We start from the raw sequence: 70,806 nt of genomic DNA on the forward strand, positions 1-70,806 counted from the left end.
TTTGTATAAAATATTTGTTTTTGTGTTATTACGCCGCGAGCTAACAAATGTCTTGGGAACTTCCACATAGCCCATTTTGGTTTGCTGGGTAGCCTACACCCTCAGCAGAAGAATACACAGGGCTGAGAGTTCCATAGAGAGAGACCGAGAGAGCGGGAGAGTGGAGACTGGCACTGACACAGTCACAAGCACGTAAACGCGCGCACACACAGTACACACACACACAAATCCTGATGTAGTGAAATCCGGTTATTCCTCATAGCAGCCAGTCTCTGCATTGCTGACATACTTAGTGTGGCATGGAGGGGGCCGTACTCTCAGTGTAGAGAGACTTGTTGTTTTCCACACAAAGGCTGTATGCCTCCCAAATGGCATGCTATTCCCTATATAGTGCACTACTTTTGACCAAAGCCCTATGGCCCCTAAACTACATAGGGAATTTGGAACACAAAGTACAGTAAGGAATGAAGGATTAACCCTTTCCTGCCCTGCCACCGGACAGGGCTACCCCAGAAGAGCAGGTCAGAGACAAACAAAAAAGAGGGTAGAGACAGAGAGAGAAAAGGAGCGAGAGTGAGAGAAGAAGAGTGGTGTTGTGATTGATTCAGATGGATTGCTTCCTCTGCTCTCCCACTGTGCCTTTCTCTTTCCTCAAAACAACCCACTGTTAAGATGTGGTTGTAGGCCTGCTTCGTTTGCAGTATACAGTGACTTCAGAAACTGTTCACACCCCTTGACTTTTTCAACATTCTTTTGCCTTAACAGTGTGAATTTAAAATGGATTCAATTGAAATGTGTCACTGGCCGACACACAATACCACAATGTCAAGGTGTAATTATTATTATTATTATTTTTTTTTTTACAAATTAATTTAAGAATGAAAAGCTGAAATGACTTGGGTCAATAAGAATTCAACCCCTTTGTTATGGCAAGCCTAAATAAGTTCAGGAGTAAAAATTTGCTTAACAAGTCACATAATAACAGACTCTGTGTGCAATAATAGTGTTTACGTGATTTTGTTTTTACGACTACCCCATCTCCTATTATATGTAAGGTCGAGCAGTGAATTTCAAACACAGATTCAACCACTAAAACCCGGGAGGGTTTCCAATGAATCGCAAAGAAGGGCACCTATTTATTGGTAGATGGGTATAAAAAAGCAAACATTGAATATCCATTTGAGCCTGGTGAAGTTATTCATTACACTTTGGATGGTGAATCAATGCACCCAGTCACTACAAAGATTCAGGCGTCCTTCCTAACTCAGTTGCTGGAGAGGAAGGAAACCGCTCAGGGATGAGGCCAATAATGACTTTAAAACAGTTAGAGTTTAATGGCTGTGATAGGAGAACTCTGAGGATGGACCAACAACATTGTAGTTACTCCACAATACTAACCTAAATGAGAAAAAATATTCCAAAACATGAATCCTATTCGCAACAAAGCACTAAAGTAAAATGGCAACAAAAAAAATGTGCCAAAGAAATTAACCTTGTTTCCTGAATACAGTGTTTGTTGTGTTTCAGACAACTCCAACACATCACTGAGTACCACTACATCATTTCAAGCATGGTGGTGGCTGCATCATGTTATGGGTATGCTTGCCGTCGGAAAGGATTAGGGAGTTTTTTAGGATAAAAATAAATGGAATCGAGCTAAGCACAGGCAAAATCTTAGAGACACAAAAGGAGGCTACAAATAAAGTATTGTCGCCATCATCATCGTTTTGTTTATGGGAGTAGATCTCATTGATGACATTCTCCCCTCTCTAGAGAGTACCCAGCTAGAGGACCCCCGGGCGGAGTGGAGGAAGGAGCAGGAAAGGATGTTGAAGGAGTACCTGACAGTAGCCCAGGATGCCCTGGTCACCCAGAAAGAGCTGTACCAGGTGAAATGGATGGATGAGTGAATGCATGGAAGGATATATGGATGGATTGATGGGTAAATAAAATGACAATGGATGGATGGGTGGGTGAAAGGATGGATGAATGAATTAACAAATAGAATGAGGGAATGGATGAACAAAGGACCGTATGAATGAACAAGACTTATTTCCGTTGTGATCTTCGATACCAGGTCAAAGAGCAGCGGCTGGCCTTGGCCCTGGATCAGTACACACGCCTCAACGACGCATACAAGGACAAGTCCAGCTCACGCACCAGCCGTGAGTAGTGAACCTGAACCTAGTTCTAAACCTATTGTCACACACAAGTGTGTTCTGTCCTTCACACACTAACGGTCCAGGCGGCTCTCTCTCCTCCAGTGTTCTCGGGGTCTTCGTCCAGCACTAAGTATGACCCTGACATCCTCAAGGCTGAGATCTCCACCACCAAAGTCAGGGTAAGGTGCATCTCTTTCACTCACTCACTCACTCACTCACTCACTCACTCACTCACTCACTCACTCACTCACTGACTGACCTCTTCTCAACTTATTTTGTTGTATTTTATCCACTTTTTCTCCACAATTTTGATCTGGTCTCATCGCTGCAACTCCCCAACGGGCTCAGGAGGCCGAGGTCGAGTCATGCGTCCTCTGAAACGTGACCCGCCAAACCGTGCTACTTAACACCCGCCCGCTTAACCCGGAAGCCAGCAGCACCAATGTGTCGGAGGAAACCTGCAAGCCTGCAGGCTCCCGGCCCGCCACAAGGAGTCACTAGAGTACAATGAGCCAAGTAAAGCCCCCCCCGGCCAAACCCTCACCTGGCCAAACCCTCTCCTAACCCAGACGACACTGGAACAATTGTGCGCCACACTATGGGACTCCCGAACACGGCCGGTTGTGACACAGACTGGGATCGAATCTGGGTCTGTAGTGATGCCTCAAGCACTGCGATGCAGCGCCTTAGACCGCTGCGCCACTTGGGAGGGCAACTAGTGTCTTCTTGACCGTCTCTCGTTCTCACTTTTCTTTTTCTCGTTCTCTCTCTCGCTCTCTTTCTCTCAAAGGGGCTTTATTGGCATGGGAAACGTATGTTTACATTGCCAAAGCAAGTGAAAAAAACAAGAAACAAAACACCTCTCTTCTCAATGAAAGTGCATTCCTCTGTCTCTGTTAATGCCTCTCTCTGTCCGCTACTGTAGGTGAATAAGCTGAAGAGAGAGCTCTCCCAGATGAAACAGGAGCTCATCTACAAAGAACAAGGCTTTGAAACCTTGCAGCAGTAAGTCCCCTTTTCATATTGATCACACACCTGTCTGTATTAAATACACACACACACACACACACACACACACACACACACACACACACACACACACACACACACACACACACACACACACACACACACACACACACACACACACACACACACACACACACACACACACACACCTGTGTATTGTATGCTGCTCTGTGACTGTTGTGATTTTACAGCTTTAGTGTTACGTGTCTATTGGACTTGATAGTGCCTGAGGGCGGTCATAAAACAGTGTGATTACAGATGTAGGAGCTTCATTTCATCACTTTGGTGCAGGGCATTTAAAACTGCAAAAATTGCCATTAATTATATTCCACATAATAATTCACTATTCCGTTACTGCAGGATTGTTTTCCTGCTGTAGCAAACTGGCTCAAAATAAGATCCGACATGTGTAGGAACCAATGTATAGGATTATTTGAGAGAGCCGCTACAATCTACTAATAGGAATTCACATTCATAGAGAGAGAGAATGAGATTGGGGGAGAGAATGGCCATGAGATTGGGGGAGAGAATGGCCATGAGATTGGGGGAGAGAATGGCCATGAGATTGGGGGAGAGAATGGCCATGAGATTGGGGGAGAGAATGGCCATGAGATTGGGGGAGAGAATGGCCATGAGATTGGGGGAGAGAATGGCCATGAGATTGGGGGAGAGAATGGCCATGAGATTGGGGGAGAGAATGGCCATGAGATTGGGGGAGAGAATGGCCATGAGATTGGGGGAGAGAATGGCCATGAGATTGGGGGAGAGAATGGCCATGAGATTGGGAGGAAAAGAGAATGGCCATGAGATTGGGAGGAAAAGAGAATGGCCATGAGATTGGGAGAGAATGGCCATGAGATTGGGGGAGGGATGGCCATGAGATTGGGAGGAATGGCCATGAGATTGGGATGGCCATGAGATTGGGAGGAAAAGAGAATGGCCATGAGATTGGGAGGAATGGCCATGAGATTGGGGGAGAGAATGGCCATGAGATTGGGGGAGAGAATGGCCATGAGATTGGGGGAGAGAATGGCCATGAGATGGGAGGAAAAGAGAGGGATGGCCATGAGATGGGAGGAAAAGAGAGGGATGGCCATGAGATGGGAGGAAAAGAGAGGGATGGCCATGAGATGGGAGGAAAAGAGAGGGATGGCCATGAGATGGGAGGAAAAGAGAGGGATGGCCATGAGATGGGAGGAAAAGAGAGGGATGGCCATGAGATGGGAGGAAAAGAGAGGGATGGCCATGAGATGGGAGGAAAAGAGAGGGATGGCCATGAGATGGGAGGAAAAGAGAGGGAGAATGAAGAGGGAAGAGGGGAGGATAGGAGAGACAGAAAGTAAGAGGTGAGAGAGAGAGGGGGGGTTTTGTTGCTCACATGGCAGGCTCTGGCTTAAGCCCTGTCCAAAGCAGCCACTTTTTATTACAATAATTGAAACAATGAAGCATTGTCGTTCACCCTCCACACACACTCCATCCGCTCGGGGCACACACAATAAAGGAAAAGAGTGAAAAGGTGGCAGGAACACACACACACACAAACTGCACATTAGGAAGGTCAGAAATCATGCATGGCAGCTTAACAAAGGTTGCTTGTTATGTAATTTTGTCGTACTATGCTGTTAGACAAACACTCAACAGAGCTAGCACTACCGTTCAAAAGTTTGGGGTCACTTAAAAATGTCCTTCTTTTTGAAAGAAAAGCACATTGTTTTGTCCATTTTAAAAGAACATCAAATTGATCAGAAATACTACAGTGTAGACATTGTTAATATTGTAAATGACTATTGCAGCTGGAAACGGCTGATTTAAATAAAAAAAAAGGAATATCTGCATAGTCGTACAGAGGCCCATTATCAGCAACTATCACTCCTGTGTTCCAAAGGCATGTTGTGTTAGCTAATTCAAGTTTATTTTAAAAGGCTAATTGATCATTAGAAAACCCTTTAGCATGTTAGCACAGCTGAAAACTGTTTACCTGATTTTAAAGAAGCAATAAAACTGGCCTTCTTTAGACTAGTTGAGTATCTGGAGCATCAGCATTTATGGGTTCGATTACAGGCTCAAAATGTCCAGAAACAAAGTACTTTCTTCTGAAACTCGTCAGTCTACTCTTGTTCTGAGACATGAAGGCTATTCCATGCGATGAATTGCCAAGAAACTGAAGATCTCATACAGCGCTGTGTATTACTCCCTTCACAGAAAAGCGCAAACTGGCTCTAGCCAGACTAGAAAGAGGAGTGGGAGGGCCCGGTGCACAACTGAGCAAAAGGACAGAGTGTCTAGTTTGAGAAACAGACACCTCATAAGTCCTCAACTGGCAGCTTCATTAAATAGTACCCGCAAAACACTAGTCTTTATGTCAACAGTGAAGAGGTGACTCCGGGATGCTGGCCTTCTAGGCAGAAAAAGCCATATCTCAGACTGGCCAATAAAAAGAAAAGATTAAGATGGGCAAAAGAACAGTCACTGTACAGAGGAACTCTGCCAAGATGGCCAGCAACATTAACAATGTCTACACTGTATTTCTGATCAATTTTATGTTCTTTTAAATGGACAAGAAAATGTGCTTTTCTTTCGAAAACAATCAAGTGACCCCAAACTTTTGAACGGTAGAGTATATCTGACCGGTAGAGTATATCTGACCGGTAGAGTATATCTGACCGGTAGAGCATATCTGACCGGTAGAGCATATCTGACCGGTAGAGCATATCTGACCGGTAGAGCATATCTGACCGGTAGAGCATATCTGACCGGTAGAGCATATCTGGACTTTTAACACCCATATAGACATTGATGTGTTCACATTCAAATTGATCTATGCAGAATCCAGATCATTGGAGATTCTGATATTTGTGAACAAATCTTTTCTCTCTTTGGTGTTTTATTTTTGTATGTGTGTGTGCTCTCCCTTTTTGCAGGATCGACCAAAAACTGTGTGGCGAGCAGAGTGGATACCGTCTGAAGGAGGCCAAGGCCATCGTGACGGAGCTCAAGTCTCTCCGCAGGGCCATCAGCTCTGGAGAGAAGGAGAAACAGGACCTCATGCAGGTACGTGTGTGTGTGTGGGAAATATTTTTGGTCTGTGTGTGGATTCCTATATCTGCTTTTTGAGAGCTCCTGGCAAGGTCATGTTCGTTAGGCACCCAAAAGAAGGAAACCGACTGAAACAAGAAGGGACTGGCTGAACTTATCCGATTTTGAAATGCTAATTTTTCGTTTTCTGTTTTTGGTATGGTGTGCCTTTCAACCCTGAATTTCCCTCTAGAGTCTAGACCCACTCCATGTTCTCCTCTCTCCCATAGTCTCTGGCTAAGCTAAAGGGGAGGTTCCACATGGAACACAACATGGGCCATTCGGAACCAGACCTCCGGAACCCAGTGGGCTCCAGACAGACGCTTGAAGCCGGCTCCCAGACAGACGTCTCTGGAGAGGTGAGCACCACCTCTCATTCGCTCCTCTCTTTCACTCTCTCACTTTCTCTCCCCTTACTCTCTCCAACTCTTATCTTACTCTCACTCAACAATTTTTCACCCCCCCCCCTCTCAATCTTTCTCTCCTCTCCTTTTCTCGCTTTCTCTACTCTCTCTCTCTCTCATGTCCCTCCTTTGTCTTAATAAAATGCCTGTGTGTTGCTGAGAGGAATGTCCCCGCCCCCTGTATGTGGGCTTTCCCTAGTGGGACTGGATTCCTCTACACACACACACACACACACACACACACACACACACACACACACACACACACACACACACACACACACACACACACACACACATTCCTCTGGTTCCTCAGAGCAGATGATAGCTGCCAGGGGCCCAGCCAGGCAGACTGGGCTCAGGGTTAGAGGTAGAGAGGCAAAGCTGCTTACTACACTGGGGATTTTCTCCCTCCCACACACACACACACACACACACACACACACACACACACACACACACACACACACACACACACACACACACACACACACACACACACACACACACACACACACACACACACACACACACAGTGAGACCTTCACCAATGGAATGCTAAATGGAGGGAGGGCAGAACGAGGGATGGAGATGTGGAGGTCTCTCTAATGATATTAAACCCAGTCACTTGAACTTGAAGCAGGTACATGTGATGTTTTTTGTTCTCTCTCTATCTCGCTCGTTCTCCCTCCGTTTCTCAGGCTGGTTTGAGGAGCAGGTCATCCTTGGCTGAGAAGGTTAGACTTAGTCTCCAATATGAAGAGGCCAAAAGAAGGTAATATCTTTTATTTTTATTTTACTGCAGACATTCCTTATGTTAATATGCATATCACCTGACCACAGAACTGCAACAGTAAACTCAACTCAATAGAGATGGATAGAGGGCGTACTAACCAGAAAGCCTGTTTTAGCATGGGCCTTAGGTCACGTTAGCATGGGCCTTAGGTCACGTTAGCAGCATGGGCTTTCAGAGCAATTAAGGGTCCATGTCCAGCCATTAAATGGTTATGCATTATCAGTCACAGGCTGTGACCTGGACGGCTGTCAGTTTCACACATTAGCGATGTGATCTGTGACCACCGTGGGCAGTTTTAGGCTCAGTGAATAAAAGGCAGGTAAACCCCTCCCCTTATGGGCGGTAAATCCCTGACATTTGGGCTTTGAACCATTTTTCTAATCCACCGGTATAGAACAGGTGTTTCTAACAGAGAGCCGGCGGTGGAGTGTGGCAGCGTGACAAATCCCCTGTTACCCCTCCTTTCGTAGATGTGGGCTTGCTGCTGGCTTTAGACCCCTGAGAGTGTGTGCCAGGAGAAAGGAGTTCAAGACAAGCATTTTCACTGCGTTCCCTTATGAGCGCGCGTGTGTTTTTATATAGGGGTTCAAATAGACTACATGGCCAAAAGTATGTGGACACATTCTCAAAAAATCGTGGGCATTACTATGGAGTTGGTCCCCCCTTTGCTGCTATAACAGCCTCCACTCTTCTGGGAAGGCTTTCCACTAGATGTTGGAACATTGCTGCGGGGACTTGCTTACATTCAGCCACAAGAGCATTAGTGAGGTCGGGCACTGATGTTGGGCGATTAGGCCTGGCTCACAGTCGGCGTTCCAATTCATCCCAAAGGTGTTCGATGGGGTTGAGGTCAGGGCTTTGTGCAGGCCACTCAAGTTGTCTATGGAGATTGCATGGCTGTGTACTCGATTTTATACATTTTGGCTGAAATAGACAAATCCACTCATTTGAAGGGGTGTCCACATACTTTTGGTGTATATAGCATCACTACCCTCTGTTGCTGTTTCTCTCCTTCCTCCCACAGTATGGCCAACGTGCAGGTGGAGCTGGCCAAGCTGGAGAGCGAGGCATGGCCGGGGGCGGTGGACGTGGAGCGGGAACGTCTCCTCCTGGTCTCGGAGAAGGAGGAGCTCCTCAAGGAGCTGCAGTTCGTGTCGCCACGGCGACGCACCCCGCAGGACCTCCAACGTCTGGAGGCCCAGAGGCTCCAGCTGGAGCAGGACCTGCAGGCCGTCAGGAACACCCCCAGCCACGGCCTGGCCCAGAGGTGAGACCCACGATCTCCGGCACCTTCCCTTTAAAACCCCGGTAGTTGCCTCGCAGCTAGTCGTAGCCGTGCAGTTCCAGACGTTTAGACAGAGGGAAGTTTAAAAAGTCCCCTGGACGTAGGCGATACGTGAGGTTGTGTGTTATGTCGTGTTTGTCTGAGTTCCTCGTTGACGTCCAACAGATAACTAATTGATTTGCACGCCCACGCGGTTTACGGCCTTCTGTTTACCTAATGAACGACGCCAACGTTCCAAAGGGTAAACACTGCAAGGTGCCTTTAATTACCGTTCATTAGCATACCAATTGTTACTCACCCACACACTGAACACACACACACACACTGTGTGGTAATTGTCTTGTTTTGGAAGCAGAATGTGTCGCTGCAACATCGCGTCACATTAGACGGCAGAGCGACAGCCGTAATTGGAAACATGGCGCTTGTATGGGTTGTAATTGTAATTACATATTGTCACACACACACACACACACACACACACACACACACACACACACACACACACACACACACACACACACACACACACACACACACACACACACACACCCTACATTTTGAAGAAGCCCTATAATTGTGTCTTGAGCTAATTAGGCTCTGTGTAATTGCTCGATCAATGAAGACAGTAATTAAGGTTAGTGTTTTTGAAGCTTAGTTAGCAGAACAGAGGGGATTCCTACCAGAGGGAAGGGGGCATGTTGTCTATTTAGTATTTATTAGACCAAGAAGTCTCATTGAGGTCAGAAGAACACTTTCCCAGACACGGACCCTGTCCCAGACACGGACCCTGTCCCAGACACGGACCCTGTCCCAGACACGGACCCTGTCCCAGACACGGACCCTGTCCCAGACACGGACCCTGTCCCAGACACGGACCCTGTCCCAGACACGGACCCTGTCCCAGACACGGACGTGTGCCCTGTCCCAGACACGGACGTGTGCCCTGTCCCAGACATGTTGTACCAGTAATGATTTGTCTCTCTAGGTTGAAGGTGCAGGAGAGGAGACGAGTCCTGGTGCAGAGACTGGAGGAATCAACCAGACTGACCACACTGCTCCACTCTCAGCTCAAGAGGTTTGTGTGTGTGTGTGTGTGTGTGTGCCTGTGTATCCGTGCACTTCAAGCTTGTATACCTATACACAAACACACTCTTGCGCTAAGGCTGCGGTTACACAGGCAGCCCAATTCTGATATTTTTTCACTAATTGACCTTTTGACCAATCATATCAGCTCTGACAAATATCTGATGTGATTGGTCCAAAGACCATTTAGTGGCAAAAAAAGATCAGAATTGGGCTTCCTGTCTAAACTCAGCCAAAGTGTTCCTCCAATACACATACATACAGCTGCAGTAAGTAAAACGTTGCTGGTTGAGGTGCTTGTTCATGGTGCGTGTTGGCTGTGTGTGTCATGTGTGTTCTCTCCCTTACAGTTTGTCGGCCAGTACCCTGTCCGTCTCATCAGGTAGCAGTCTGGGTTCTCTGGCCTCCAGCCGTGGCTCCCTCAACGCATCCTCCTCCCGCGGCTCCCTCAACTCCCTCTCCTCCGGAGACCTCTACTACACCCCCGCAGAACCCCCCTCTCCCCTGGACCTGGACTACCAGTGTAAACTGGACCTGCTCCTCCAGGAGCCCTTGACCCCCTCTGGGATAACCTACAGGCGGGGAGACCCCCCAGGAATTATCACCACCATCCACGAACACGAGGTGGAGAACCCACACCCACACAACACGTCGCTTCACACACACGCCGTGGGAACCGGTACCACCGACCTGGTCCCATTAGCGCCGCTGGTTGCGGTGTCCTCGAAGCCGGCCGAGCCGTCCAAGTCGGTGACGTCGCTTTCCTCGAGGTCGTCGTTGTCTTCTCTCTCGCCGCCGGGCTCGCCGCTAGTGCTGGAGGGGGTCTGTGCGTTCCCGTCGGCGGGCCCACAGGACTTTGGGGACGGCGACGTCGGTCTGGTGGTGTCGGACTTTGGCGGTCTCAGCCTGGGATTCTACGACGGCCAGGGGATGGGGATGTTTGAGGCGGAGACGGGGGAGAGGGACAGAGGGGAGGGGGGGGGAGGGAAGGGAGAGGGGCACTGGCCACCCTCAGAGAGAGTATCACAGGTGAGACGTTTGCTCTGTTCAAATTCTTCTTTTTTTTGTGAACAATGGTTCATTTATTGGGTCACAAGTGCAATATAATCATATTACACCCATAATATATATTTATTTGAATCAAATTAGAATAAACAACCTGTACTACACTAGAATATTCAGTCATTTGCTGATACAACACACACCTACATCATATCCAACAGTTTAGAGATTTCTGAGGCGGCTACTTTCCGTGTTTCCAGAGAACTAGGACTGGCTTTATTCATACGGGAAATGATTCCTTCCTTCCTTCCTCCCTTCATTGGAATTTACCACTGATTAGAAATGCCTTGTGCTGCATAGCGCAACGCTGCCACCTAGCAGCTCAAAATGGAGCTGCACTGAAACAGTCCTCCACTTCCCCCGAACAGCACACATCTGTGTTGTAGCCCCGAACCAATACTCTGCATTCAACTCAAGGGCTTGATGATTAGTCGACAAGTTGTGTCAGGTGTGCTTGTCCAGAGTTCCAGCTAAAAGGTGTACTGGTGGAGGGACTGGATGTGTCTCGTAGATCTACCAAAACACTTTTCTGGATTAATTAACTTTCCTCGAGTACTTTGCAAGCAGAGCAGCAGCCCCCCCCCGGCATATTAACTGTGGTGTCTTATTTCAGTTGTACTTCATGTCTTGGTCTGTGTTGTTGTCAGACGTGGACCTCCAGAGGCCGGGGGAGGACAGGCCCACCTGTGTGTCAGCAGCCGTGTCAGACGAGTCCGTGGCCGGGGACAGTGGGGTGTACGAGGCCTCTAATGTCAAACGGTGGGTCACACTCACTTCCCGCTCTTTTCATTATTTCGATCGATTGGTCGCACACTCTCTCTCGCACTTCAATACTCTCCATCCCTCCCTTCCCCCGTGCCTTTCATTTTCAACCTCTGCCCCCTTCGTTCTCAACCTCTTCCCCTCTCTCCATCCCTCTCTCATTTATCTTGCGGTACTGCTGTTCCCAATAGTGTTGGTCCACTCAAAGGGTCACAATGGGTCTTTTAACCTCCTCTTCCTCTCCCCTTCTTCCATTTAACCCAACGCCTGCGATGTTTGGCGCAAGCTGTGATGGGAGAACCACAAGACCTCAATTAAAACGGACCACCAAACTGAAGGCTCCTCAACACACACACACACACACACACACACACACACACACACACACACACACACACACACACACACACACACACACACACACACACACACACACACACACACACACACACACACACACAATTAGCTTCGTCTCACGTGTATAACACAGTCGGAGACAGAGCTGCTTCTGCTCTTTAATGACTGAATGGAAGAAGCCCTGTCTGTTTCTCAAATGTGAGAGATGTTTGAGATGCTGACACGCAGAGTTCTGTTGCCCAGTTGTGTCTTCCTAATTAGTGCATGGGCTCAGTTGCCCAGTTTGGCTTTTCGTGATTAGACTGGCATCATTGATGTCTGTTTTTCCCACTAAAACGGCTCCTATGGTTAAACTCTTTCATCATCGCTTGCCCCCTAAAGGAGGGGTTTGATGCTGATCCTTTCAACCAGTGTGGTGTGGACTCTATCTCTCTCAGCTAGCGTTCTCCCTCCTTCTCTCGCTCCCCTTTTCTCTTTCTTTCTTCCTCTGTCACTTGCTTTCTCTCTGCTTGCTCTCTTTTTCTCTTTCTCTCTTTCATACCCTCTTCTCCTCCTGTCCTCCCTTGCTCTCCCCTTGATTTGATTTAAATTAGACGATGAGCCAAGGACACCCTTTCTTGCTCTCACTCTGAATCTGAAATGTCTCTGTCTCTGTCTCTCCTCTGCTCCACCTCTGTTCTATATTCCAGACGTTCTTTTTGATTGGTAATAATAAAAACCTGCTGTGTTAGTAGGTCAATGGAGTCTGATGAACCGGCGGTCTACCTGGAGGATGAGCCTGTCCTTCCTGAGTCTGCCCAGGTCCAGATAGGCCTGAAGTAAGAGTACACACACACACACACACACACACATTAAGCTACGCAATGTCTATTACTCCATCCTGCCCTGTTGTCGGACAACTGAAAGATAGTGTTGTTGTTTACAGATATGATGCTGCCAACTCCAGTTTTGTCATGGTGATCATGCAGCTGCAAAACCCTGCTGCCCTGTCAGTCCCCTCCACTACCAGAGTGTGAGTTTTCACCCACTCACTCACTCACTCATTCATTCATATATCCGTATATGTGAACTAACTAGACTCTGTCAGTGTTGCGTTGACACAGACAGCATCGCAGCGTGTTACAGACCATGTTGACTTTGAGAGTGCCGCTGTGCTCAGCCTGTCAGTGTTGCGTTGACACATCCACACGGACATCCACACAGACATCCGCACACCCACGCATCCGCACACCCACGCATCCGCACACCCACGCATCCGCACACCCACGCATCCGCACACCCACGCATCCGCACACCCACGCATCCGCACACCCACGCATCCGCACACCCACGCATCCGCGCATCCACACCCACGCATCCACGCATCCACACCCACACACGCACGCATCCACACCCACACACGCACGCATCCACACACACACACGCACGCATCCACACACACACACGCACGCATCCACACACACACACACGCACGCATCCACACACACACACGCACGCATCCACACACACACACACGCACGCATCCACACACACACACACACACACACACACACACACACACACACACACACACCACACAAGCGCGCATCCACACAGATATCACACACGCACGCATCCACACACGCACGCATCCACACACACACACACGCACGCATCCACACACACACACACGCACGCATCCACACACACACACGCACGCATCCACACACACACACACACACACACACACACACACACACACACACACACACACACACACACACACACACACACACCACACAAGCGCGCATCCACACAGATATCCATACACACACACACACACAAGCGCGCATCCACACAGATATCCATACACACACACACACACATCCACACACACACACACGCGCATCCACACAGATATCCATACACACATGCGCGCGCATCCACACAGATATCCATACACACACACACACACGCGCGCGCATCCACACAGATATCCATACACACACACACACACACACGCGCGCATCCACACAGATATCCATACACACACACACGCGCGCATCCACACAGATATCCATACACACACACGCGCGCATCCACACAGATATCCATACGCGCATCCACACAGACATCCATACTCGCATCCACACAGACATCCATACGCGCATCCACACAGACATCCATACGCGCATCCACACAGACATCCATACGCGCATCCACACAGACATCCATACGCGCATCCACACAGACATCCATACGCGCATCCACACAGACATCCATACGCGCATCCACACAGACATCCATACGCGCATCCACACAGACATCCATACGCGCATCCACACAGACATCCATACGCGCATCCACACAGACATCCATACGCGCATCCACACAGACACACATCCACACAGACACACATCCATACCCACACATCCACATCCACACCCACGCATCCATACCCACACATCCACACATACATGCACAAATCCACACATCCACACATACATGCACAAATCCAAACATCCACACCCACGCATCCATACACACATCCACACCCACGCATCCATACACACATCCACACCCACGCATCCATACACACATCCACACCCACGCATCCATACACACATCCACACCCACGCATCCATACACACATCCACACCCACGCATCCATACACACATCCACACCCACGCATCCATACACACACATCCACATCCATCCACACACACAAATCCACACAACCATACACACAAATCCACACATCCATACACACAAATCCACACATCCATACACACATCCATACACACATCCACATCCACACCTACACATCCATACCCAAAAAGACATACACACATACAGACATACACACACTTGGCCTTACATCACACAGGTGTGTCTTGTCTACTCTCTGCAGGGGTGGGTGGGCTCTGTCATGTTATTATTTATTGAGACCCCTCGCGGCTTTCTCTCCCACCAGCAGCCCCTTTTCCTGTTTCTTTTATGGCCGACAAAAATTAAAAAGTTAATCCATTCTCTCATGTTCCCAGGCTTGAAAAGACATTTGTGTCCAATCGAACAGCGGGGAAACGCCTTTGAATCCCTCGCTCAATATTCAACTGGAATATCTCCCCCAAAATATGATGCAACTTAGCAGGGGGTAGCTACGCATTTTAAAAAACTGTTTTATTCTTTCTTCAACCAAACTTCCTTCATCTTATTATCATTCAACTCATTTGAGTGAAAATGTGGGCTCCTTTGTAGTTTGTGAAATATGCATATGCAGATGAGTCTGCTGTGTGGGGGTTCGTTTGCGGGTGAGAGGAGAGGAGTCTTGCAGAGGTTTTTTTTTTCCAGGAAGTGTTTGAGTCAATGTTAACTGGAGCAGAGAGAGAAATCCTCAAAGATGCTTGGGGCCTCTGGCCGGAAGCTACAGAACAGCAGGCAGAAAGGGAAGAGCACACATCTCAATAACACAACACACCATAGGTAACCAGCCTTTATCCCAACAGTCCCCAGGCCACGTTCACTCTTCCAACCTACTGCCTCGGTCTCCACATTAACTCTCTAAGTTTAGGAGTATTAGGTTGTTATTGGGTGACATGACCTCAACAACATTGAAATGTCATTGAATATATGTTTTTTGTATAACCCCCCCCCCCCCCAACAGATACATCCGGGTGGCGCTCCTCCCGTCTTCCAGTGACATCAGCAGTCTGTTCAGGACCCGCGTGGTGCCTGTGGCGCTGCCCGACAGCGTGACGTTCAACGAGGTGTTCAGGGCGGCCGCGCCGCACGCCGTCCTCCGGCACAAGACGCTCCGCGTGGACGCCTGCACCGTGGGTCTCGGAGGCACCGAGGACTGCCTGGTACGTACACAAGGCACCGCACAAACACACTTACCAACAGGCTTTGAGCACCTACCAACACTCCGTTAACTAAATACAGAGCTGATACTGGACCTCCACTGTAGATTTACCGCACAATAACATATTGCTTGCTTATAACAGCGTCAACCGTTACGACTGGGACAGGGTATAGAATGTGACCACACACTCTGTCACTTTCTGTCATTATCTTTCTCCTGACTCTCTCTCTCTCGCTAGGCTGGAGCCCATGTGAGTCTGGGAGAGCTTCCAGTGAGTGGGGATATGACCCGTGTGTGGTACAACCTGTTGACCAGTGAGAGGACCAGGGAGATAGAGGCCAGCCAGGAGAGACCCGGCCCTGGGCCAGAGCAGCACCCTGCAGGGCCCGTGGACATGGTGAGTCCTCCTCCACCACTTCAGACCACTTGGCTCTGCCTGCCTCAGTCTACATGTTTCTGCATATGCCCACTTCACTCTGATTGGAGATCAGTTCAAATTTACTGCTTCATACAGGTTATATTATACAGAATATGCATTCTATTCTACTGAGGGGGAAATGACTAGTGGAGACCTCAATCTCTGCAGGCACCTATAGCTATATCGACCTCGGATGGCAGCACACGAAAGTCAAATGGAAAGTTGTTTTTGTCATTTTACCCCCCTTTTCGTGATATCCAATTGGTAGTTACGATCTGGTCTCATCGCTGCAACTCCCCAACGGGCTCGGGGGAGGCGACGGTCGAGCCATGCGTCCCCAGAAACAGGACCCGCCAAACCACGCTGCTTCTCAACACACTGCTCGCTTAACACAGCCGCACCAGTGTGTCGGAGGAAACACCGTTCAACTGACGACCCCCCCGTGGCCAAACCCTGCCCTAACCCACACGACGCTGGGCAAATTGTGCGCCGACCTAATGGGCTCCTGGTCACGGCTGGCTGTGACACAGCATGGGATCAAACCCCAGGCTGTAGTGGTGCCTCGTTCCAATATGGTGTTGTGTGTATGTTGTCAGGATGCGGTGTCGGCCCTGCTGCAGAGGACCTCCAGCGAGTTGGAGGCTGTGGAACAGGAGCTGGCCTTGGAGGAGAAGGAGAGAGCGAGCCAGCTGGACATGGACGGACACCAATGGTACTGACCCACTGTCCCTCACAACCTACTCTTTACTACCATTACAAACACCATTACTTTCAATACACACACACACACACACACACACACACACACACACACACACACACACACACACACACACACACACACACACACACACACACACACACACACACACACACACACACACACACACCACAGGTGGAGCCACCTGGGGATGGACAGAGACCAATGGTACTGACCCGTCCCTCACAGGTGACACTTTATAACCATTGCAAACACCTTTTGACTTGGTGGGAGGTCTGTCGACGTGACCTTGGGCAGGGCGCTTGGCCCTGGTTGATCCTGCGGGTCGCTCTGGATGGGAGACGGTTAGATGACTGAATTGAATGTAAATGTTGAATGGCTTTACTGCAGGTGGTAGATTGTATGTTTTAATATTCAATTAAACATTTTAAATTATTATTTTTTTAACACCTTCGGGGGACATTTTCCTCTCGCAAAACGACATGTCACTCTTGCTTTCAAGATGTACAACATGGCTACATCAACATTTTACTCAAACATAAAAATGTTCTCGCTGTGAGCACACACCGTAACATTATGGCTGACCCTGACCTCTCCTCATGACAGGCTGAGCATGCTGGGAGAGGACAGTGCTCAACTGTTCCTCGGACTGGAAGAGGAAGAAGAGGGGGAGGAGGAGAGGAAGGATTCTGTCATGGCAGAGACTAAGTTTGCTGGCTCTGGGCAGGCGTACAGAGGGGAAGAGCCGGAGGAGGAGTGTCGAGAAGAGCCAACCAGAGAGGAGGAGAGGAGATGTAAAGAGAGAATCCCTCAGGCAAATGAAGGACCAACGCTGGTAAGCTGCGTGAGCTCTGACACAAACACACACACACACACACGGCTGAATGGAGAAATCTGGCCTCGAGAGGTGTGTTTAATGTGGAACCCAGAGCCGTTAGATCTAGACACACACACACACACACACACTTCAAAAAGTCCACTTTTATTTGGTGAGCTGTAATATCCTCTAACCTTCTCCAGGTGGATGCGGAGACGAACACAGAGATGTGTGGTATGGCGGTGAGGCCTAAAGACAGACCCAGCCTGGGACCAGGACCACGCAGCGCTCAGAGAGGCTTCGTACGGAACAGTATGATCATGAGGTCTCAAACCTTCTCCCCTGGGGAGCGCAACCAGTACATCTGCAGGGTGAGTGGGTTGTACACACACACACACACACACACACACACACACACACACACACACACACACACACACACACACACACACACACACACACACACACACACACACACACACACACACACACACACACCAATCCCAGACCAAACTACCACAGAGCTTTCCCAGATTTAACACCAGTGGATGTTCCTATTCTCCATTCTTCCCTCTCTTCCCCCTCTCTTTCTTCTCTCTTCCCCCTCTCTTCCATCTCTTTCTTCTTACAGTTGAACCGGAGCGATAGCGACAGCTCCACATTATCCAAGAAGTGCCCGTTTGTCCGGAACACCTCAGAGAGACGCAGCCTACGGGTTAAGAGGGTGAGTTTAACATGTGTCCTCTCTTTAGCTTGCATTCGCTTTCAGTTAACTTCATGGTGGTGATTTGGCCAATAAAGGGGGACATTTACATCAGGCAAAGGAGCACCAGATCGTTGCAATAAGTAGCATGAAACTCATCATAATCTGAAGAGCAATGTTGAGAACGTTCTTCAACAATGTGCAGTATATTCCAGTCCAATGTCTTACAGAATATGTTAGCCGATACTGGATAAATGGTCTCGTCCCGCTTCATAACTGGGTTGATGGTCTGCTGCTGCTCTGTGTTGTACTCCACTCAATACTTATTTGGGGTTTAACTACACTGCTTGTAATGACTATATACTGTCTTCTTATAATACCACCTAGTAGGATTTTTCATTTTTTTTGTATTTATGAGTTAAGTTTTGTTATGTCCACTAGACATGCCATTCCATTCAACACTACAATGAATGTCAATGTATCTTTGTCTTGTTTATTTTTTGGGGAAAATAATAAAAGTATTATAAAAAATAAACAATGTGCAGTATAAGGAACCAAATATTTCTGCATTGCTCTTTCATTCTCTCTCCCTCCTTCAAGACCCTGTGCCAGCCGGTGGTGGTGCGGAGGCGTGGCGGAGCCGGGGAGACAAACACCCGGACCTCCCTGGACTTGGAGCTGGCCCTCCAGGCTTCGCGAACGCGTCAGAGCCGTCTGAATGACGAGCTCCAGGCCCTGAGGGACCTGAGGGCCCACCTGGAGGCCCTGAAGGCCCGGGGAGAGACTGCGCTGCCTGGGTCCGTTCTGCACGACCACCGGTTTCACAGGCTGCTGGAGCAGGCCGAGAGACAGGCACGTGGCTGGATAGACGTGTGATAGATACAGTATGCACATGCATACACACAGCTCATTTCCAGCTGTGAGATGATTAGGCCACACGACATCACAATGTTTTGCAATGGTCTGAATGGCACTCGGGATCTGATGGCTTGTGTAAGGATACCTTATACCCCCTTATGCCCCTCCAGCCACTCTACCATGATGCCATCAGCCGCTCTCACTAATAGCAGCTAACGGCAGTTAATGCCAGGCCTCTGGCCCCAGGTTCTCTCTCAGGCTTGATTAGGCACTGAAGAGACTTAATGGCTGTATAATCTGGTGCCGTTCGCTTCCACCTGATGTGACCCTTTTAAAAATAAATAAAGCGTTGCCCAGGTCGCAACTTGATGAGTAAGATTTTGCATAAAGAATGAAACCATTCATTTGCAGAGTCCACATCAGTCGGAAGACACAGTATCCTGCATTTCAGAGCAACTGAAGTGAAATACTTTGTTGCGCTCACTTTTATGGAATTGTCTCTCCAGTCTGTCAGTCTCTCTCCTTCAATGAACGCTTTCTCTTGTCTCCCTCCGTCCCAGGCGGAGCAGTCTAAGGAGCAGCAGCGTCAGGAGCAGCGGGCTGAGAAGCTGATGAGGAGGGCCTCCAAAGACGTGTGTCGGCTGAGAGAGCAGAGCCAGAAGGTCCCCCTGCAGGTCCAGTCTTTCAGGTGACACATCCCTCCGTCCAGCCCTTATTCCTTTATGGACAACTATTTGACCATAGGGTTTGAACTGTTTTTTTTGTATCTTGTCTCGCCATCTTGGGTAACTGATCCTACTGGTCATATAAGCCCCATTTATACCTTTCATTGTCCTGTTCTTATCCCGATTGTGACCCGATCTCGTTTACACTTCTAAGATCTGATCCCAGTACGTCTTTTAATCGTCTACACCTGTCAAAAAAAAAAATGTGGGCACAATCAGAATGTGAACAAGATCATGTTAGAACCAGGTATAAACAGGCTATAGTCTCTGAACTTGTTATGCTCCTCCTGATAGGCCTTGATGGTCAGGTTACTGTAAAAGCACTTTGTGAACAACTGCTGGTGTAAAAAAAGGTTTTATAAATACATTCGCTTGATTGATAGCCATTTCTTCTCTTTGCAGGGAGAAGATGGCCTACTTCACACGCGCTAAGATCAATATACCATCCCTACCGGCTGACGATGTATGATTACATTGTAACACAATGAAGTATTTTTCAAACTTTCTATAGCAGAGTATTTTAATAGTGTAGTTACTTTGAATGAAAACAATCAAATAGTTTGTACACTATAGTTTATGCATTTGTATAATAAGTTGTAATTGAATGTCTTGTAAAAAAAAGAAAAAAAGAAACTAAGTAATGGCTTTCTTGTATCAGGAGAAAACCCAAAATAGAGTTGTTTTGGTACTTGTATTCTGCTTGTGATTTTTCTGTACAGTTTTATAAGGTGTGTTGGAGAGGTGTGTGTGTGTGTGGGAGGAGAGAGTTTGTCGCCCTCTGGTGTCCTGTGGTGGAACTGCACCACAGGGCAGGGTGCGGGGTTGATTGAGCGAGTCTCAGTCCCAAATCAACCCCGATCCCCTACACACTTATGGGGAGATCTAACAGGATTGGATAGGTGTAAGTTATATGGTGATAACGACACTGCCTTCTGCTAGTCTAGATGGCATGTTCACTGGATTTCTTCCATGTATCCAATCCTCTCTGATCTCCAGAGGTGGGTAGGGGCTATGGGTTGATTTGTTATTGGGCATCAGTGTTAGCTAAGTGTGCGTATGTGAGAGAGAGAGAGAAGGTGACCTACTACAGTATATCATATATAATGTCTTCTGTCCAAAGCTGGTGCTCTGCTATTTTTTTCTCTCATACCAGAACAAAACAAACATAAACCTTGTGAATGTAATGTAACTGCTTTTCCACTTCTATCTATCTCTGAGATACTGCACTGATAGTGTTCTGTGGCTTCATGCTTTTCCACACCGACCCGCCGCAACGCTAATTATTACTGCGTTCGCTGGGCTCTAGTCTCAATTTTATAGTTCAATGGTTTCAGTTACTAGCCTGGTCCAGGATATGTTTTTGCACAAACTGATCTGGGACCAGGCTATTTTGTAAATCACTCTGCAACTTCATTTGTAAGATTGGTTTTCCTTTCCCACCTGTTTCCCAACGGTTGAAGTATTTATTCAAAGGATGAACATAAAACCTCTGTGTTAATGCCTTTTGTTACAGATTGGTTCTCTGGACTAGAGAAAAGACAATGCAGGAAACATACTGGACCCAAATCATGTAATTTCCAGCCTTCCAGTGTTTAAGGGTTCGAAGTAGCACCCTATTCTCTATGTGGTCCACTACTTTTGGTCAAAAGCACAGAGCCCTGTGGGCCCTGGTCAAAAGCACAGAGCCCTGTGGGCCCTGGTCAAAAGCACAGAGCCCTGTGGGCCCTGGTCAAAAGCACAGAGCCCTGTGGGCCCTGGTCAAAAGCACAGAGCCCTGTGGGCCCTGGTCAAAAGCACAGAGCCCTGTGGGCCCTGGTCAAAAGCACAGAGCCCTGTGGGCCCTGGTCAAAAGCACAGAGCCCTATGGGCCCTGGTCAAAAGCAATGGGCTATATAGAAAACAGGGTGGCATTTCAGACAGTCAAATCAATACTTTTTTTTGTATTTTATCATAGACATGAAAGCTATAATATTCAGTATACATCCGTTTCTTTGTATAATAATGTGTTGTTGTACTCCAGTAATTCATTATATTTATTATTTCCTGCTCTATTTTTCTGAATAATAGGACAACGATTGACCTTTGGTTTCTTTCTCTTTATTTTGTATCTAATGTTTTATTTGTGTGTCTGTAAACCAGAGAACAAACAGTATTGTTTTCACTTTGCCTTTTTAACAGCTACTAGCTAAGGAACAACAAGGCTGGTATTCAAAGCACTTCTCAGAGTAGGAGTGCTGATCTAGGATCAGTTTTGACTTTTAATTCATAATGAATAAGAAGGGGGATCTGATTCTAGGTCAGCACCCTTACTCTGAAACGCTTGAATAGGAGCCAACATCTGATTGAACTGTGAGCATAAACAGTATCTGTGGTATCGTACTTAGTTTGCATAGCTACACCTGGACACGACATGTATATGGCACTTCCAATCAAATGTGTTCACGTCCGTTTAGTTTACCAATACAATGTTGCCTCACAATATCAACCAGGAAGATAAACATGGATTTGTATTGTGGGTAGGTGGAAAAGTTTGGACTTTATTTTTCCTGTGTATTTATTTTTTGTGTTTGTATTATTTATGTTTTGGTTCTGTACAGACATGCCCCCCTCCGAACCTTTTTAATTAGCAGCGTATGGATGGTTCAGATGTTCAGATGTTAACTCACTGTTTCCCCGCTGATGATCAGCTAGTTTAGAGACACACTGATATCAAATATGTTTTATACAACTGACCTACAGTGCCTTCAGAAAGAATTCACACCCCTGGACTTTTTCCACATTTGATTGTGTTACAGCCTGTTTTTAAAATGGATTAAATAGATTGTTTTTCACTGGCCTACACGCAATACCCCATAATGTCAAAGTGGAATAATGTTTTTCGATTTCTTTTTTACAAATTAATTAAAGATGAAAAGCTGATATGTCTTGAGTCAATAAGTATTCAACCCCTTTTTGTTATGGCAAGCCTAAATAAGTTCAGGAAGTATGTGCTTAATAAATCACAAGTTGCATGGACTCTGTTTGCAATAATAGTATTTAACATGATTGTCGAATGACTACCTAATTTCTGTACCCCACACATACAATTATCTGTAAGGTCCCTCAGTCGAGCAGTGATTTTCAAACATCGATTCAACCACAGACACCTGGGAGGTTTTCCCATGCCTCGCAAAGAAGGACACCTATTGGTAGATGGTTACAACAACAAAAAGCAGACATTGAATATCCCCCTGTAGCAAGGTGCAGTTATTAATTACCCTTTGGATGGTGTATCAATACACCCAGTCACTACAAAGATACTGGCGTCTTGCCTAACTTGGTTGCCGGAGAGGAAGGAAACTGCACAAGGATTTCACCATGAGGCCATTGGTGACTTTAAAAAAAAGTTAGAGTTTAATGGATGTGATAGGACAATACTAACCTAATTGACATAATGAAAAGAAGGAAGCCGGGAGGATGGCTTGTGTAAGGATACCTTATACCCCCTTATGCCTTTTTTTATGATGGGTTTTTTAAACTAGGCAAGTCAGTTAAGAACATATTCTTATTTTCAATGACAGCCTAGGAAAAGTGGGTTAAATGCCTTGTTCAGGGGCAGAACAACAGATTTTTACCTTGTCAGCTCGGGGATTCGATCTTGCAACCTTTCGGTCCAACGCTCTAACCACTAGGCTGCCTGCCGCCCCAAATAATAATAATAGCTTGAATGGAGCGGTATCAACCACATGGAAACCAAATATCTGAGGTATTTGATGCCATTCCAGCCAATATTGTGAACCTTCCTCCCTCCCCTCAGCAGCCTCCACTGCTGTACAGAATACAAATATTCCAAAACATGCAGCCTGTTTCTAACAGGGCACTAAAGTATTATCTAAAACACATCTCCCAGTGTCTGGTGGAAAGCAGACAACCAGTTTTTCTTCTATTTTTGCCTGTGCTTAGCTCAATTGGGTTTTGTTTTTTTTACCCTGAAAAACTTACCAGTCCTTAACGATTACAAGCATACCCATAACATGATGCAGCTCGAAAATATGGAGTGTGGTACTCAGTAATGTGTTAATTGGATTTGCCCCAAACGTAACACTTTGACAATGTATTATATTGATAACTGAAACAAACAACCTTGTCAGAGTATTTTTGATTTCACATTTATCAAATACATATTTGGTATTAATTCCAATCATATGAACATTGGGCTTATATCACATCCAATTTTGAAGAACCCATAGAGCAAGCCTATATGGACAAAAAAGGAAAGTAATCTGGATAAAAACCATCTCCATTAGCCTGGCCTAAAAATACATCACATGACTATAATCCTCTCTTCCATCATTAGCCACCTAGATATGTACGCTAGAGGGCGCCACGGAGCGATGAACGTAATAGCCTGTCGTGCTTGTTCGTGATTGGCTCATTCCTGCGCAAAACAGATGACGTTACACCCGGAAGTTGTGGTTTCATCAGTCGAGTACATTTATATATTTTTCCTTCCCAGGATATTGTTCAAATTAGCATTTACAACTGACTACACACCACGACGCCTGAAGGATTTGGTGGAAGAATACCAACGATGAAGGGATTGCTTCAAGTCGTTTTGCTTTTCCTCTCTGTAGCTCACATCAGAAGTTGGAATGAAGGCCAGTGTTTATTTCCGCATAATAGCTATTCACTTTCTAGAATCTTATCTTTCTTGCAAAACGTTTAGGCTACAAAATTATATCTAAAATATCTATGGTTCTTGCTCGTTGTACCAATTTCAGAAATGGGTAGCTAAGCAGGTGGATATTAGTTTTCATGATTAAAAAATAGCTGCGGGTCTTTTGATTTTGTGCCGTAAAGATCAAAGATCCAGAATGCATACAAGGGAGGCTCAGGCAACATTATATTATGCGCATATTCTACCCATAACTAAGTTGTTGAAGGTTGCCAATTTGCCATACGTTGTTCATCAGCCTATTTGCTTAGCCTTATACTGCCTGGAATGGAGAATAATGATTCCTCTCTATACAGCTCCAGGTAGTGTTTTGCTCCGAGACGTGCAGGTACTCACCCTGTACAAGGGCAAGTACACCACTGCCAGACGCAGTAGCGCTGTACCTCAGCTGCAGTGTGTTGGAGGCTCAGCCGGCTGTGGATCCTTCCTTCCTGAAGTGGTTCAATGCAAAAACAAAGGCTGGGACGGAGTCGACGCGCAGGTAAGACTGAACACTTGCAGATAGAGGAAAAGGGTGTAGCACATTAGGCCTGCTCCCAGATCTAGCCCAATTACTGTTGGCAAGATGGCACAGATCCTTGTTTCACTTTCAGTGGGAGTGCAAAACAGACATGGACAACGCCTACAAATTTGGTCGGATAGAGGTCAGCTGTGAGGGATTCAGCCATCCAGATGACGCCTACATACTGAAGGGCTCGTGTGGACTGGAGTACTCACTGGAGCTGACTGAGGAAGGCAAGAGGAGGCACAAGGGGGGCTCACATGGCTCAACAGGTGAGTTGTTAGTACACAGCGTTGTGAAATGTTTCACAACGTTATGGGACGGAAAACAATAACGATTGTCTTATTGGATAAGTTCCCTCCCTGTTTCTGTACGTTTTCTTCTGTTTGATACCATTGAACAAAACCATGATTTCTCAGGTGGCTTCAGTGACTTCGCTTCCAGCTTCTTCAAGGGTTCTTCAGACAACAACAACCAGCATCACCATAGCAACAACAGACAACAGAGTTCAACAGGGGAAGGAAATTCCAGTGGGTTAGTGGTAGTCGCTCTGCTCTTGTTTCTGGCCTATGGTGTGTACAAGCTTTTCTTGAGTGGACCAACGAATCTAGGACAAGACGGGCAGTTCCCTGATAACGGCTCCAATACCCACAATCCCCATGGGCCACCACCACCTGGATTCAAGCCAGACTTCACAGGTAGGCTAAAGTTTATACACCTACGCCGTCTGCTTACACACCCTTGCTTTTATTTATGGTTCAGGTATGTAGCCTGGTCCTAGATCAGTTTGTGCTGTATTGGCATGACCATAGGAGTTGGCAAGATGGCACAAACTGATCTGGGACCAGGCTGTCACTGATCATAAATGGTATCTTTCTCTATCCTAGGTTCCTCTTCAGGTTACCCAGGTGCTTCCGGGTTCCCCGGTGCTTCCGGGTTCCCCGGTTCTGCCGGAGGATATGCTGGTTCTGCTGGCTACGGTGCCAACCCTGGGTACGGGTTCCGCAGTGACTACAGCGGACAGCAGCAGCAGCACTTTGCGGGGGCCCGTGCTGCTAGAGGAACTGGGAATGGATTCTGGACTGGGATGGGGACTGGAGGAGTCCTCGGTTATCTGTTTGGGAGCCAAAGGTCAGTGGTATAATCCAGTATTTCTGAACTCCAGTCCTCCCAACAGCATACATTCATGTTGTAGCCCTGGACAGACGCAACTCATTGAGGGCTTGATGATCAGTTGACAAGTTGAATCAGGTGTGCTTGTCTGGGGCTACAAAGAAATGCGTGCTGTTTGAGGCACTCGACTGGAGTTGGGGAAACACTGGTGTGAGCATATCTTTTGGTTTGGCTTGATACGGTGTCGTTGACCCATCTTGGGGAAGGATTGGTTATACAGGGATGGGCAGGTAGTGTCGGCTTAGAGAAAGGGTAGGACATTTTATTTTTTTATTTAACTAGTTAAGTCAATTAAGATCAAATTCTTATTTACATTGTCGGCCAAACCCGGACGACGCTGGGCCAATTGTGCGCCGCCCTAAGGAACTCCCAATCACAGCCGGATGTGATGCAGCCTGGATTCGAACCAGGGACTGCAGTGACGCCCCTTGCACTGAGATGCAGTGCCTTAGACCGCTGTGCCACTCGGGAGCCCAACATGACAATCACTAGACATAAAAATAATAATAATAATAAAAACAAATACTCAGATTTTCAGCTAAAGTTGTGGTTTTTTTTCATGTCCCTGTTTATTGTAGAAGCCAGACGCCGTACACAAACACCCACTCAAACTACTCTGCACCCAGATCACCACCGACCCCAGCCCCTAGCACCGGAACACGTGCTGCTTCAGGTACTGCTGCCCAACTACTATAACTAATGTAGCCAGAGCATCTATGTACGTACTTACTGATGTGTGGTTTTATAAACTGTCCAATTTAGTCAAATCAGTCAAGTCATCTTGAGAAATTGTGTATATCTGTAAAATCTTAGACATCTAAAATATAAACGTTTGTGTGGATACAGTATAACATATGTTTGTATGACTCCTTCATTAAGTTATTCTCAGTTCCACACAGTTACTCTTCCACACAGTTACTCTTCCACACAGTTACTCTTCCACACAGTTACTCTTCCACACAGTTACTCTTCCACACGGTTACTCTTCCACACGGTTACTCTTCCACACGGTTACTCTTCCACACGGTTACTCTTCCACACGGTTACTCTTCCACACGGTTACTCTTCCACACGGTTACTCTGTCCCATGTCCTGCCTCTACGGGAGTTTTTCTTAGGGTGGCTTTCTGATTCCTTTTTTGTCAGGCTTTGGAGGGACCAAGAGAAGATAGATGTCGAAGATGGGCAGGAGGCCATTGGCAGCTTTCCATGATGCCAGAAGAAAGCCAAGTGATGTCATCAGGGATCTGGGACAAGCATATAGTGGTCTGTACTTAATTTGGTCGGGTTGCTGTGGAATTGTCAATATTACAATGATTGATATTTAAAAGATGAATGACTCAAGAACTCTTAAATGTTCCGTGTCTGTGGGATACGAATGTATAATCCACTAACCGTTGATCCATCTTACCTGTATGGCCACCCGTGTCCTGAAACTGCAAATGTTTCAATGGTTTTAACTTGTTTTGAATTTAACACATATTTCCTTGATGCTTAGTTGATAAAGGTAATTTCTCAAATTCCTTCAGAAGGAATGATGTATAAATGTTTTTCTGGTTTGTGTATCAGACTGCTGTGAATGTGTTCTTCAATGGCAGTGTGATACGAGTACAGTCACGTGTTACTGTTTTAAATTGTAGGACAACCTCTGTGGAATTTCTCAGCTGGTCGTATGTATAAGGCTTTTCTTTCTTGTATTAAAAACAAACAAAACATGTTTACTGTAGAAATTATTTTGATAATGTATTGAGGATTGTGTTTGATCATGTTCTCTTATTCATGACGATTTTAGAAGTTTCGGACATTAATATCCCTCTGCACAATTTGGATGAAAGCTAAATGTGAGTTGTGGTAAAGATCAGAAGTGTGGCCTTTTTGTCTAGTTGACCTGTACAGAGTTTGGCTGTGTTTGCATTCTGATTTGATTCTAACCAGTGTCTGAGGGAGAGCCGTCTGGCCCATACGACTAGGCTAGAAAGGCCATGTATCCAACCTCGAACTGAAGCTGGTTGACAACTATGGGCTCGAGTTAATCAATTCGGGGATAACCTGCGTAGCAGATCGTATTACTTATTTACGCGGTATGTCGGAGGTGTAACTGCGTTGGAGCTGTCAAATGGGTGAGCAGCTGCTCGTGTGGTCATTGTCACGAAGTCACATCCGTCCCACTCGCTTTAAAAGTTCAGAACAAGAAAGAAAGTGTAGACTATAGAAATAATGACGCATAGAACTCTGCATTATTTTGCTCAATTTATCAGCCTGAGATGTAGATGACATCACACATTCGTGTTCACACATGCGCCCCCACATACACACGCACAAGGTGGGAAATGAGCTGTAAAAATAGGAGTCGGGAACCCCGCGAAACTGCCATGCAGCCAGTAGCAATGTGATATGTATAATGCCGCGAGCCGCTTGTGGATTTGACGTCTCACACAGTTCCGACACCTGTAAAACAACCGCTACGCGGGTGTCGGCCAGCGCATCTGGTAGAATCTAGCTCTTGCATAGGCTAGCGACGACTCTCCCCACAGAGCACTCTGTTCTGGGTAGTCTTCTCCAGCTAGTTCCACCCATGTCGGTTGTCTTAGGGCCTGTTGTCTGTTCAAGCTCCCACACCTGGGTTGTGTTCAAGTCTTGAGAAACTGTTTAAGAACCAAATGTAACAACAACGGAAAGGGAACAAACTTAATTTTCTAAACGTTTGAGTAAATGGTTTCTGTTGCAAAAAAAAAAAAAGTTTTGTAATGAATAAACCCCAGGTGTTCTTGGAGCCGTGCATCCTCCGGAACACAACCCAGCCAAGCTGCACCAATGTGTCAGAGGAAACACCGTACACCTGGCGACATGTCAGCGTGCATTGCGGCTGGCCTGCCACAGGAGTCTCTAGTGCACAATGGGACTGGAACATCCCTGCCGGCCAAACACTCCCATAACCCGGATGACGCTGGGCCAGTTGTGCGCCGCCCCATGAGTCTCCCGGTCGCGGTCAGCTGCAACAGAGCCTGGACCCAAACCAGGATCTCCAGTGGCACAGCTAGCACTGCGATGCAGTGCCTTAGACCACTCAGGAGGCTTTCTGAGTATAAGCACAGGGTTGTAGGTTCTATCCCAGGCAGAGCCTGTGAGTGTGGTTGCATTGACGCTCGCTGGTGGATCGTGATCACTAATGGGGGTTAAGTCCTGAGGTTCTCCCCTCCTGTAAAAAGCAGCGTTTTATAGAGGGAAACCTCTCTAAAAAGTATTATTTTAAAGTCTTAGGAACTACTTTTTCCCAAAGGTTTCCCTCCATAACCACTGCTGGTTACTGTTCTGGAACCACGGGGTTTAACATATACGAAATAGATGGACATCACAAATGAATGCATACCATACAACATATGGGAAATGGAGTGTCTCGGGTTTACGTACAGAATAATACGAAATGCTCTGAGACCAGGTTGGTGTATTTGACATAAAGTACAGTCAAAAGCACTAAATGTACATCTATATTAGAACCCACAACCTCAGTGTACTAAGACAGTTAAGCACTGAGCCACCTGCACATTTTCCCAACATCACATTGTTTCTTAATTACTCAGGGAAGGCTAAGCAGTTGAGCTTTGACTCATCTGGGCCCAGTTTTTCAAACATTGTGTGATCGGCTTTCAGCAATCGGGTCATTCTATTTCTATGCATTTAATCCGATCCGATTGCTGAAATCCGATCAGATAACTTTTGAAAAAATGGGCCCAGATTTACAGAACACAGATCTTATCTGACCCTCAAATGTATCTAACATTTAAATGTTCTCTTTAAATATTTAGAATTGTGAAAAATATTAAATGGGGTTTGAACCACCAACCTCAGAATAATGAGGCAAGTTCATTTTTACCGCTACAACGCGGATCTTCTGCGGTCCAGAATGAATCCTGTCTTTATCCATCCACAGTAATCCAACTAAATGTCCAAGTTATTGCAAAAAAGTGATCACATTATGGAAAAATATGCATTTTTCATTACAATTTCAAAAGTAATTTCAGACATGCAAATCTTTGGCATTACATGATTTTACAAATGGTCTATAGAAAAGGGTAGTTAAAATTCTTAACAGTTCATATTTTACAGTATAACAGCAATCACCAGCTTCTGGAGCACAACATATTGTAAGAGAGAATTATTGATGTGTGTCTGCGTTGTGTATGGCATGTGCTGAGACATGATTTCAGGTAGGCCTCCTTGCTTCAAGGCCTGTGTCAAGTACAGTGGTCCACATATAAAAATAACTCCCCTGTGGGCCCCCGGGGATAAGGTTTAAAGGACACACGGCTACATCTTCTCATAGGTCAGTTCGTGTCCACAGGCGTTACAGACCTTCCTGTAGAGATCCTCCTCTTCATCCACTAGTTCCTCAGGGCTGTACTCGTGCTGGTGAGCACTGGTTCCCTTGGTCCACATGCTTCTCCTCACCGCACAACGCAGCTCTGGCCACCATGGCGACAATCGTAATATAATAAATTGTAAATACAGAAATAAGGAAAGCAGTCACACATTTTGAGGTTACTTGTTGCAGGTCTGTGGGAATTATTTGGTTAATTTGTATTTATTTAATGTAATTTGTTTCAGTATTATTGACTTAAAATACATCAACTGAATAATCTCAAGTGATACTGGCAAGCTCAGTGTGCAGGTTTTTCTTTTAAGTCAATAATAAAGAAATAAAACAATCAACATTTCTACCATCTACTAGGGGTGCGTCTTTCTGAGAGTTTTTTTTAAGAGAAAAAGGGGACTTCGTGTCCGAGGGAGGATTCGAACACAGTCGTTCCGTTGTCTGTAAAGCCTATTGTCTGTCTCAATCCCACGATTTAATTCATGTTTAATAAATAAAACAATTACAGTGTTACTGACCTTTGACTCTTTTGTTGAAGCGCTTCTGCTTCTGCACCTCCCTGTTCTCCTCTCTTGCTTCCTTGGCCTCCTCCAGGGCCTCCTCAGAGCCCCACACCTCTAAGGAGCGCTTGTCCACCTGGGAACAGAGCACAGCATCATGTTTACTGATCTAACCTAAATACACCTGGGTCCTGTTCATTGGGGCATGCAACAGAAAAAGTTTAAAAACGATAATAAAAATGTCTTATAGACAAGTTTAGGTATTCCTTCCCTATCTCTGTATGCTTTCTTCTCTTTGTTGCCTAATTACCATGACCCACTAACACATTATGGGGTGGCTGTAAACAATAGTAGGGGAACACTACAGTGGCAAGTGAAGGCAAGGGCTGTGTCTGAAAACATCACTAGCCACCAAAGACTTGCTGCCTCATCTTCCTCTCTAAGCACGTTGGAAGAGGCATCAGACACAGCCAAGAGGAGGAAAAGCAGTGAGTTAAAAGCAGTAATAATGGCTGTGAGCTCATCCTACCTGCAGCCTGAGGTAAAGTTTGATGTCTCCCCAGTGAGGGTTGTGTGGGTTCTTCCTCAGGACAAACCTCAGCACTGGCTCCCTCTGGTCCAGGTCACAGTCCTTCAGTAGGTAGAGCTGCTTAGCCTCCGTACGGGATATCAGCTTGTGTTTAACCTCGTAGTCTCTGGTGGGGAACATTCATAGTGGAAAGAGAATATAGAATACTAGCTCATTTGCAGCCTCTATTCTTATAACCTGGTCCCAGATCAGTTTGTGCTGTCTTGCCAACTCCTATGGTAATAATGGTGTGTGTGACAATGACCAGTTGGCAAGACAGCACAAACAAATCTGGACCAGGCTATTATTCTTATATCCTTCAAGCTTAAATACAAGGCTAATATAAGTAACACAATATCTGTACAGTTGCGTGTTCTGATGTCATTGACACAAGAAGGAAGAGCACTGGTTTTACCTGCAGTTGTCACAGACTGCCAGATCGAAGCCGTTGCTGAGGTAGGAATCCATAAACGACTTGTCACAGTCATCACACACCAGGTAGTCTACCTTTATCACAGGGGCTAGTCAGAGACAGTCAGAGACAGTCAGAGACAGTCAGAGAGAGCAGTAAAAGTTCAACACTGTCTACATCACATACAGCAGACTAGCAGACGCTCTTATATAACTACACTGCTCAAAAAAAGAAAGGGAACACTAAAATAACACATCCTAGATCTGAGTGAGTGAAATATACTTATTAAATACTTTTTTCTTTACATAGTTGAATGTGCTGACAACAAAATCACACCAAAATGATCAATGGAAATCAAATTTATCAACCCATGGAGGTCTGGATTTGGAGTGTGGAAAACCACACTACAGGCTGATCCAACTTTGATGTAATGTCCTTAAAACAAGTCAAAATGAGGCTCAGTAGTGTGTGTGGCCTCCATGTGCCTGTATGACCTCCCTACAACGCCTGGGCATGCTCCTGATGAGGTGGCGGATGGTCTCCTGAGGGATCTCCTCCCAGACCTGGACTAAAGCATCCGCCAACTCCTGGACAGTCTGTGGTGCAATGTGGCGTTGGTGGATGGGGCGAGACATGATGTCCCAGATGTGCTCAATTTGATTCAGGTCTGGGAAACGGGCGGGCCAGTCCATAGCATCAATGCCTTCCTCTTTCAGGAACTGCTGACACACTCCAGCCACATGAGGTCTAGCATTGTCTTGCATTAGGAGGAACCCAGGGCCAACCGCACTAGCATATGGTCTCACAAGGGGTCTGAGGATCTCATCTCGGTACCTAATGGCAGTCAGGCTACCTCTGGCGAGCACATGGAGGGCTGTGCGCCCCCCCAAAGGAATGCCACCCCACACCATGACTGACCCACCGCCAAACCGGTCATGCGGGAGGATGTTGCAGGCAGCAGAACGTTCTCCACGGCGTCTCCAGACTCTGTCACGTCTGTCACATGTGCTCAGTGTGAACCTGCTTTCATCTGTGAAGAGCACAGGGCGCCAGTGGCGAATTTGCCAATCTTGGTGTTCTCTGGCAAATGCCAAATGTCCTGCACGGTGTTGGGCTGTAAGCACAACCCCCACCTGTGGACATAGAGCCCTCATACCACCCTCATGGAGTCTGTTTCTGACCGTTTGAGCAGACACATGCACATTTGTGGCATGCTGGATGTCATTTTGCAGGGCTCTGACAGTGCTCCTCCTTGCACAAAGACTGAGGTAGCGGTCCTGCTGCTGGGTTGTTGCCCTCCTACGGCCTCCTCCACGTCTTCTGATGTACTGGCCTGTCTCCTGGTAGCGCCTCCATGCTCTGGACACTACGTTGACAGACACAGCAAACCTTCTTGCCACAGCTCGCATTGATGTGCCATCCTGGATGAGCTGCACTACCTGAGCCACTTGTGTGGGTTGTAGACTCCGTCTCATGCTACCACTAGAGTGAAAGCACTGCCAGCATTCAAAAGTGACCAAAACATCAGCCAAGAAGCATAGGAACTGAGAAGTGGTCTTTGGTCCCCATCTGCAGAACCACTCCTTTATTGGGGGTGTCTTGCTAATTGCCTATAATTTCCACCTGTTGTCTATTCCATTTGCACAACAGCATGCAACATTTATTGTCAATCAGTGTTGCTTCCTAAGTGGACAGTTTGATTTCACAGTAGTGTGATTGACTTGGAGTTACATTGTGTTGTTTAAGTGTTCCCTTTATTTTTTTGAGCAGTGTATATAAACACAGGTGGAGTCGGAAGTTTACATGCACCTTAGCCAAACTTTAAACTCAGTTTTTCACAATTCCTGACATTTAATCATAGTAAAATGTCCCTGTTTTAGGTCAGTTAGGATCACCACTTTATTTAAAGAATGTGACATACCAAAATAATAGTATAGAGAATGATTTATTTCAGCTTTTATTTCTTTCATCACATTCCCAGTGCGTCAGAAGTTTACATACTCTCAATTAGTATTTGATAACACTGCATTTAAATGGTTTAACTTGGGTCAAAGTTTCGAGTAGCCTTCCACAAGCTTCCCACAATAAGTTGGGTGAATTGTGGCCCATTATTCCTGACAGAGCTGGTGTAACTGAGTCAGGTTGTAGGTCTCCTTGCTCACACATGCTTTTTCAGTTCTGCCCACAAATGTTCTATGGGATTGAGGTCAGGGCTTTGTGATGGCCACTCCAATACCTTTGGAATTTGTTGTCCTTAAGCCATTTTGCCACAACTTTGGATGTATGCTTGGGTTCATTGTCCATTTGGAAGACCCATTTGCAACCAAACTTTAACTTCCTGACCAATGTCTTAAGATGTTGCTTCAATATATAAATATGATTTCCCTTCCTCGTGATGCCATCTATTTTGTGAGGTGCACCAGTCCCTCCTGCAGCAAAGCACCCCCACAACATGATTCTGCCACCCCCGTGCTTCACGGTTGGGATGGTGTTCTTCGGCTTGCAAGCCCCCCCCTTTTTCCTCCAAACATAACGATGGTCATTATGGCCAAACAGTTTCATCAGACCAGAGGATATTGCTCCAAAAAGTACAATCTTTGTCCCCATGAGCAGTTGCAAACCGTAGTCTGGCATTTTTATGGCGGTTCTGGAGCAGTGGCTTCTTTCTTGCTGAGTGGCCTTTCAGGTTATGTCGGTTTGGGGGTGCTTTGGTGGTGGTAAAGTGGAAGATTTGTACAGAGTAAAAGGGATCTTGAAGAAGGAAGGCTATGACTCCATTTTACGACGCCATGCCATATCCTGTGGACGGCGATTAATTGGAGTTTCCTCCTACAACAGGACAATGACCCAAAGCACAGCTCCAAACCATGCAATAACTAATTATGGAAGAAGCAGTCAGCTGGTATTCTGTCTATAATGGTGGCCAGCACAGTCCCCGGATGTCAACCCTATTGAGCTGTTGTGGGAGCAGCTTGACCGTAAGAAGTGCCCATCAAGCCAATCCAACTTGTGGGAGGTGCTTCAATAAGCATGGGGTGAAATTTCTTCAGATTACCTCAACAAATTGACAACTAGAATGCCAAAGGTCTGCAAGGCTGTGATTGCAGCAAAAGGAGGATTCTTTGATGAAAGAAAAGTTTGAAGGACACAATTATTTTTCCAATTAAAAATCATTATTTATAACCTTGTCAACATCTTGACTATATTTCCTATTAATTTTGCTACTCATTGTATGTTTTCATGAAAAACAAGGACATTTCTAAGTGACCCCAAACTTTTGAATGGTAATGCACACACACACACACACACACACACACACACACACACACACACACACACACACACACACACACACACACACACACACACACACACACACACACACACACACACACACACACACACACACACACACACACACACACACACAGCATATATAACTTATAATCAGTTTAGAAAGAGTGCTAGGAGGAGAGTTTAGCCAAGGTGCTATAGTCGTCAAACACTAGTCATTCAGATAGTGGTTGGTTGTCACGTGTGCCTTAAAATAATTTCGTATGGGCATTATTTACAGTAGTAGGTGTTAGAAATGATTGAAAGAAACTGACTCCACTCAGCAACTGGCATGTGGTATGACATGAATCCACAAGAGGGCGCACATGAACCACCAAATGCATCTTTCTCTGTTACACATCTGACATCTTGACAGTTGAGAGAGATGACATAATGCAACAGATATGGATACCTTGAAGCCCCCGGGAAATGTTTCATTGACTATAAACCCACATACCTGGTTGATGCACCACTTTCCTTTGCTTCTCCTCTTCTTCTTCAATGAAGAACCCTCCACCAGAGTCGACTGTCTTGGCGACTTTAGCCGAGGTTCCACCCCCTTCTCCTGCCGATGGTCTGTTGGCCAGGCGGGCTTGCCTCAGCATCACAGCCCGCTGTCTGTTCCGTTCGATCTTGGCTCTCATAGCGGGGGACAGATCGCAGCTCTTGGCTTTGGGCTCCGAAGGGGGAGAAGCAGCATGATCATTCATCGGCGTGGGGAGCTCCAACAGATCCATCCCAAAACGCAGGACTGGAGCTAGCTAGCTGTTACACTCTCCAGTGTCTTGGAAATGGCAATACATTGAAGATGTTTACCAGAAAGACAGCTGGCAGGGTTGAAAGGAGGGCAGAGATGTTTTGATCTTGTTTTTTAGCCCGTACACAGCTGTTAGAGTGGCAATCCACCTGTGCTTTTGCACAAAAACAAAACCACATCTTAATCCTTAACTGTCACTTCTAGAAAAACAATGTTGAACAAATTATTTCACTGTAAACTCTAATCAGAATTTACAAGATTAAAAAAAATCTACTTTATGTTTAATCAGGAAATTACAGAGCTCTACCAGGCGGTTGAGAAGTCAAGAGGTTCATATTAGCAATGCCATATTAGAATTGCAATTTGCATAACATTTTTGCTTGTAAAAAAGGATATTACATAAATTATTTTAGGTCTGCTTCAATGGCTTTCATAGGTAGGTAAGCATTGTTAAATGAGGACTGACGTTGAATTTGAGAAAACGATGGAAATGTTGTGTGTCCAAACATACATTTTCAATTACATTGAAATGAATGCTTATTCAGGTGTTGTGTAGTGTTCAAAATCCCCCAAAATGTTTTTCTTGAATTTCAAATGATCTAGGTTTTTAAATCATGTTTCCCACATGTTCCGAACACATTTTGAGATAATAAATCATCAAGTGCAGTTTTTATCACTGTTACAGGCATTATTTTCTAGGCAACCTTTAATCTGAATATTGATTATTAACCCCATGGGGCATGAAATGGGGTTTAACCCATTTATGTTGCATAATATAGTGTGTTGTCAACAATTCAATCATACAGTTGCGGCCAAATATATATTTTTTTTTTTGTAAACTTAAGTTTACAATTTTAATTTAGAAAATAAAGACAAATGGAATTGGCAAAATTATTAGTACTTGGTTGCACAGCCATTGACCAAGATAACTCCTGACAAATACGTCTTGTAGACGTCAATAGGCTTGCTGCTCCTTTCTGCAGGCAATTTGGACCAGTTTTCGGCGGGAAACTGTTCTAATTCTTCAATGTTTTAGGGCTGCCCTCCACCAACTGCTGTTTTCAGTTCTCGCCATAGGTTAGGGATGTGACTAAGATCTGGACTCTTCGCTGGCTACTACAGAACAGTCTAGCCTCCTTCTTGAGCTATTCCAGGCATAGCCACATGAAGTAGGGGTGCTGAGGGTGCTGCAGCACCACCTGAAAAATCAGAATACAAAAAAAAAAGATAAAAAAAAAAAAATTGTTCACAAAAGTAGTGCACTGGGTCTTTACTAGTATTAGCAGACCGATATAGGCATCTATAGTGAAAGCAAAAAAAAAACATTTCAGCATCTCTGCTTTGGCAAAAAGGTAGTTACCTAATTAAGAACAATATCTTGCAGGACTTAATAGTTGGAATTGTAAGAGTTGTTGCCCTGTTCCTTTCTCTGTGATCATCATTCTAATGGGATCCAGAAAGAACAAAACCCTGTCCTCAAACATCTACATCAAAAGGTGCAAAGTTATATCCAAAGACACAAAACATCCACGTCAAATTAAATATTTTTCTTGATCAAATAACATGGAAACAAACACTTTTTGTGCAGTATTAACGTACCATTCTTACAAACCCCTTAATGTAAATGCACATTACTGTATTGTACATAAGCTGATCATCTACGTTTGTACCTGTAGACTTTACATCACCATGAAGAAATACAATGTGCAATCCAGTCATTGAGTACATTGAGACATCAAGTGGTTTGTGATGATGTGGTTTAGTTGGTAGAGCATGGCGCTTGCAATACTAGGGTTGTGGGTTTGATTCCCATGGAGCACCTAGTATGTAAATGTATGGACTTGCTCTGGATAAGACCATCTACTAAAAAATAATGAATAGACCATTTTAGTTGTCACAAGTTAAGGAAATAAATAGGCCATGGTGGCTAAGTAATTACAATATAGCAATTAAACACTGGTAGATCGGCAGAAGATGAATGTGCAAGTAGAGATACTGGGGTGCATAGGAGAAAGATAAATAAATAAATACAGTATGGGGATGAGGTAGGTAGATAGATGGGCTGTTTACAGATGGGCTATGTACAGGTGCAGTGATCTGGGAGCTGCTCTGACAGCTGGTGCTTAAAGCTAGTGAGGGAGATGTGAGTCTCCAGCTTCAGAGAATTTTGCAATTCGTTCCAGTCATGGGCAGCAGAGAACTGGAAGGAAAGACGACCAAAGGAGGAATTGGCTTTGGGGGTGACCAGTGAGATATACCTGCTGGAGCGCGTGCTACGAATGGGTGCTGCTATGGTGACTAGTGAGCTGAGATAAGGCGGGGCTTTACCTAGCAGAGACTTGAAGATAACCTATAGCCAGTGGGTTTGGGGACGAGTATGAAGCGAGGGCCAGCCAACGAGAGCATACAGGTCACAATGGTGGGCAGTGTATGGGGCTTTGGTGACAAAACAGATGGAACTGTGATGGACTGCATCCAGTTTGTTGAGTAGAGTGTTGGAGGCTATTTTATATAGATGACATCACCGAAGTCGAGGATCGGTAGGATGGTCAGTTTTACGAGGGTATGTTTGGCAGCATGAGTGAAAGATGCTTTGTTGCGATATAGGAAGCCGATTCTAGATTTAATTTTGGATAGGAGATGCTTAACGTGAGTCTGGAAGGAGAGTTTACAGTCTAACCAGACACCCAGGTATTTGTAGTTATCCACGTATTCTAGCAGCGCAATCCAGAGTAGTGATACTGGACAGGCGAGCAGGTGCGGGCAGTGATCGATTGAATAGCATGCATTTACTTTTACTTGCGTTTAAGAGCAGTTGAAGGCCACGGAAGGAGAGTTGTATGGCATTGAAGCTCGTCTTGAGGTTAGTTAACACAGTGTCCAAAGAGGGGCCAGAAGTATACAGAATGGTGCCGTCTGCGTAGAGGTGGATCAGAGAATCACCAGCAGCAAGAGCAACATCATTGATGTATACAGAAAAGAGAGTCGCCCGAGAATTGCACCCTGTGGCACCCCCATAGAGACTGCCAAAGGTCCGAACATCAGGCCCTCCGATTTGACACACTGAACTCTATCAGAGAAGTAGTTGGTAAATCAGGCGAGGCAATAATTTGAGAAACCAAGGCTGTCGAGTCTGCCAATAAGAATGTTGTGATTGACAGAGTCGAAAGCCTTGGCCAGGTCGATGAATACGGCTGCACAGTAATGTCTCTTAACGATGGCGGTTATGATGTCATTTAGGACCTTGAGCGTGGCTGAGGTATACCAATGACCAGCTCTGAAACCAGATTGCATAGCGGAGAAGGTGCGGTGGGATTCAAAATGGTCGGTAGTCTGTTTGTTAACTTGGCTTTCGAAGACCTTAGAAAGACAGGGTAGGATAGATATAGGTCTATAGCGGTTTGGGTCTAGAGTGTCTCCCCCTTTGAAGAGAGGGATGACCGCGGCAGCTTTCCAATCTATGGGAATCTCAAACGATATAAAAGAGGGATTGAACAGGCTAGTTATAGGGGTTGCAACATTTTCGGCAGATAATTTTAGAAAGAGAGGGTCCAGATTGTCTGATTTGTATGGGTCCAGATTATGCAGCTCTTTCAGAACATCAGCTATCTGGATTTGGGGTGAAGTAGAAATGGTGGGGGCTTTGGCAGGTTGCTGTGGAGGGTGCCGGGCAGTTGACCAGGGTAGGGGTAGTCAGGTGGAAAGCATGGCCAGCCGTAGAGAAATGCTTATTGAAATTGAAATTCTCAATTATAGTGGATTTGTCGGTGGTAACAGTGTTTCCTAGCCTCAGAGCAGTGGGCAGCTGGGAGGAGATGCTCTTATTCTCCATGGACTTTACAGTGTCCCAGAACTTTTTTGAGTTAGTACTACAGGATGCAAATTTCTGTTTGAAAAAGCTAGCCTTAGCTTTTCTAACTGCCTGTGTATATTTGTTCCTAACTTCCCTAAAAAGTTGCATATCACGGGGGCTATTCGATGCTAATGCAGAACGCCACAGGATGTTTTTGTGCTGGTCAAGGGCAGACAGGTCTGGAGTGAACCAAGGACTATATCTATTCCTAGTTTTTTTTAATTGAGTGGGGCATGCTTATTTAAGATGGTGAGGAAGGCACTTTTAAATAATAGCCAGGCATCATCTACTGACGGGATGAGGTCAATGTCATTCCAGGATACCCCGGCCAGGTCAATTAGAACATTAGAACATTAGAAAAACATTGGAAACATTAGAAAAAAGTTGCATTTGCAAAGTATTTCAAGAAACTGTAAAACATATAGGCTTATCAAGCAAGTTTTTTATATTCCACAAGTATTATCAGATTAACTGTTTTGTACAGATCATTTTCAGACTGAAGTTACAAATGCTGGTAAACAATGCAATACCTTTTGTTTTCACAAAATCACAAAAGTAGTGCACTGGTCCTTTGTTAGTCCTGTATTTGTGGACCGATATAGATGTCTTCAGCACAGGCACACCCTTTAGTATCCCAATTCATGAAAGGTGCCAGCAGGCTACTGCCCCCCAGGGCGCCTTCAGTACCCTCATGGGAGTTAGATGTTGTCCTACGATCATTTATGAGCCCACCATTTGAGCCCCTGTCTTCAATTGAGCTATGTGAGCTCTCAGTCAAGACTGCCTTTCTATTGGCTATTGCTTAACCCAAGTGTGTTGGAGAATCACATGCACTTTCTCAACCTGTTCTCAGAGCATTTCGTACTATTCTCTATGAAAAACCGAGACACTCCATTTAGTATGATGTGATTTTTAATCCATTGTAAGGCTGCATGATGCGACTCTAATGATGATTTGAAAAAAGGAACTTGAAAGGCATGAACTCTGCTTTGTTTTTTTTGTGCCAGGCGTACACACTTCATCAGTCTCTCATTCACAATTTGACAAGCACTTGATAATGCCTCAAATTTCCCGTCAGCATCATTTTTTTTGTGTGGCCATAATGCCCCCTAAAAGAAATCCATGCCTTTTGTGGCCAGTGGTCGTTGTGCGCTTGGGCTAAATATAATAATTAGAATTCCCTTCTCCCTGATTGCTGCGAAGCACTTGTTACTCTCATGGCTCTCCATCACGGAATTGGGTCTTTCTCACAGGCTACAAGTGAAGACAGACATATTGGGGACGCAACTGTGTGCATCATTATCCAATTCCAAGGTGCATATTGAAGATATTGGAACCTACTATCACCCATAGTACAGAAGTTGACCTATTCTATTCTGTGCGAGAAATAAATATTTAAAACATGGTCTGGGACAAATTAATACAACCACTAGCATCAAAAACACTTTTTTAAAGCAATGAGGCTGACACACCAGATCAGAACTATTAGCTTAACATTTTGATAAACTATTAGACTATTTCTTCACATGATAAGCGCAGCAATGCGCACACTGCAGCAGTAAGCGCAAATGTTCCATTAGCGGGAAACACCATTATCAAAAGTGACCGCAAATGCGACAATGCTTTTATTATAAAGGTGCATTTTGATGGTGAAAATGATCTTCCCCAAACTTGAAACTCACACGCTGCTTAAGCAGATTAATGTGCTTCATTTTAAGACGTTATTTGGCCACTTTAGTTGTGATACAAACCTTATCAAAACATATAGGCCTATGGGCTAGGCTACATGAGGTGTATTTATATTTAATGCTGTAATTTTGTTGGTAACTAATTTATAATACCCCTTAGCCTTGATATATTGACCATATACCACACCCCCTTGGCAGTGATGCCAATTTAGCAATTTTGTTGCTAGATTTAGAAACTTTTCAGACTACCCTGGCAACCTTGTTTCCAAACAAGCAACACATTTAGCTACTTTTAAAAATGTATTTGGAACTTTTAGCAACTTTTGAAATGTGACTCAAATGCTAAAATGCACACATTTTCCCTCTAAATGACACAAATACTATTTTCTCTGTCACACACTCAGTCACAACACACGTGCCTGGCTGCAAAAGTGCATTGTGAGTGACGTCAGCAGCAGGCCAGCAGCAATTTCAGCAAATTGCAAATCATTGTTGGCTGACTGCAGGGTTCGACGAGACAAACCCAATGAATACTGTTGGTCACGAATGTTTGATCTTGAACAGAACTTACAACATTAATCAACAAGTCTCAATCAAAATTGAACAGCCAGAAATACAGAAAAGAGTGGGATAGGAGTCTGTACCAGAAAAACGCAGTTTTACGTTATCACGCAATGACATCACAACGTAATTTAGCAACTTTTAGCAACAAATCATCCTGCCTCATAGCAACATACCCTGAAAATTTGTTGGCAACTCTGCCCCTCGGGCCTTGTTGCTTAAGTATTATCAGACGCCTTTTACAATGACAGGTCACGGGGTACAGTATGGGTGTGGCATGAAAAGTCTTTGATATTAAGCTTTCAATCACATCGCCTGAAAGTGAAGTTTTACAATCGGTCGTTTGTCGACCCGTTACTCTACTAAGAGGACCGAGGTTCTAGTTAGAGTGCCACAAAACTTAACTGCAGTAACCCAAAATGATACAATTTATGTACATTAATGCAGGAGAGCTGCGCGAGTTGGTCAATCGAGTTCAAGTGAAGATCTTTTTCACTTTGGAAACATCAACCACGATCAAGTAATCGTAAAGACAGGACTCGGGAGTAACACAGATCAATAGTCAAACTGTATGCAGTTTTCTAGCCTTCCCTGGTGGTCTAGTGGTTAGGATTCGGCGCTCTCACCGCCGCGGCCCGGGTTCGATTCCCGGTCAGGGAACAAAATGTTTTCTTAATTCTCATTAATTTTCGGACCGACCACGTATAAACAATTTCGGACCGCCTTTATAAAATACATTTGCTTTATATATTATGCGCATTGTATATCTGAAACAAGAAAATACATGTTTACCTTCTGAAAAGGTTTCGTTTTTGAAAGGGAAGTGTAGGAATGTATTGAACTGTAATGATGACAAATGATGGGTACAAAAATAAATATAAACTAATACTAATCGAAATACTACAATTTATAAAGTTACGTGTGCAACTCCGTAGGTTTATTAACACAATTATTTACACCAATGCTGCGGAGCAGAGTGGCGCAGCGGAAGCGTGCTGGGCCCATAACCCAGAGGTCGATGGATCGAAACCATCCTCTGCTAACCTTTTTCACCATCATGGATTGTGGTGTATTTAAACATCATGTATTGCGTATGTTAAGTTAATTATATTTTTAAGGGAAGCGATAGAAAAATGCCTGTATTGAACCTAGCTACCTGACTTGCTCTATCCACATCGCTCTGGCCAAACGCCACGCCCACTAGCGTTTCTTTTCCCGATGAATGTATGGAGTACGAAGCGATAGCTAATGTAGCGTAATTAATACAAAAGTACACACCCTTAAGTGCTAAAAATATGTTTTTTTTCGTTTCAAGAAAAAACAGCGCCCAACGTGGGGCTCGAACCCACGACCCTGAGATTAAGAGTCTCATGCTCTACCGACTGAGCTAGCCGGGCCTATCAGTAGTCTGTATTTGCAGATGATTTTGAAAGCAGGGCGGGAAAGTCTGAGGATAAAATGTTGCCACATTGCGGTTGCATTTCGTATTACACAGTGACTTGGCCCCAATAACAAAGGCTGATTTTCAAACGAACCTGCAGATCTCACAAAAGAACAGAATAGTTCTTAATGCGAATATTAAGTGCTACCTTATTGTGTTAAGAAAATATGTTTATTTTGAAAAATAAAAAAACGTTTACCTAATAATATAAAAAAATTATTGGAACACATTTGTTCATATAATATGCACATGATATTCGATATTAATTCCACATTTCAGTTTCAAATAAAGATACTTTATCTAATAATTGCCTAACATAGTGTGTCGGCCATACAATTACAAGCCCCTTACTTTAACTACTGTAATAACGATCTGAGCTGAACAGAGGAAAAAAGTGTCACCTGTAAAGACAACTTTCTGCTAATCCCTTTACATTTCCTTTATATTGTAGTGTTTGTTTTGGAGGTTTAGGGGGTTGTCGGTCTAACATCATTACGATTAGAATGAATTCCCGTTGATGTCTGTGTCAGCAATATTCTATCGTAGATTTTAGAACCATGTCCATCCAGTCTACTGATTCTAATTCTATGCCTCACACCCCTTCTCCCCCATCTCCACAGACTGACTGCTGGTGTGTCTTGAGGTTGCATATCCAGGCGAAGCGCTTCCCACAGTGGCTACAGGCAAAGGGTTTCTCCCCCGTATGGACCCTCTGGTGCTTCTTCAGGTTGCCAGCCTCGGAGAACATCTTCCCACAGGTGGCACACCTGAACGGCTTCTCCCCTGTGTGTACCCTCTGGTGAGCCTCCAGGTTGGACTGACCGGTGAAGGCCTTACCGCAGGCTCGGCACACGTAGCTCTTTCTCCTCCCGGCCGCATCGCAGTGCTGCTGGGCCAGCTGGGCTGCCTGCTGCCCAGCCAGGGTCACCTCGATGTGGGCAAAACCTTTGGGCGTGGTCCCTCTTCCTGGTGGTAGACCTACCAGGGAGTGAAGGGATTGGGAAGACATACCGGTACTAGTAGTGTTGGTGGTGGAGGTAGTTGGGTTTTCTGGGTGAGTCTGTTGTAGCTGCTGTGCTCTGAGGCGTCGTTGAAGCTGCCGCTGATGTGCTTGTTGAGACGCTCTCAAAATGGCTGCCCTGCTCCATGTGGGATGCTCCTGGATGCCCCCACCCACACCCAGAGTGGCTGTTTGTACTCCCTGATGCCCAGAGAAAGGCACACCCTCCCCTGTGGGCCTCGCTGAGAGGAGCTGGGGCTTAGGCTCTGGGTCGATTATGAGGCAGTCTGGGTCAGTGTCCGTAGTGTCGTCGGTGTAGGAGCACGAGGGCCCACCGGAGGGCAATGTTGATGCCGATGTGTCTGGGGCCCAGCGCGTGAAGAAGGTCTCCAGCTCAAACAGTGAGTACTCAGAGCCTAGCGTGTTGGCTGCTCTCTGCTTGCTGAGCTGCTGTGTGGTCTGGGTTGATGTTGTGTTGTCTGGTGCTCCCTTGGGTATATTGGCTTTATTACCTAGGCTCGCTGTGGGACTGGTGGTTCCAATACCTTTTTGTGAGGAGGACTCCCCAGTACCTGGAGAAAGATCATAGAAAAGGTGCATGTTTATTGTAAATACTAGTTGAGACGCTCATTCTGAGTTAAAAGACATGGTAAATGATGATAAGCTAGCTTTTACATGTACACTTTGGTAATGGTTTCCCAAACTCGGTCCTGGGGTCCCCCCTGGGTGCATGTTTTGGCAAAAACCAACACGGGCACCCAGGGGGGACCCCAGGACCCGAGTTTGGAAAACCCTGATTTAGCAGACATTCTTATCCAAGGCGACTTACAGTTAGTGCATTCAACTTAAAGGGGGGCTGAACTGGCCTCGTTTCCTTCATTAAGAAAATAGCTTTTAGTAAACTGTTATATGTGAGTAGCTCAGTGACACTGTCTGGTGGGAGCCGACACGGTTGTCATGCATTCCTGGTTCATTTTCATTCTCCACTTACACTCTGCTGTCAGGTCAGGTCCTCCTGTTGCTGTGATACTTCCCAGGTTCTGTCCCAGTCTTATTGTTGATGGAGTTGATTCAGGAGCTGCAGGCTAGGAAGAGGAGAGGAGAAGAGCCTATGAGATAAACTAAACACTAGATAGATAGCGATCAGCAAAACGCATCACTGCCTGCCCTCCAGGACACCTACAGCACAGGGTGTCACAGAAAAGCCAAGAAGATCATCAAGGACCTCAGCCACCCGAGCCACGCCCTGTTCATCCCTCTACCATCTAGAAGATCATCAAGGACCTCAGCCACCCGAGCCACGCCCTGTTCATCCCTCTACCATCTAGAAGATCATCAAGGACCTCAGCCACCCGAGCCACTCCCTGTTCATCCCTCTACCATCTAGAAGATCATCAAGGACCTCAGCCACCCGAGCCACGCCCTGTTCATCCCCCTACCATCTAGAAGATCATCAAGGACCTCAGCCACCCGAGCCACGCCCTGTTCATCCCTCTACCATCTAGAAGATCATCAAGGACCTCAGCCACCCGAGCCACGCCCTGTTCATCCCTCTACCATCTAGAAGATCATCAAGGACCTCAGCCACCCGAGCCACGCCCTGTTCATCCCTCTACCTTCTAGAAGATCATCAAGGACCTCAGCCACCCGAGCCACTCCCTGTTCATCCCTCTACCATCTAGAAGATCATCAAGGACCTCAGCCACCCGAGCCACGCCCTGTTCATCCCCCTACCATCTAGAAGATCATCAAGGACCTCAGCCACCCGAGCCACGCCCTGTTCATCCCTCTACCATCTAGAAGATCATCAAGGACCTCAGCCACCCGAGCCACTCCCTGTTCATCCCTCTACCATCTAGAAAATCATCAAGGACCTCAGCCACCCGAGCCACGCCCTGTTCATCCCTCTACCATCTAGAAGATCATCAAGGACCTCAGCCACCCGAGCCACGCCCTGTTCATCCCTCTACCATCTAGAAGGCGGAGACAGTACAGGAGCATCTGCTATGCAGACGACACACAATTAATCTTCTCCTTTCCCCCTTCTGATGACCAGGTGGCGAATCGCATCTCTGCATGTCTGGCAGACATATCAGTGTGGATGACGGATCACCACCTCAAGCTGAACCTCGGCAAGACGGAGCTGCTTTTCCTCCCGGGGAAGGACTGCCCGTTCCATGATCTCGCCATCACGGTTGACAACTCCATTGTGTCCTCCTCCCAGAGCGCTAAGAACCTTGGCGTGATCCTGGACAACACCCTGTCGTTCTCAACTAACATCAAGGCGGTGGCCCGTTCCTGTAGGTTCATGATCTACAACATCCGCAGAGTACGACAATGCCTCACACAGGAAGCGGCACAGGTCCTAATCCAGGCACTTGTCATCTCCCGTCTGGATTACTGCAACTCGCTGTTGGCTGGGCTCCCTGCCTGTGCCATTAAACCCCTACAACTCATCCAGAACGCCGCAGCCCGTCTGGTGTTCAACCTTCCCAAGTTCTCTCACGTCACCCCGCTCCTCCGCTCTCTCCACTGGCTTCCAGTTGAAGCTCGCATCCGCTACAAGACCATGGTGCTTGCCTACGGAGCTGTGAGGGGAACGGCACCTCAGTACCTCCAGGCTCTGATCAGGCCCTACACCCAAACAAGGGCACTGCGTTCATCCACCTCTGGCCTGCTCGCCTCCCTACCAATGAGGAAGTACAGTTCCCGCTCAGCCCAGTCAAAACTGTTCGCTGCTCTGGCCCCCCAATGGTGGAACAAACTCCCTCACGACGCCAGGACAGCGGAGTCAATCACCACCTTCCGGAGACACCTGAAACCCCACCTCTTCAAGGAATACCTAGGATAGGATAAGTAATCCTTCTCACCCCCCTTTAAGATTTAGATGCACTATTGTAAAGTGACTGTTCTACTGGATGTCATAAGGTGAATGCACCAATTTGTAAGTCGCTCTGGATAAGAGCGTCTGCTAAATGACTTAAATGTTAAATGATGTAAAGCTGGGACGGAGAGACTGAAAACCAGCTTCTATCTCCAGGCCATCAGACTGTTAAACTGTCACCACTAACCGGCCTTCACCCAGTACCCTGCCCTGAACCTTAGTGACTGTTACTAGCTGGCTACCTCCCGGTACTAGAACCCTGCACCTTGGAGACTGCTGCCCTATGTACATAGTCATTGAACACTGGTCACTTTAATAATGTTTACATACTGTTTTACCCACTTCATATGTCTATACACACCATCATATACATACATATTTATATTCTGGACTGTGATATTGCTCGTTCTAATATTTGTATATTTCTTAATCCCTTTCTTTTTCTTTTGGGGAATTTTACATTCACGTTTTTCTTTGTATTTTGTTAGGTATTACTGTACTGTTGGCGCTAGAAACATAAGCATTCCGCTACATCCGCAATAACATCTGCTAAATATTTGTACGCGACAAATGAAATTCGATTTAATTTAGAGGTGTTACTGTAATATTCTGTTGCCCCCTTTTGCCCTCAGAACAGCCTCAATTCGTCAGGGTATGGACTCTACAAGGCGTGGAAAGCGTTCCACAGGGATGCTGGCCCATGTTGGCTCCAATGCTTCCCACAGTTGTGTCAAGTTGGCTGGTAGTGGATCTCTACTCTGAATAGCTCGTTCCATCTCATCCCACAGATCACGTTCGTGGAACCATTCCTGGACAATCCTAGTCTTGTGGCAATTCGCAGATTGATACATTGTTGCCATGAACGGGATGTGCCCGATTGTATACTCAATGTACTGTAAATCAAAAATATATTTAGGAAAGTCTAATTCACCGTTAAAGACATGTTCCGGTACTGGCGAGTATATAGTAAGTATTTTTTAACCCTTCCGCTTTGGGCTGGATGTGTCAACGTGTAGTTCATACACGCATAATCTATGAGCAGAATTACGGTTTTACCTCAATTATCCACAAAATCCTTACTTTTCTGGAAGCTGTGTGGTGCCATTGTCCCTACATTTACCCCCACGCGGGCCAGCCCCCTAGCAATTTGAATTTCAACCAATAAGCTTCAGCCCCTCGCCATTTGAGTGACAGCTAGCAAGACACTCTCAGAGTAAAGCGAGAGAGAGCAATAACGTGGTGAACACATCTGCACATTTGTGATGTAGAACGCAATTGTCTGGGACCACTTTTGGCTCGTGGACGCTACTTTCAGAACTACTGGCTAAAAAGTATACAAAAGAACCAGAGAATATCTTTTAAGTGATCATTATTTTGACTTCCATTTCAGGCAAATATTGTGGATGTGATGAATGCTCTTTAAGATATTGATATTGTGTCACAGTTGAGGAAATTGAATGTCCTGTGATGGAGTAATGTAATGTCAATAACCACATTAATTCATTCATCGTTTTTGCAAAGAAACATTTTAATCTTCTTTTAACATTACAAGAGAAGGACATCGATCAAAGTTTCACAGAATTGTGACACAATAGACTTATCCCTTATAAGCGTAGAGCATTTTGGACCCAAAATTTTAAAAAATCACCCAACAACATATTTACATGTTTACTGCTAATAAATACTGTTACTTCAACCCATTTACTGGTTTATGGAGTACGTTGAACCTATATAACTTTGTGTTACAAGGGGAATCAAACATGCACTATTCTCACCACATATCATTTTCATACAGCTTTATGAATAGAAAACAAATAAATATGCTTATTACTATAACCAGCTTTAGGACTCCCGGAACAAAATCTAATTACTAAAAGGACTGTCTTGATCAGATAAGAAAAGACAAAGACAAAATTACCCAGACTACACTAATCTCGGACACTCAGATTTAAAATATTGCTTGTGCGTCTGTCCACGAGAGATTTCACTAACAACCCTTCCCTAAACCCCTTTACTAATATCAACATAGTGTCTATATAAATGACCAAGAGTTATTCCTGATCATGTGACCTGAGCAGAGGAAAAAACTCTGGGTCGTATTTTTATCCTATAACTATCAGTTGTTTCTGGTCAGGTCAAGTGATTAGGGACAACTCCTGGCCCTAGTTCAATTCTATAACCATCTGAGTTTTCAGGAGAAAAAAAACCTGGCCCTTCTTATATTGAAATAGATGGTTGATATAATACCCCGGTCCAATCTAGTAGTACTACTGCTGAGGATGATGTTGTAGTACTACTGCTGAGGATGATGTCGTTTCTGGTGTTTCTTCAGATTGCTAGGGTCGGCAAAGCGTTCCCCACAGAGCGGGCAGGCGTACGGCCTCTCCCCCCGTGTGAACGTTCTTGTGGATCTTAAGGTTCCAGTACTGAGAGAAGTGCTTCCCGCACACCGTGCACCCAAACGGCCGCTCACCCGTGTGGGTTCTAAGGTGCGGTTCTAGATTCGCCGGGGAAGAGAACCCTTTACCGCAGAACTTGCAGAGGTATGCTTTCTTCCTTACCACTTTCTTCCTCCCGCATTTGTACATCTCCTGACCCCCCTGTGCCTCATCTGACCCCCCCATTCCGACATCATAACCAGCCATCTCTGACCCCTCTCTAGAACCCATAGAACCTGAGAAGCTTCCGGAGCCTTCTACAGTGAAACCCCTGTGCTGACCCATTTCAGAGCCAGCAGGCCCCATCCTCCCTCCCATGATCAGCATGCCTGGGCCTGCAGGGTAGGACAGGTTGAGGGAGGATGGCCCTGGGACGCTAACGTCACCACTACCACCACTGCCCCCATTGGTCCACAGCGGAAGGGGGTGGCTCTCGTACGACACGCGGCCATAGCTGACCTCCGTGGTGTGGTGCCTGGTCGGCCCGGGGTGGTGGTGGGTGTGGTCTGGGGGTGAGGTGTGGTGGATGGCCTCCAGGGGTAATGATCCTCCTCTGTAGTCGTCTCTGCTGGACTCCTCCGGCCCTTGAGAAGAGAACACAGCGTCACAATCACAACTTGTGGAATATCAATGCCATTAGAACATGTTTTCAAAGCTTTATGCTCTGGAACAGGCAGGGATGGATGCAACAGTGTGGTCTTCACATGGGATCTAACTAGCCTTGTGTCATAGGTCTAACCCCTTGATTATCAAGCCCTGCTGTTAGTGCCACTGCCCACTAACCACACACACAGCCCTCCACCCCTGTAGTCTCCACTCACCCTCCTGGATGCTGAGTCCTCCACCCCGTGGGTCCAGATCCTCCACCTTGATCAGCAGGATGTCAGGGTCTCTGTCCTCCACCGCTGCAGACTGGAAACACAGGGACGGACCAGGAATTAGGCATCACAATTACTATTATGCAATGAATCGTATTCATTTCTAAATCACACACTAGAACTGTGTGACTGGAATAAATCTACGGACCAACGGATTACAAATTGTGTACATCTTACATGCATGAAACAAGTATCTTATGTCGCTACAGAGGTTTACTGATATGTTATATGCATCTTGTTGCATCATTTGACTGGTGAATGGATGTCTGTTACTCAGAACATCTCCAATGAAATATAGTGGTTATAGTGACCTTATGGTTTGAGTGATAACATTATTTAACAAAGATTAAGTGACCTAGAATTTATTGGAAGATTAACAAAACGTGTGTCTTGCTCAATAATGACTAATCAAATATTAGCTATTTATGAGTGTTCTTGAAGGTGGTGGGAGATGTGTGTGTGACAGACTTGTAAAGCAGCCCCAGAAGAGCTTTTCTTATTGGATAATTGTTTGAATCACTTCAGCTTTCCTTTGTCTTGCCTATTCATTTCAATAATGACAGAAACCTCAGTGTAAGGAATGTATTTTATTCATAATAGTTCCATATGTAGAAAAACAAAAAAACAGGACGAGGCATTGTAATATATGATGATTATTATTTAGGGGAAAGATTGTTATAGTAAATAAACTGCCACTCATTCATAAACTGGCATTAAATAACTTGTTAAAAAGTGAATATGTCCAATGTCAAATAGCCCCTTAACATTAGATATACAGAACAATTTTAAATATGTACACAAAGAACCAGCATCATCCTCTCCAGATTTACATTTTAAGGTTGACATTTACCATGAATACCTTAAATCGGTAGCTTATTTTGGACCAAATTCACCCTTCCTTAGTCCACTGATATGAAATGTCTTATGTACATCATCAAAACCACCTATAATACCCCAAAAAATTCCACACGTGCCCATCTATCGGGGCACCTGTGAGTTGTGATTCATGATGACTGACCCTAGATCATTGTTCATTTTGTCTGCCAAATGGTAGGTCACTCCTGATTCATTTTTAAGCATAAGGTTGAGACCTCCTGGCTAGAAACAGTCTGGTTTCTAAAACACAGTGGAAACTTGATTAGCTTAGTGAATAAGGAAAACAAAAAAAATATATATTTTACCTTTATTTAACTAGGCAAGTCAGTCAAGAACAAATTCTTATTTTCAATGACGGCCTAGTAACAGTGGGTTAACTGCCTGTTCAGGGGCAGAACAACAGATTTGTACCTTGTCAGCAGCTCGGGGGTTTGAACTTGCAACCTTCCGGTTACTAGTCCAACGCTCTAACCACTAGGCTACCCTGCCACCCATGCTCTATGTGATGAGTTTACTGCTTAATAAGTAAGTTAGGGTCCCGACCCTGCTCTAGGTGATGCTAATTTGTATTCATTAGGATCTCCACTATCTGCTGCCCAGGCAGGGCAAAACAGGATTAAAACAATTAAAAATCACTTTTTTTATATAAACAATACATCACACAACACATTATTACACCACTACACATCCACAATATTACAATGCATATGTGAGTAGAGTGTGTTAGCATATTAGAGTGTGTTAACGTGTTAGCATATGTGCTCGTGTCTTCACAGTCCACACTGTGCCAGAAGGTGTTGTTTTATCTGATACAGAAAAAAATTAATATTTAACTGCTCGCTTGAGTAACTTTGATGTGGAAGAGAGTTCCATGTAATCAGCTGTCTGAACGGACAGTTTGGTGCTTTCAACATGTCAATACCGCTCATAAAAGACAAGTAGGGATGCAGTCAATCTCTCCTCTGCATTGAGCCAGGAAAGACTGACATGCATGTTATTGATATTAGCGCTCAGCGTACATTTAAGGGCCAGCCGTACTGCTCGGTTCTAGGTCAACTATAATTTGCCTATGTTCTTCTTTGTGGCACGTGACCATATGAGTGGGCAGTAGTGCAGGTGGGATAAAACTAGGGCTCGTGTCAGGGGGATATACGTCTGGATGGTTCCTCTCGTGGTGGGTCTTGAGGTTCCGTATCCAGGCAAATCCTTTCCCACAGAGCTCACAGTGGAAGGGTTTCTCCCCTGTATGGACCCTCTGGTGCTTCTTCAGGTTGCCAGCCTCGGAGAACATCTTCCCACAGGTGTTGCATCTGAACGGCCTCTCCCCTGTGTGGGTCCTCAGGTGGATCTCCACTTTCTTGGGCCGGTTGAATGCCTTGCCGCAGAAGTTGCAGATGAACAGTTTCTCCCGGGCACTGGTCCTGTGGGGGACCTTGCCATCCCTCGTCAGGGGGAAACCAGTGTTGCCGCCGCCAGTGTTTCTGCCCCCGCCGCCGTGTGTCCACCCGTTCGCGTCAGAAGTCGACGGCATCGTAATGTCATTGGAGTGAGATTGTGATGGGGCGGACATGTTGCCATGGTTACCCTGGAACCTGCCTCCTCCCCCAAACATTGCAGACATTCCACTGTCGCGACCCCACTTCTCCAGAGGCGCCTTTCCATCCTCCTCCTCCGAGTCGACGTTCAGAACCTCCTCTCGGCTCCCTGGGAGATGGCGGTGGACGGTGACCGAAGCAGGGAGTGCACGGCGGTGCCCGGACTGAAAAGACGCAGCAGCCTCTGCGACTGTGCTGTACGAACAAGATGGCTGCCCAGCCCCAGCCGCCTCTGCCTGGTTACGCTCATTAAAGAACGAGCCCAGCTGCCCCAGACCGTCCCCTCTGTCGTCATCCCCACTGTACATATCAAACGCAGCAGGGTGGGGTTGGTGCAGCAGTCCTGCGTGTTGGGGTTCACTGTCAGACTTAAGGAGAGGTGCCGAGCCACTGACCTCCACACGGTGCCTGTTCCTGGGGCCCTGCTGCTGCTCGGGGTGCTGAGGCTGGCTGAGCTGCTCTGGGCCATGGGCTGAAGTGGGTGGATGGGATGTGGAGTCCCCAGGGCCAGTTCTATCGCTGCCTCCACGAGGTCCACACTCCACCACTCCTGGAGGAGAGAGGAAGGTTAATGAGAGCAAGTTAATGGTTAACTCAAGTCAAAGGTATGGCCAGGTTGAGTAGTGTGAGAATGGAGTGTTGATGTTGAGCAAATGCATGGGGTGAGTAATTGCAATATCTGCAACACAGCAACCAAAGTTGAGACGGACTAACACACTCACCGTCCTCTCCGATCAGTGGTACGTCGTCTGCCTCCGCGTCTCCAAGGGGATCCTCCATCCTCTCCTCTTTGACCAGCAGAGACTCAGGCTCCACAAGCTGCAGATCTGGCGACTGGAAGATCGAAAAGTCGGGAATTAACCGCATAAATATACACCACAACATGGTTGATAATGACCTACTGGTGACTGATGCTGCCAAGTGCTCAAAATGGTTCAAATGGGCCATTGTGTACTGTAGGACTATGCTATAATGGAATATAACGGTGAGCAACCAAGTATATTTGTTTTCTTGAAGTGTGTAAGACCTTGACAACCAGTATTACAGGATAGGTTTCTTGAACTTACCTTGTCTCGGATGGGGTTGGGATGCATCTGAGGACTGTTGTGATCATTACTGGCTCCAGGGCCTCCTGACCACATCCCCATGTGATCTAGTTGTATGTCGTAGACACCACCTACGATTAAAAAACTTGTTTTTTTTAAACTTACTTGTAAAATAAATTGCAGGTTGACTCGAGCTCACATTGGCCTAGATGAGCTTTGTCAGATTTGAATGACCAAAACAAAGGTGGGTCCCAATGACTGTGTACAGTGAGTGTGCAAAACATTAGGATCATGCTCTTTCCATGAGGCTGACCAGGTGAAAGCTATGATCCCTTATTGATGTCACCTGTTAAACCCACTTCAATCTGTGTAGATGAAGGTGAGGAGACAGGTTAAAGGAGGATTTTTCTGTAAGCCTTCAGACAATTGATACATGGATTGTGCCATTCAGAGGATGAATGGGCAAGACAAAATATTGAAGTGCCTTAGAACAGGGTATGGTTGTAGGTGCCTGGCGCAACGGTTTGAGTGTGTCAAGAACTGCAACGCTGCTGGGGTTTTCACACTCAACAGTTTCCTGTGTGTATCAAGAATGGTCCACCACCAAAAGGATATCCAGCCAGTGGTCAAAAACAGGTCATTGATGAAAGAGGACAAAGGAGGTTGACACGAATTGTGCAGAGAAACAGACAGTTCACTACAACATTGGTGCCCAAAGACCGATAAAAGAATGTACAACTCGTTGGTCCATGACACGAATGGGGTATGGCAGCTGACGACCTTACAGAGTTCCACTTCTCTCAGAAAAATAAAAGAAACTGTGGTTGCCTGGTTGGGTGAATCACTGTTCCTGCTGTTTCACACTGAGGAGAGGCCTACGGTATGGAGAAAACCACGAGTACATGCATCCATCATGCCTAGTGTCAACAATACAGGCTGGAGGTGATATGATGGTGTGGGGTGTGTTTTTATGGCACACATTGGGCCCCTTGATAAAAGTGGAGCAACGTTTGAATGGCACAGGATATCTGAACATCGTCGCCAATCAGGTGCATCCCTTCATGGCAGCAGTGTATCCATCTGTGAATAGATTTATTTCCAGCAGGATAATGCCCCAATGCCACAAGCCTAGGATTGTCCAGGAATGGTTCCACGAACATGACAGCGAATTCAGCTTACTGCAGGAAGGTGTTCCTGTTTTGTACACTCAGTGAAGGTGGCCCCAATGACTGTACATGTGGCCCCAATGGGGGAAAAAACAGTCAATATTACACAAGTTGATGGTTTTCCAGTATGGCTGGGCGTAAAACGTAAAAATGTTGACTAACCTCTATAACGCTATTTTAATGTTTGATTTGTTACATTAAATTGTTCCATAATGACAAAAAAAATTATGGCAATCAGCAGTTTCCTAACTGCCGATAAAAATGTATAACAGCTGAAAACTGCTAGCTAACTAACTTTCGTCAACAACTACGGGTGGTCAAGGGTTTTGTTTAGAAAGGATACAGCTTGTCAACAGCAGGTTAGGAGAATTAGGTTAAGGTTAGGAAAACAGTTAGGGCAGGGGTCTCCAACTTTTTTTTAACATGAGCTACTTTTTTTTGATAGCTTTCTTATTGGCACAGTCTTCACTTCTTTACCCTGCAACCCCAGATCCTTGATGTACAAGAGATGTGTTCTGTCAATATACCTTGTAAAATAATGGTTATTATAAACTGGGCGGTTCGAGCCCTGAATGCTAATTGACTGAAAGCTGCGTTATATCAGACCGTATTCCACAGGTATGACAAAATATTTATTTTTACTCTTCTAATTACATTGGTTACCAGTTTATAATATCAATAAGGCACCTCTGGGGTTTGTGGTATTTGACCAATATGCCACGGCTAAGGCCTGTATCCAAGCACTCAGCTTTGTCGTGCTTAAGCACAGCCCTTATCTGTGGTATATTGGCCATATGCCACAGACTGTCAGTTGTTTATTTAAGCAATAAGGCCTAAGAAGCCCCATAAAATTATTTTGTATTTTCCGGGAATTCTGTTATTTTTTTATTGTTTTGTTTATACTCTCAATATTACAATTAATCATAGAGAAACAACGAAAATGTATGTTCTGAGTCCATGTCAATGCTTAAATCCCATCAGAAGACCAATTTTTAGGTCTGGGAAAAAAACGAACAAGTTTTGATTTGAGTGCAATACCCTTTTAATTGCACATTTAGACAATGGGGAATGTGTGAGTCTCGCGATGCCTACTGCAGCAGCACGTCATGGCAGAGTTTGCAAAAAACGCCCATCCGATTGATACAAATAACCGTGATATATTCCTGTCAGGTAAGCCTAATTTGCAGTTAACATTAAACGAGAAGGTTTTTGGGGGAAAGTGTCTACCCACAAGATGGTTATCATTACTAGCATCACTAACTGGCAACATACAGAGTGATAGACAAAAGCGTGCACCAAACAGACAGACCGGCAATATTTCTGGAAATTAATTGGTAGATAATGTTAGGTTTGGGTTTTTATGCCAATAGTGGCTAAACGGGTGAGAATGTCAACGTAGCTTTGATTAGATAGTAGTAGGGAGGAGCTTTATGTTTGGCAGTTTGCGATGGAACATGGGAAAGAAAATGCATGTACTTTCAGAATTGCTTAGCGAGCTACTTATAGGTGGGATGACAACTACTACTGGTGGCTTGCGATCTGTCATCTACCTGTTGGAGATCCCGCGGTTAGGGTTAGTTAAATTGCTAAAAACAAAAATCAACTTTTGACTTCAATAGACTCACGAAAATCGTCCGACAAAATGCCTCGATTTTACGAAATAGATGCATGCTAAGACAACGTTAGCGTGGAAAATATACAATTATAAATTAGTGCAGGAAATTGATTAAAATCCTGGAAATGAATACTGGAAATGAAACAACTATGCAAATGGTAACAATTGGTCGAGTACCAGAGTGAGGCTACAAAACAGGATTTTGATTCCTATGTCATGTTCTACAAAAATTACTAATGTACTGGTCAGTCGTCCTATTATTTTTGGATCTCGTTTGATGGAACAGTATAAATCAATCAGAATGGAAAAAGTCCATTAAAAACATGTTTAAAAACTTTTATGCACTACCCAGAAAGCATATGTATTATTCAGAACCGTCATACCGTTAAAAATACAAAATAAATACTATATTGATGATATTTTGGCCATGTCACCCAGACCTATTTTCCAGTGGTGTTTTTCTATATACTTTATCAGCAGGGTAATCAAATAAACTAGTCAGACATGGTATGATATTACAGTCTTCTTACCAGTTGATGAAGACGACCCTCTGAATTTCTCATTGGTGTTGATATGAACTCTGCTGTTGGGACGGCTGTTCATTGCGCTTTCCCGTAGCCTTCGCTCGGCGTAACCACGGGCCATCTTCAGCTCGAGAAGATTCAGCTTTCGCTTCAAACCTTTGTTCTCCCTTTGGCATTGTGACATTTGCAAACTTACAACCGCATAGTCGTCGTCTACCAGTTTGCAGATTTCTGCCACGGCTGCATTGGCCAATACCTCCATAATGGAAGCTAGCTGTGTCTGGAACGCAAGGCGACTCGACATTTTTGGACGACTGGCTCGCGAGCACTAAAAGTCGATAAATACAGTCTCATGCGATGTATATTGGATATATTGAATCACGCTCACTTCAAATATCGCCAACGACGAAGTGTTTAAACGTAAATAGTGGACTAAAACCAGTAGTTTGCTAGCTCTGTAGCTCCAGTTTCTTCTTCTGTGCTTACCAACCTTTCGTCAGCAACAATAAAAAGATTTCCGGGTCACGGAAATTCGGAAAGTTTCAAAATAAAAGTTCACTGCGTAATAGTAGAAAAGTGTAATTAACCTGTTTTTATTCACAATATATGAAACATAATTGTCTAAACATTAATGATTCATATTTTTCATATTTATGTACATTTGCATTCAATGTGGGTTTTAAAAGATGTTCTAAGGTCAAATAAATGCCCCCGATACAATACATTGTATGTGAAATACATATTGGTTTATAGAGAGAACTATTCGAGGTGCCGACATAAAAGTGGGGTTGGGATTACTCACCAGTGTCTGTAGACTATGGTGTAATTTATATATGCCCAACAACACTTTCTACTCCACCCACTCCATTGGTCGCAATGCAATACACTATAGGCCCATAAATTACATATTGGCTAATAGAGAGAACTATTCTATGTGCCAAAGTAAAAGTGGGGTTGGGATAACTCTCCATGGTCTGCAGAATCTATATATAGTATTATTTTATTGCTGACTTGCGTAAACAAATGTGGTTTCTAATGACAATTGAGATGTACAAACAATGGCATAAGGGGACGACAAGCGGATATGAGGCTAATCCGTAATATCAATTAAGACATTAATGAGCGAGCTAGGACGGATGTAGTCAATATAACTATTTGTTCAGCACTTTTGAAATGTACAGTGACAGAATTCAGAACATGGGTCGTTCTTACAGTGTTCGCCCTGTACACCAAGTCTGAACCGTAGGATAAATGAAACGGGGCATATAAGCAGACAATGAAAGCTCTTACAATATTCAATGATTACAATTCTCAAAAACAGGTTATAGGCTACATATGCACCACCCAGTCAGAACAGCAGGCAAAATTAAGAGGTGAAAATAGACCAAATTATTATGGTGAGGCACATGGGTTACTAACATCTTTCTAGGGAGTTTTTTCTAGCCACCGTGCTTCTACACCTGCATTGCTTGCTGCCTACATTTGACTATTGTAGGCTGGGCATCTGTCTGTTTTCATTTCAATCAGTATCTTACAAATTCTGGGTTGCAGACTGAGTAGTTAATTGAAGTTCAGTTTATGAACATAATTCTCTTAACAGTTTCTGTACAGCACTTTGAGATATCAGCTGATGTAAGAAGGGCTTAATAAATACGTTTGATTTGAAATTTGACATACAACAACAGAGTTACACATGGAATAAACAAACATACAGTCTGTGGAAAAAGTCTATGTACAGTGAGTGCAAATGGGATAGGATAAGGGAGGTAAGGAAATAAATAGGCCATGGTGGCGAAGTAATTACCATATAGCAATTAAACACTGGAATGGTAGATGTGCAGAAGATGAATGTGCAAGTAGAGATACTGGAGTGCAAAGGAGCAAGATAAATAAATACAGTATGGGGATGAGGTGGGCTATGTACAGGTGCAGTGATCTGTGAGCTGCTCTGACAGCTAGTGCTTAAAGCTAGTGAGGGATATATGAGTCTCCAGCTTCAGTGATTTTTGCAGTTCGTTCCAGTCATTGGCAGCAGAGAACTGGAAGGAAAAGCGGCCAAAGGAAGAGTTGGCTTTGGGGGTGACTAGTGAGATATACCTGCTGGAGCGCATGCTATGGGTGGGTGCTGCTATGGTGACCAGTGAGCAGAGATAAGGCGGGGCTTTACCTAGCAGAGACTTGTAGATGACCTGGAGCCAGTGGGTTTGGCAATGAGTATGAAGCGAGGGCCAGCCAACGAGAGCATACAGGTCGTAGTGGTGGGTAGTATATGGGGCTTTGGTGACAAAATGGATGGCACTGTGATAGACTGCATCCAATTCGCTGAGTAGAGTGTTGGAGGCTATTTTATAGATGACATCGCCATTTACAAAGTCGAGGATAGGTAGGATGGTCAGTCTCACGAGGGTATGTTTGGCAGCATTGTTGCGAAATAGGAAGCTGATTCTAGATTTAATTTTGGATTGGAGATGCTTAATGTGAGTTTACAGTCTAACCAGGTATTTGTAGTTGCCCACATATTCTAAGTCAGAACCGTCCAGAGTAGTGATACTGGACGGACGGGCAGGTGTGGTCAACGATCCGTTGAAGAGCATGCATTTAGTTTTACTAGCATTTAAGAGCAATTGGCGGCCACGGAAGGAGAGTTGTATGGTATTGAAGCTCGTCTGGAGGTTAGTTAACACAATGTCCAAAGAAGGGCCAGAGGAATACAGAATGGTGTCATCTGCGTAGAGATGGATCAGAGAATCACCAGCAGCAAGATTGACATCATTGATGTATATAGAGAAGAGAGTCGGCCCGGACAACAGGGCCTCCAATTTGACACACTGAACTCTATCAGAGAAGTAGTTGGTGAACCAGGCAAGGCAATCATTTGCAAAACCAAGGCTGTTGAGTCTGCCGATAAGAATGTGGTGATTGACAGAGTCGAAAGCCTTGGCCAGGTTGATGAATACGGCTGCACAATAATGTCTCTTATCGATGGCAGTTATGATATCGTTTAGGACCTTGAGCGTGGCTGAGGTGCACCCATGACCAGCTCTGAAACCAGATTGCATAGCGGAGAAGGTACGGTGGGATTCAAAATGGCTGGTAATCTGTTTGTTAACTTGGCTTTCGAAGACCTTAGAAAGAGGATACGAAAGACAGGTTGAACAGGCTAGTAGTAGGGGTTGCAACAATTTCGGCAGATCATTTTAGAAAGAGAGGGTCCAGATTGTCTAGCCCGGATGATTTGTAGGGGCCCAGATTTTGCAGCTCTTTCAGAACATCAGCTATCTGGATTTGGATGAAGGAGAAATGGGGGAGGCTTGGGCGAGTTGCTGTGGGGGGGTGCAAGGCTGTTGACCATGTTAGGGGTAGCCAGGTGGAAAGCATGGCCAGCTGTAGAAAAATGCTTATTGAAATTCTCAATTATCATGGATTTGTCGGTGGTGACAGTGTTTCCTAGCCTCAGTGCAGTGGGCAGCTGGGAGGAGGTATTCTTATTCTCCATGAACTTTACAGTGTACCAGAACCTTTTTGAGTTGTGCTACAGGATGCAAATGAATGCTTGATAAAGCTAGCCTTAGCTTTCCTGACTGCCTGTGTATATTGGTTCCTAACTTCCCTGAAAGGTTGCATATCACGGGGGCTATTCGATGCTAATGCAGAACACCACAGGATGTTTTTGTGCTGGTCAATGGCAGTCAGGTTTGGAGAGAACCAAGGGCTATATCTGTTCCTGGTTCTACATTTTTTAAGATGGTGAGGAAGGCACTTTTAAAGAATAACCAGTCATCCTCTATTGACGGGATGAGGTCAATATCCTTCCAGGATACCCGGACCAGGTCGATTAGAAAGGCCTGCTCGCTGAAATGTTTTAGGGAGCGTTTGACAGTGAAGAGTGGTGGTCGTTTGACAGCAGACCCATTAAAGATGCAGGCAGTGAGGCAGTGATCGCTGAGATCTTGGTTGAAAACAGCAAAGGTGTATTTGGAGGGCAAGTTGGTTCGGGTGATACCTATGAGGGTGCCCGTGCTTATGGATTTGGGGTTGTACCTGGTGGGTTCATTGATGATTTGTGTGAGATTGAGGGCATCAAGCTTAGATTGAAATTTCAGGGTTTTTGGTGGTCTTCCTAAGCCAGGATTCAGACACGGCTACGACATCCGGGTTGGCAGAGTGTGCTAAAGCAGTGAATAAAACAAACTTAGGGAGGAGGCTTCTAATGTTAACATGCATGAAACCAAAGCTTTTACGGTTACAGAAGTCAACAAATGAGAGAACCTGGGGAATCGGAGTGGAGCTAGGCACTGCAGGGTCTGGATTAACCTCTACATTACCAGAGGAACAGAGGAGGAGTAGGATAAGGGTACGGCTAAAGGCTATAAGGACTGGTCGTCTAGTACGTCTGGAACAGAGAGTAAAAGGAGCAGGTTTCTGGGCGCAATAGAATAGAATCAAGGCATACTGTACAGTCAAAGGTATGGTAGGATGTGAGTACATTGGTGGTAAACCTAGGCATTGAGTAATGATGAGAGATATTGTCTCTAGAGATGTTTAAACCAGGTGATGTTATCGCATATGTGGAAGGTGGAACTAAATGGTTGGTTAAGGCATATTGAGCAGGGCTAGAGGCTCTACAGTGAAATAAGACAATAATCACTAATCGGGACAGTAATGGACAAGGCATATTGAAATTAGAGAGAGGCATGTGTAGCCGAGTGATCATAGGGGTCCAGTGAGTGGTTGGGCTGGCTGGAGACACGGCGATTCAGACAGCTAGCAGGTCCTGGCTAGCAAGCTAGCAGAAGGGCCTTAGAGGGACGTCGCAACGGAGGAAAGTCTGTTTTAGCCTCCTTGTGCGGTGACGTCGATAGACCAGTCTTGATGGATTAGTAGGGTTCAGAGTAGCAGAGGGGTCCAATTACTGCACAACATACACTTAGTATTACTTTCTTAGCTACAGTTTACATACTGTATCTCCCTGGCATATTAGATCATTTATGCAGCAGCATACAATACATTTTTGGACTCACCTTGTTGTTCTGTGTTCACTTGAACAGGAAGGTGGCGTAGTGGTCCTTCGTGGGCAAATTTTGTCATCAAAGTCTGCCATTCTACAAATTTATGGTGCTTTCAAGACAACTGGGAACTTGGGGGGATAAAAAGGTTGAATCATGATGACGTCAGTGATCTTCAGGTCGTAGCTCTAGAAAGAGGCCAGAGTTCCCGATTTAGAATTCTGAGTTGGTAGAAAGTTCAAAACGTATTTTCCCAGTCATAGCTTGTTTTTCCCTGAGTTCCCTGTTGTCTTGAATTCACTAAAGTCAGATTTTGCAGTTCTGAGTTAAGTTGTTTTGAGCACGGCACAAATCATGTTTCATTGACAGCATGACCAATGTTGAATGTTTATCATTTTAAACTAGGAAAAAAGACCCTTAATATTAGACTTGGGACCACACAGACACTCCACTGAATAGCAGGCTAATGATTGCTTTGCAATGCTTGCAGTTTGCCACTGATTCCTTCCAAACAATTCATTGTTGAATTTGCGATTTCCAACTTGTTGTGTAATGTTAATGTCCCATGGCCGATGAGCACCGATATGTTATATCTATAATTTCTCTTCATATAACAAGGATTAAAAAGGATTTGCCGGTAGATTATTGACTTAATTCATGATGATGACTGCTAGCTAAGAGTTTGAATGTATAATATTGACATGATCAGTCAAATCAAAGCTACTGTAGATATGTGATTTGACATTTTATCTGTGTCTAATGACCTTGAGCCTTCTTGGATGGGTACTTCTAATGTAACTCTATGGCAGCACATAAAAGGCTTGAATATTTTAGCTCTACCCTTAGACTTGGAGGTGACGTAGTGTCCCCATGAGTGACAGAACACTGAGCCAATCTCGGCACAACGTTCTGTATTGTTGCTGGTTTGTCCCACCACAGAAACCATTGAGCGAGGCTGAAACACCTGCATTTTAGAGTTCCCTTACTCAAGAAAACAAAAAAAGGGAGTCCTTGTTTGTATGCGGGATTATTAACTCAAGTGTATATATTTTTTATTTTTTTGCATTGTTTGCAAACTGATATGTGACTGTTATTAATGTCAAAATAACATGCAAAAAAGGCTATGAGATCAGTGAACTCATGTTGGTTGAGTCTAAATCATAGATCTGCACTTTTGTACTGGCACTTTAAATCTCTGCTGACTGACTAATTCAGGACTATGTCAAAATAACAAAACAATAAATTAACTAATTTAGCTTAGTCTTTGTTTGATACCAGTGTGAAATAAAACACCATCCCATACCAGACTTGCACTATAATTTAGGTGCAGAATTCCTACTAGTATAAGCAGGTGATTGGGTAAGAAGCTTCCTGCTTCAAATAAACAATGGAAACAATGTGACCAGTAGATGAGGTGTTAACTGACTGGCATACCTGTAAATTACCTACATTATCCTTTTGATGATGGGTAGGCTGCAGACTTTATATTTAAATCAGCCCAAGGCCAGCCTTATGTGTCAAAACGTGCATCAGGTCAAGCGTTTTGGCTAGACAACACATTTATTTTACATTTTGAGGCAGTACCCTAGTAAGCTGATGCTGCTATTGGTTAGTATAACCCCAATTATGCCTATAGCCTATCAACATGGAGGTTAAAGGATCTAGTGAATAGACTGGACCCTGGTTTTATGGACATTGCTTTTCCTGTACAGTGCAATTTGTACAGTAAGACTTTTTTTAAACATTAAATTTCAAAATTGCATCCTTGAACAATCGCACCAGTAAATTAACAAGAATCATACCATCAAAGTAATGATTTATTTTTCTATAGTGTCATTTACATTTTTTACCAGTAGGCTACTATGTGTTTCCATGACCGAGCAACCGCACAGAAGCCTAAGATTACCATGCACAATGCCAAGCTGGAATTGTATAAGGCTCGCCGGCATTGGACTCTAGAGCAGTGGAAACTCATTCCTTGGAGTGATGAATCACGATTCAACATCTGTCAGTCCGACGGACAACTCTGGGTTTGGCGGATGCCAGGAGAACGCTACCAGCCCGAATGCAGTGCCAACTGTAAAGATTGGTGGAGGAGGAATAATGGTCTGGGGCTGTTTTTCATGGTTCGGGCTAGGCCCCTTAGTTCCAGTAAAGGGAAATCTTAACGCTACAACATACTATGACATTCTAGACAATTTTGTGCTTCCAACTTTGTGGCAACAGTTTGGGGAAGGCCCTTTCCTGTTTCAGCATGTCAATGCCCCTGTGTACAAACACAATTTGTTGAGATTGGTGTGGAAGAACTTGACTGGCCTGCACAGAGCCCTGATTTCAACCTCATCAAACACCTTTGGGATGAATTGGAATGCCGAATGCGAGCCAGCCATAATCACCCAACATCAGTGCTCGACCTCATGAATGCTCGTGTCTGAATTGAAGCAAGTCCCTGCAGCAATGTTCCAACGTCTAGTAGCTTTCCCAGACGAGTAAATCATTATAGCGGCAAAGGGGGGACCAACTCCATATTAATGCCCATGATTTTGGAATGAGATGTTGGACGAGCAGGTGTCCACATACTTTTGGTCATGTCGTGTATCAAAAGGACAAAATGGTTCCTAATTTATTAACAGATTTGATCACATTGTTTTAGTACATAAAGGAACAGCTACAACCTGATTATGCCCAATGATGTTATGGGGTGTTATATATTATAAAAAAAGAGGGTATAGGACATAGGAAAAAAACAAATTCAGAGGGGAGATATAGTTACATTTCAATAAAATGACCGTGTTTTGGCTATGCCAGCACACCAAACAACAGGTCTGTATCATCTGAGAATGTTAGCATACCCAGATGCTCAACTGAGGGGCTTAGTAATAAAACCAAAAACCTCTTACTCCAAGACACTTCACATGATAATTATAATTCAGTATGTCAGCTAAAAAATGGTTCCCAGATAACCCCATGTGTACATCTCAAGCTACACTGCTACGATTTCTCCCCGTTGTGGACACTCCTATGTCTGATAAGGTTAGTCAGGAAGGAGAAGCTCTTGTAACATAGTTTGCACTTGAAGGGCTTCTCATTGGTGTGAACGGTCTGGTGCCTCTTCACATAGTTTGCCTCAGCGAAGCGCTTTCCACAGGTTGGGCAGGCGTACGGCTTGTCGGCGTCCGACCTTATGCTCGGCCTCCCACGTTGTGATCCAATGACACCAGAGGAGGTAGAAGCAGGAGCCACCACCGTCAGGTGGTTAGTCTTTGAGCTCCCTCCTTGACCTATAAACATTGTTTGGGTGTTGTTGGGATTGTGTGCTGTGTTATAGGCTAGGTACCTCTCGTGGTGAATGCCCATCCTGACCCTGTCTGTATTGGTGGGGTAACCATGAGGTAACTGAGGAAGGCTAGACCCAGGACCAGGCTTTCTATGAACCAGGTCACCAGGCATTAGATGAGACCCTGAGGGAGAAGACAGAGTTCCTGTTAGACTCCCACCAGGGGGGTCTCCCACCACTCTCTCTGAAGGCTGAAGCCCAGGGTGACCTGCTCTGTTCATCATAGATACTGTGGTGTTTGTATCATAGGAACAGGAGGGTCCATCTCTATCAGCCCCAGGCCCTGCTTCATCCCTGCACTGAGACTGTGAAGAGAAGGGTCTGGGCTGCAAACTGGATCCCTGACTGGAGCCTCTGTCTCTCTGATGACCACCAGGGCTGAGGTTGTTCAGTCCACCTGTCCACTGGTTGTGTTCTGTGTGGTGGTGGAGTCTCTGTCCCGCGTGGTTTGGTCCTGGTTCCGACTCAGGAATGAAGAGCGACGGCTCCTGATCCAGCATTCTTATCCGTGACCAGGGTTTGTGACGAGATGATTTAGACGTCCAGTCTCTCCCTCCAGCAACCCTGGATATCAGCAGGTCCTCATGGACTGCAGACTGTAATAACAAATTGAACAGGAAAGTATAAAGGTTTATATAAGAAACTCTTTGTTGTACACACAGAAACATGACATTAAAATGTTTTAACCACAGTCAAGCCCATCTCTAACACTGATTCAAGTACCCAACAATATAGAGCGATTGGAGAGTATTATAAAAACATTCCCACGTGTTGATTCCAGAATTAAATACATTTTGGTTCGACTGAGATAAGGGAAGTCCACGCAATGACACAAAAATAACAAGGGGGTCAGCACAGTCAATTTTGTATTTAATTTCAATAAAATGGTCAAACACTCACATAACGTGAAGTACAGTACATTTATTGCACAAAATGATACGTGACAAGTACAAAAACTTCACTTCTCACTATGGTAACACCCTTTCTGTAAATCTGGTACGCTCACTTTGATAAAATGTATTTTAGAATACTTTGGAAAAGGTTCAACATTACATTACACACATCTTCACTACTTCATGTCAAGTAAACATGAATTAAGGCACTATAATTTCCTCATTATAAAACACCAGCATCAAACTACAAGACATAGTTGTCACTTTTCATCAGTTAAGCATTTTTACAGACACCATCAGCATATTATCTACTCTGCCTCATCATACTCATTCTTTCCTCAGTTCACCTCATCCACTTCCCTACTACATTCAAAACCAGCAGAATGAATTACAAACTAACTAGTACTACATGTGCATTTTCTGCTGGTGCATCCTGAGATAGCTCCTCTTTGAGAATCTCTTCCCTCAGTGGTTACAGGTGCTCTCCCATGTGGACCTTCAGGTGCATCTTCAGCTGGTCCTGGCGTGAGAACCTCTTCTCACACTGGGGGCAGCTATAGGGTTTCTCCCCTGTGTGGACCCTCTTGTGCCTCTTCAGGTGGTGCTGGTGGGAGAACCTCTTCTCACACAGGTGGCAGCCAAAAGGTTTCTCCCCTGTGTGCATCCTCTGGTGGATCTCCATCTGTTTGGGGAAATTGAAGGATTTCCCACAGAATGAACACGGGAAGCGCTTCTCTTTGCCACCGGATCTACTGATAGTGTTACTACTACTATCATGTGTCAATGGGCTTGTGTAGCCATTAAGTGTTGTGACACAGGCATTGTCTGAGGTCTGGTTTAACATTAGAAGAGTGTGAGGAGGACGAAGGCCAGGGAGTGTCTGTGTCGTTGCAGGGTCCATGTTCCAGTTGATAGATCCTATAGAAGGCAGGATGAAGGCAGCATCTGTTAGGGGATTAACCTGAGGCGCCATCAGTCTCTCTGAATCACAACTATAGGAGCAGGACGGAACATCGCTAGCCGAGTCAGTGTCTGTTCTCTCCAGCCTCATACCAACACCACCCCGTCCATGCAGATCAAATCTACGCCTCGCCCTGGTCTCAGCCAGTCTGTTGTCCTGGAGACTAAGTTCAGTTGTTGTTTTGTGTTCAACTGTCTGTTTCTGGTTGTGGTTAACAGTGTTGTTCCCCAGCCCAGAGTTGAGGACGCTGTCCCATCCACTGACCTCCACTATATCGCCCCTGGTCCTGTCTTGCTGAGTAATGTTGTCCCCCAGGCCCTTGGCTGCGCCCGTCTGGGTCTGGGAATGCAATATGGCTGCCCAGTCTCCTCTGTTAGCCTCCAGCCAACCACCTGCAGGAAGAGGTTACAAAATAGACTTTACAAACATGGCAGAGAAAACTATTTTTGGGGGGTCAATTACCTGGTCAAGATCATACATCATAATATGTGTTTTTGTATGTAAACATAAACTGTTCTGATCTCATTTTATTTTAATGTTTTTATTTCACCTTTATTTAACCAGGTAGGCTAGTTGAGAACAAGTTCTCATTTGCAACTGCGACCTGGCCATGATAAAGCATAGCAGTGTGAACAGACAACAGAGTTACACATGGAGTAAACAATTAACAAGTCAATAACACAGTAGAAAAAAAGAGAGTCTATATACATTGTGTGCAAAAGGCATGAGGAGGTAGGCGAATAATTACAATTTTGCAGATTAACGATCAGATGGTCATGTACAGGTAGAGATATTGGTGTGTAAAAGAGCAGAAAAGTAAATAAATATAAACAGTATGGGGAAGAGGTAGGTAAAATTGGGTGGGCTATTTACCGATAGACTATGTACAGCTGCAGCGATCGGTTAGCTGCTCAGATAGCAAATGTTTGAAGTTGGTGAGGGAGATAACGAACAAATTATAATAGCCAGGTGCATCACTATTCACATTGAAGATCTATTACTGTATGGAGGCTATATGTATTACTATTCCCATTGAAGATTATTACTGTATGGAGGCTATATGTATTACTATTCCCATTGAAGATTATTACTGTATGGAGGCTATATGTATTACTATTCCCATTGAAGCTTATTACTGTATGGAGGCTATATGTATTACTATTCCCATTGAAGATTATTACTGTATGGAGGCTATATTTATTACTATTCCCATTGAAGATTATTACTGTATGGAGGCTATATGTATCACTATTCCCATTGAAGATTATTACTGTATGGAGGCTATATGTATTTCTCCCTTACCTTGCTCCCCCATCTTTACTCCACTCAGCAGGTCAATGCTCTCTGGTTCGTCTTCTATTGTCTCCTCTTTGACTAGTAGCAGATCAGGCTTCCCATCCTCCATGTCTACTAACTAAGAGATACAGAGAGAGGATGTTGGATCCATAAATCTGATATGAGCATCTTCTGATTGGGCAATTACTATGATTACTATGAGTACTATGCAAACATGTTAGTTGATTTGATACTATGCAAACGTGCCGATCTAATATCTTTCCATATAATCTTAGTCATTATGATTTAAAAGGTAAAACTGATCCTAGATCAGCACTCTGAGAGGCTTTGTGGATATGGGCCCTGACCTAATGCAATGCAGACAGTTGTTTACAGTGGGCTCACCTCAGTGAGACTGTGTGTGGTCCTGTGCTGCTCAGCTGATTCCTCTGTGGGTTCAGGAGGAGGTGTAGTCTGGTTGTCCTCCATGACCATGTTCCCCTCAGTGCTCCCCAGACCCTCCTCCTTCACCAGCAGCACCTCTGGACCCTCCTCCTCCTGAAAGAGAGCCATGATACAGATTACACAGACATACACTCCCTCGGGTACATACACACAGATAATAAAACACACTTTCAACATGGAGTGTTTACCTATCCCCACTATGTTTGAGTCCTATACTGTAGTTACAGAATGGACTTCATTGTTGTTAAACCCATCATGGTGGACATAAATACACTACCATTCAAAAGTTTGGGGTCACTTAGAAATGTCCTTGTTTTAGAATAAAGCAATTTTTTTGTCCATTAAAATAACATCAAATTTATTAGAAATACAGTGTAGACATTGTTAATGTAGTAAATTACTATTGTAGATGAAAAAGGAAGATTTTTTATGGAATTTCAACATAGGCGTACAGAGGTCCATTATCAGCAACCATCACTCCTGTATTCCAATGGCACGTTGTGTCAGCTAATCCAAGTGTATCATTTTAAAAGGCTAATTGATCATTAGAAAACCCTTTTGCAAGTATGTTAGCACAGCTGAAATCTGTTGTTCTGATTAAAGAAGCAATAAAACTGGCCTTCTTTAGACTAGTTGAGTATCTGGAGCATCAGCATTTGTGGGTTCGATTACAGGCTCAAAATGGCCAGAAGCAAAGTACTTTCTTTTGAAACTTGTCAGTCTATTCTTGTTCTGAGAAATAAAGGTTATTCCACGTGTATAATTGCCAAGAAACTAAAGATCTCATACAGCGCTGTGTATTACTCCCTTCACAGAACAGCGCAAACTGGCTCTAACCAGAATAGAAAGAGAAGTGGGAGGGCCCCGGTAAACAA

The 70,806-nt window shown here is 45.0% G+C and overlaps 5 protein-coding genes and 2 non-coding genes across 9 annotated transcripts in view; 3 read left to right on the forward strand and 4 right to left on the reverse strand.

Moving 5' to 3' along the window:
* LOC124017140 (protein WWC2-like) overlaps positions 1-22,176 on the forward strand; it is a 35,179-nt gene extending 13,003 nt beyond the window's left edge. Inside the window, 23 exon segments of the mRNA XM_046332536.1 lie at positions 1,774-1,889; positions 2,078-2,165; positions 2,265-2,341; positions 3,088-3,167; positions 6,113-6,242; positions 6,497-6,625; positions 7,372-7,445; positions 8,491-8,733; positions 9,737-9,826; positions 10,185-10,835; positions 10,838-10,863; positions 11,544-11,655; positions 12,750-12,833; positions 12,941-13,027; positions 15,660-15,858; positions 16,096-16,254; positions 16,872-16,987; positions 17,603-17,831; positions 18,017-18,184; positions 18,445-18,537; positions 19,117-19,368; positions 19,935-20,062; positions 20,502-22,176. Coding sequence (XP_046188492.1) covers positions 1,774-1,889; positions 2,078-2,165; positions 2,265-2,341; positions 3,088-3,167; positions 6,113-6,242; positions 6,497-6,625; positions 7,372-7,445; positions 8,491-8,733; positions 9,737-9,826; positions 10,185-10,835; positions 10,838-10,863; positions 11,544-11,655; positions 12,750-12,833; positions 12,941-13,027; positions 15,660-15,858; positions 16,096-16,254; positions 16,872-16,987; positions 17,603-17,831; positions 18,017-18,184; positions 18,445-18,537; positions 19,117-19,368; positions 19,935-20,062; positions 20,502-20,568 — 3,398 coding nt within the window. The 3' untranslated portion in view covers positions 20,569-22,176.
* A 2,348-nt stretch (positions 22,177-24,524) lies between these two features.
* Positions 24,525-28,204, forward strand: saraf (store-operated calcium entry-associated regulatory factor). Its single transcript, XM_046332542.1, has 7 exons — positions 24,525-24,736; positions 25,110-25,294; positions 25,407-25,587; positions 25,735-26,013; positions 26,203-26,446; positions 27,067-27,161; positions 27,634-28,204. Exons 1-7 carry the CDS (start codon positions 24,670-24,672, stop codon positions 27,657-27,659), a joined length of 1,077 nt encoding a protein of 358 aa, XP_046188498.1. The 5' UTR covers positions 24,525-24,669; the 3' UTR covers positions 27,660-28,204.
* Positions 28,205-28,736: 532 nt separating this feature from the next.
* On the reverse strand, positions 28,737-36,474 carry LOC124017146 (DNA repair protein complementing XP-A cells homolog). Its single transcript, XM_046332543.1, has 5 exons — positions 36,130-36,474; positions 32,343-32,448; positions 31,889-32,054; positions 31,378-31,495; positions 28,737-30,950 (listed from the first exon to the last, which is right to left on the reverse strand). Exons 1-5 carry the CDS (start codon positions 36,407-36,409, stop codon positions 30,796-30,798), a joined length of 825 nt encoding a protein of 274 aa, XP_046188499.1. The 5' UTR covers positions 36,410-36,474; the 3' UTR covers positions 28,737-30,795.
* Positions 36,475-43,119: 6,645 nt separating this feature from the next.
* Positions 43,120-43,191, forward strand: trnae-cuc. Its single transcript has one exon. It is a non-coding gene; the product is annotated as a tRNA-Glu (tRNA).
* Positions 43,192-43,855: 664 nt separating this feature from the next.
* On the reverse strand, positions 43,856-43,928 carry trnak-cuu. The gene has a single exon. It is a non-coding gene; the product is annotated as a tRNA-Lys (tRNA).
* A 202-nt stretch (positions 43,929-44,130) lies between these two features.
* On the reverse strand, positions 44,131-58,489 carry LOC124017142 (zinc finger E-box-binding homeobox 1-like). The gene is made up of 8 exons (XM_046332540.1): positions 58,001-58,489; positions 54,711-54,820; positions 54,366-54,477; positions 54,039-54,193; positions 51,116-51,206; positions 50,754-50,878; positions 45,964-46,057; positions 44,131-45,544 (listed from the first exon to the last, which is right to left on the reverse strand). Exons 1-8 carry the CDS (start codon positions 58,296-58,298, stop codon positions 44,565-44,567), a joined length of 1,965 nt encoding a protein of 654 aa, XP_046188496.1. The 5' UTR covers positions 58,299-58,489; the 3' UTR covers positions 44,131-44,564.
* Positions 58,490-65,136: 6,647 nt separating this feature from the next.
* LOC124017141 (zinc finger protein 345-like) overlaps positions 65,137-70,806 on the reverse strand; it is a 16,456-nt gene continuing 10,786 nt past the window's right edge. Inside the window, exons 4-7 of one of the 3 annotated variants that reach the window (XM_046332537.1) lie at positions 69,872-70,024; positions 69,494-69,605; positions 68,456-68,583; positions 65,137-66,933 (exon numbers count right to left, since the gene is read on the reverse strand). In XM_046332537.1, the coding sequence (XP_046188493.1) occupies positions 65,992-66,933; positions 68,456-68,583; positions 69,494-69,605; positions 69,872-70,024 (1,335 nt within the window). In that variant the 3' untranslated portion in view covers positions 65,137-65,991. Of the gene's footprint in view, positions 66,934-67,186; positions 68,584-69,493; positions 69,606-69,871; positions 70,025-70,806 lie in introns of those variants that run through there. The other 2 variants (XM_046332539.1, XM_046332538.1) reach the window with 2 other exon arrangements.

Source organism: Oncorhynchus gorbuscha, unplaced genomic scaffold (assembly GCF_021184085.1).
Source record: "Oncorhynchus gorbuscha isolate QuinsamMale2020 ecotype Even-year unplaced genomic scaffold, OgorEven_v1.0 Un_scaffold_167:::fragment_4:::debris, whole genome shotgun sequence".
Taxonomy (NCBI): domain Eukaryota; kingdom Metazoa; phylum Chordata; class Actinopteri; order Salmoniformes; family Salmonidae; genus Oncorhynchus; species Oncorhynchus gorbuscha.

What these genes read in the sequence shown, in the direction of transcription:
- LOC124017146 (XM_046332543.1), bottom strand. Translation starts at nt 36,409, where the DNA reads ATGGATCTGTTGGAGCTCCCCACGCCGATGAATGATCATGCTGCTTCT. An exon ending in GCAGTCTGTGACAACTGCAG is followed by an intron (nt 32,055 to 32,342) that starts GTAAAACCAGTG and finishes GTTCCCCACCAG; the next exon opens with AGACTACGAGGTTAAACACA. An exon ending in CTTCAACAAAAGAGTCAAAG is followed by an intron (nt 30,951 to 31,377) that starts GTCAGTAACACT and finishes CATGGTGGCCAG; the next exon opens with AGCTGCGTTGTGCGGTGAGG.
- saraf (XM_046332542.1), top strand. Translation starts at nt 24,670, where the DNA reads ATGAAGGGATTGCTTCAAGTCGTTTTGCTTTTCCTCTCTGTAGCTCAC. An exon ending in TATCTGTTTGGGAGCCAAAG is followed by an intron (nt 26,447 to 27,066) that starts GTCAGTGGTATA and finishes TGTTTATTGTAG; the next exon opens with AAGCCAGACGCCGTACACAA. An exon ending in CGGAACACGTGCTGCTTCAG is followed by an intron (nt 27,162 to 27,633) that starts GTACTGCTGCCC and finishes CTTTTTTGTCAG; the next exon opens with GCTTTGGAGGGACCAAGAGA.
- LOC124017142 (XM_046332540.1), bottom strand. Translation starts at nt 58,298, where the DNA reads ATGTCGAGTCGCCTTGCGTTCCAGACACAGCTAGCTTCCATTATGGAG. An exon ending in AGGACTCAGCATCCAGGAGG is followed by an intron (nt 50,879 to 51,115) that starts GTGAGTGGAGAC and finishes TCTCTTCTCAAG; the next exon opens with GGCCGGAGGAGTCCAGCAGA. An exon ending in ACCTGACCTGACAGCAGAGT is followed by an intron (nt 45,545 to 45,963) that starts GTAAGTGGAGAA and finishes ATCTTTCTCCAG; the next exon opens with GTACTGGGGAGTCCTCCTCA.